General features: G+C 51.7%; 1 protein-coding gene and 5 long non-coding RNA genes across 6 annotated transcripts in view; 2 read left to right on the forward strand and 4 right to left on the reverse strand.

The window, feature by feature from the left end:
* LOC137847168 (uncharacterized) overlaps window positions 1-750 on the reverse strand; it is a 2,088-nt gene extending 1,338 nt beyond the window's left edge. The window contains exon 1 of the long non-coding RNA XR_011090821.1: window positions 1-750. This exon is cut by the window's left edge and continues 192 nt beyond it. This is a non-coding gene — a long non-coding RNA (uncharacterized lncRNA).
* Window positions 751-12,329: 11,579 nt separating this feature from the next.
* LOC137846789 (uncharacterized) lies at window positions 12,330-16,029 on the reverse strand. Its single transcript, XR_011090647.1, has 2 exons — window positions 14,110-16,029; window positions 12,330-12,708 (listed from the first exon to the last, which is right to left on the reverse strand). It is a non-coding gene; the product is annotated as an uncharacterized lncRNA (long non-coding RNA).
* Window positions 16,030-24,873: 8,844 nt separating this feature from the next.
* LOC137847532 (uncharacterized) lies at window positions 24,874-34,480 on the forward strand. Its single transcript, XR_011090940.1, has 2 exons — window positions 24,874-25,200; window positions 34,342-34,480. It is a non-coding gene; the product is annotated as an uncharacterized lncRNA (long non-coding RNA).
* LOC137847531 (uncharacterized) lies at window positions 24,934-34,350 on the reverse strand. Its single transcript, XR_011090939.1, has 2 exons — window positions 33,781-34,350; window positions 24,934-27,635 (listed from the first exon to the last, which is right to left on the reverse strand). It is a non-coding gene; the product is annotated as an uncharacterized lncRNA (long non-coding RNA).
* An 8,293-nt stretch (window positions 34,481-42,773) lies between the features above and the next one.
* On the forward strand, window positions 42,774-44,372 carry LOC137847533 (uncharacterized). The gene is made up of 2 exons (XR_011090941.1): window positions 42,774-43,226; window positions 43,328-44,372. It is a non-coding gene; the product is annotated as an uncharacterized lncRNA (long non-coding RNA).
* A 19,224-nt stretch (window positions 44,373-63,596) lies between these two features.
* On the reverse strand, window positions 63,597-64,523 carry LOC137847276 (olfactory receptor 10H1-like). The gene has a single exon (XM_068665567.1). It carries the CDS (start codon window positions 64,473-64,475, stop codon window positions 63,597-63,599), a length of 879 nt encoding a protein of 292 aa, XP_068521668.1. The 5' UTR covers window positions 64,476-64,523.
* Between the last annotated feature and the right edge of the window lie 5,313 nt (window positions 64,524-69,836).

Below are 69,836 nucleotides of genomic sequence, written 5' to 3' on the forward strand. Positions count from 1 at the left end.
TCTAGGGCAAGTCAGCCTTCCCCAGTATCACGACCACCTCCATCAAGAAGAAGAGAAGGGTTACTGTCATAAGTGACTCCCTTCTGAGCAGAACAGAGGGCCGCATATGCCGGCCTGACCCAACCCATGGAGAAGTCTGCTGCCTCCCAGGAGATCAGGGTAAAAGATGTTTCTAGAAAGCTCACTCGCCCCGTAAGGCCCTCTGAGCATCATCCATTATTGTTCTGTCCTGACAGAATCTTCTAAGTGGCACACCAAAATGGGAGGGAGTGTGCGCTAGCGAGATCCTTCGGCCTGCTCCATGCCACGCTGGGTACACTGGAGCACATTTGGAATGTTTCTGCACCGATGCACCCAGCATGAGGGACAAGCAGGAGGAGCTGGAAGCTTCATCTCCATCCCAGAACAAGCGAGACTTGGTGTGCTGTGATGGACGGGTATGGGCTCTTCAGGAAGGATAGGCAGGGCAGGCGAGGCAAGGGGCTGGCACAAGGACGTGGCCGAGAGCTTCTGGGTAAGGATTAAGGGAGAAACCAATCACTTGGATGTTGCAGTGGGTGTTTGCGATACCAATGAATTATTCGCTAAGCAACTAAGAGAGACCTCTCTTAGCTCAACTGCCCTTGTCCTGATGGGGGACTTCAACTTGCCAGACGTTAACTGGGAAGACCACACAGCTGATACAAGCAGGTCCAGGAGATTCCTCACACACCTTGATGATAACTCCTTGGTACAGCTACTGAGGGAGACAACAAGGAAAGGTGCCATCCTAAACCTGTTGCTCGTGAACACAGAGGGTGCAGTGGGTGGAGTGGTGATGGGCGGCCATTTTGGCCATAGCAATCATGAAGCAGTTGAGTTTAAAAATCTTTGGCGATAGGAGGAAGACTGCCAGTACACCTGCTTTTGGCAGGGGGGTTGGACCCGATGATCTCTTGAGGTCCCTTCCAACCCCTCCAATTCTGTGAACTTTGGACACGGGGAGGGCAGAGTTCAGGCTGCTCAGGGAACTAGTTAGGAAGATCCCCTGAGAAGCTGTTTTGGAAGGTATCGGGGTCCATCTTTTTAAGCACGACCTCCTAAGAGCACAGGGGCAGGCGATTCCAAAATGTTGGAAGTCAAGCAGGCGGGGCAGGAGGCCAGCTTGGCTGAGCAGGGATCTTCTTCTAGAGCTTAAGTGGAAAAAGAAAGCGTGTGGCCACTGGAAGCGAGGTCGTGTGACATGGCAGGGCTACAGAGGTGCTGTTTGCCTCTGTCAGGAGAAAATTCGTGCAGGCAAAGCTCAGGGGTGAAGCTGGCTAGTAGTGTGGGCAACAACGCAGATATATACATTAATATGTGTATTGAAGATGTGAACTGCTAAAGGAGGGCTAGAGGAAACATTGGTCCGTTACTTGCTGAGGATGGTCACCTCACAAACACAGACATAGGCGAAGCAGAGCCATTTAATGCCTTTTTTGCCTCTGTTTTCAAGAGCAATGTTGGGCTCTGGGACCCAAGGGGCCCAGAGTTGGGGGGCCATGAGTGCGGTAACAAAAACCTCCTAGCCAAACCCACACTGGATGCATATGAGTCTACGGGGCCTGAGGGGATTCATTCCAGGGTTCTCAGAGGGCCGACTAATGTCCTTGTGAGACCTCTCTCAATTATTTTTCAATGGTCTTGGGAGGCCAGAGAGGTCCAAGTTGACTGTAGGCTGGCAATCATTGTGACAGGTTTCAAGAAGGACAAGAAAGAAGAGCCCAATAATTACAGACCCGCCAGTCTCTCTTCAGAGCCTAGTAAAAATACGGAGAAACTCTTCTGGGCATTACTGAAGAACACCGGAAAGACAACGCAGTCGTTGATCACAGCCCACCCAGGTTCATGAGGGGAAAGTCCTGTTTAACAAACTTAATTTCCTTTTATGACAACATCACCCGTCTAGTTGAGCAAGGGATGCCAGGTTTTGGATTTCCATCAAGTTTTCAGTACTGTTTCTCTCAGTATCCTTCTGGACAAAATGTCCATTGTACAGCTAGATAAATACATGCTGTTTAGGGTGAAAAGTTGGCTGATGGGTTGGGCTCAAGGGGTTATAGAAATGGGGTTGCATCAGGCTGTTGACCAGTCCCTAGTGGGGTTCCCCAGGGTTCCACTTAGGGCCAGCAGAAGAGGCTGGAGAGCAGCCTTGCAGAAAGGGATCTGGGGGTTTTGGTCGACAGCAAGTTGAATACGTGTCAGAATTCAGCCTGGAGGAGAGTGAGGGGAGGCCTCCTGGCGGCCTGCAGCTCCCTCACGAGGGGAGCAGAGGGGCAGTGTGGCATTTAGGGGTGTAGCCGATTAACCGTTACGGGTCCGGTCAGATTCAGGGTCCTGAACTATCACAATCACAGATTCACCAATAACGCATGTATGAAATACAGAGGTGGCACAGGTGCGCAGCCTGGAAATGAACGCGTTAAAAGGCACAAAGACTCTATAGAGATTCCTAAGTTTCCGCAGAGACACACGATATAACCTAGTGTTCAAATCTCACCCAAAGGCGTCCCAATGGGCGAGAAGAGAGGCTCAGCCCGTCGACTGATCCCAGGAGTCAGGAGGTCCTCAGGATGGTGTATTCCCTTGGGATGGCATCTCCGCTGATGGTGGTATCTTCCCTAATGATGGTACCTTCCCTAACAATGGTATCTTCCCTGACACACCCTCTCTCTTAGGCCAATTTATGAGGTGGAGCTTGAGTGACTCTAGTCAAGCATATTTTAGTTAGGATTGGTGAAAAGGTTTCTTGTCTCTGTTTAAAGTAGTAGGCTCTGAGAAATTCAGAGCACATGCTCAGAGAGGGGTGGTCGCACCTTGGAAGCAGGTAGCTTTTGGGATGGAGGTGTGTTTTGGCATTTTAATGATATTATAATGAGCAAAAGTACATTAGAGTACAGCATTTGTCAAAACATGACAGGTCGTTGGCTCAGGGTAGCAAAAAGTGCAGCTTATCGGTCTCAGCGTGCACAGGAACAATCGAGTCCGCACCTGGTCACAGAGCCTAGCTGTGGTGTCTCCACTCCACCCTATGCTCCGTGCTGTTCCTTAGAGCTAGCACACCAGGTTCCCCCAGCGCAATAGCATCTAAGGTTGGAAGCCTAGGGAATGCTCAGGTAATGCAGCTACGCCCTACCCTGAAAGCCTTTTCAATGCTGTGCATTTTCTTTAAGATGTGAATGTTAGTTTTATTTTCCTAGTTACTTCAGGCAACTGCACCACAGGCAGGTGCTGAGCTCTGCTCTCTGGGGACAGTGACAGGACCCGAGAGAACAGCACGGAGCTGGGACAGGGGAGGCAGAGGCTGGGTGTTAGGAAAAGGTTTTTCACTGAAAGGGTGGTCGGGCACTGGGACAAGCTGCCCAGGGCATTGGGCATGGCTCCAAGCCTGCTGGAAGTCAAGTCAAGTCAAGCGTTTGCACAACGCTCTAACATTCTCCGATATTGGGCGTTTCTGTGTGGAGCCTGGCGTTTGACTCAATGATCCTTGTGGGTCTTGTGTGGGAAAGGAATTTGCAGATGGCTTTGCACTATTGCACACGTTCCTGAATTAGAGATAATGAAGAAATAATTGTAGAATCGTAGAATATCCCGAGTTGGAAGGGACCCATAACGTTCAAGTCCAACTGCTGGCACCGCACAGGTCTACCCAAAAGTTTAGACCATGTGACTAAGTGCACAGTCCAATCGCTTCTTCAATTCAGACAGGCTTGGTGCAGTGACTACTTCACTGGGAAGCCTGCTCCAGTGTGCGACCACCCTCTTGGTGAAGAACCTCTTCCTGATGTGCAGCCCAAACTTCCCCTGCCTCAGCTTAACACCTTTCCCACGGGTCCTATCACTGGTGATTACGGAGAATAGGTCACCTGTCTCTCCACTCCCCCTCGCAAGGAAGTTGTAGACTGCGATGAGGTCCCCCCTCAGCCTCCTCTTCTCCAGGCTGAACAGGCCCAGCGCCCTCAGCCGCTCCTCATATGTCTTCCCCTCTAGGCCTTTCCACCCTCATCCGAGTCCACAACTCCTCCAAGTTTGGTGTCGTCGGCAAATTTGCTCAAAACACCTTCTAGTCCTACATCCAAATCATTTATAAAAACTTTGAAGAGGACTGGCCCTAGAATGGAGCCTTGAGGGACCCCACTAGTGACCATCCGCCAGCCAGATGTGGCCCCATTTACCACAACCCTTTGAGCCCTGCCCGTCAGCCAGTTGCTCACCCATCGTATGATGCTTTTGTTAAGTTGTATGCTGGGCATTTTGTCCAGTAGGATCCTGCGGGAAACCGTGTCAAAAGCTTTGCTGAACTCCAAAAAGACCACATCAGCTGGTTTCCCTTGAACAACTAGATGGGTGGCTTTATCATAAAAGGAAATCAAATTTGTTAGGCAGCACCTACCCCTCATGAACCCTTGGTGGCTGGGACCAATGACTGCATTGTCCCCCAGGTGCGCTTCAATAACTTCAAGGATCATCTTCTCCATAATTTTACCAGGCACTGACGTGAGACTGACAGGCCTGTAATTGCTAGGGTCTTCTTTCTTATTACACTTCTTGAAAATTGGCACGACATTTGCCAGCTTCCAGTGTACTGGGACCTCTCCCGATTCCCAAGTGCGTTGAGAAATAATTGAGAGAGGTCCCGCAATGACGTCAGCCAGCTCTTTAAGCACCCTGGGATGAATCCAATCCGGACCCATGGAGTTGCACGGATCCATGTGGAGCACTAAATCCCGCACACGTTCAGGGGCGGTTGGGAGTCCCAGCTCAGGGCACCCTGGGTCCCAAAGCCCATCATCAATGTTGAAGATGGAGGCGAAGAAGGCATTAAACGCGTCTGCTTTGCCTATGTCATTGTCTGTGAGGAGACCTTCCCCAACAAGTAGCTTGGTTTCTTTGGTTCTCCTTTTTTGATGGATCCCCATCAATTCTTTCTTTGGTTCTCCTTTTTCTGTTCACATATCTAAAAAAACCTTTTTTATTGTCTCCCAGAGACATGGCCAGCTTCAACTCTAGTTGGGCTTTGACCACACGAATTTTCTCCCTACAAACAAGGAGCAGCAGAGGGAGCTGGGCTTGTGCAGCCTGGTGACAGGATGAGGGGGAATGGGCTTAAGTTGCACCAGGAGAGTTTTAGGTTGGATCTTAGGAAGAACTTCTTTACCGAAAGGGTTGTTAGGCATTGGAATGGGCTGCCCAGGGAAGTGGTTGAGTCACCATCTCTGGAGGTCTTTAAAAGACGTTTAGATGTTGAGCTTAGTGATATGGTTTAGTGGAGGACTTGTTAGTGTTAGGTCAGAGGTTGGATTCGATGATCTTGAGGTCTCTTCCAACCTAGAAACTCTGTGATTCTGTGAAACCCTAATAGCATCCCTGTATTCCTTCCTCATTGCCTGACCCTCCTTCCAGCAGTCGTACACTTTCTTTTTTCACCTAAGCTCCAGTAGAAGATCCCTGGTCAGCCAGGCTGGCCTTCTGCCCCGCCTGCCTGACTTCCGATATTTTGGAATTGCCTGATCTTGTGCTTTTAGGAGGCAGTGCTTAAAGACTGACCAGCACTGATGGACGCCAATGCCTTCAAAAGCAGCTTCCCAGGGGACCTTGCTGACTACTTCCCTGAGCAGCCTGAAGTCTGCTTTCCCCACATCTAGGGCCGAAGTTTGGTGGCAGTTTTCCTTCTGTAACCATAAATTTTAAACCTTACCACTTCATAGTCACCACTTGGCCACCAATGGCCACCACTTGCCACGTCTCCCACAAGCCCCTCTCTGTTCTCCAGCAATAGATCTAGGAGGACACCTTTCCTAGTTGGCTCCCTTTGCACCTGCACCAAGAGGTTATCATCTAGGTGCTCTATGAACCTCCTGGAATTGCTTGTGTCAGCCGTGTGTCAGCTCCCACAATGACATCCCCTTTATTTGTTCATCCCTTAATCCTTACCCAGAAGCTCTCAACTTTGCCATTGCCCACTCGAAGTTCCACACAGTCCAGCCCATGCTTCACATAGATCGCCACCCCGCCACCTTGCCTACCCCGCCTGTCCCTCCTGAAGGGCCTGTAACCATCTATTGCAACACACCAGCCACAGGACTCATCCCACCAGGTTTCGCTTATGCCGATGATGTCGTAGCTGTGGGACAGGGCCAAGACTTCTAGCTCATCCATTTGATTCCTCATAGTGCCTGCGTTTGTGTAGAAGCACTTCAAATGCGCCTCCCTACACGCAGCGCCTTGTGGAGCTGACCGCAGGACCTCACTAGCACACCGTCCCTCTGATTCTAGCGCACCATCCCTCAGCTCATCAGCAGCGTGCCTGGTTTTATCCCCTTCCTCCTTCGACTCTAGTTTAAAGCCCTATCTATCAGCCCTGCCAAGTCCTGAGCAAAAATCCTTACCCCTCTCTGAGAGAGTGTGGTGGTTTTACTTGGGTGGGCAGCCGAGCTTCACCACGACCGCTCTCTCACTCCCCCTCCTCAAAGAGGAACAGGGAGAAAATACGATGAAAAGGGCTCAAGGGTTGAGATAAGGACGGGGAGATGGCACAGTAATTATCGTGATGGACAAAACAGACTCAGCATAGGGAGATAGTAAGATTTATTGCTTATTACTAACAAGCTAGAGAAGTGAGAAACAAAGGAGAGAAGCCAAAAGCACCTTCTCCCCCGTCTACCCTCTTCCACCTCCTCCCCCCGAGCAGTGCAGGGGAACGAAGGAACGGGGGTTATGGTCAGTCTACAGTGCTTCTTCTCTGCCGCTCCTTCTCGGTCACTCTCGCCCCCTGTGCTGTGGGATCCCTCCCACGGGATACAGCCCTTGATGAACTGATCCGGCGTGGGCTTCCCACAGGCAGCAGCTCTTCCAGCACTGCTCCAGATATGGGTCCGTAGCACGGGGTCCATCCCTCAGGAGCAAACTGCTCCAACCTGGGTCCCCCATGGGCAGCAGCTCCTGCCAGGTCACCTGCTCCTGCGTGGGCTCCTCTCCACGGGCTACAGGTGTGGCCCGGAATCTGCTCCGGCAGCGGTCTTCCACAGGCCGCAGCCTCCATCGGTGCAGGGCCACATGCTCAGAGAGGGGTGGTCGCACCTTGGAAGCAGGTAGCTTTTGGGATGGAGGTGTGTTTTGGCATTTTAATGATATTATAATTGTACTGGGTCTGGCTGGAATGTTAACTTTCCCGGCAGCAGCCCATACAGTGCCGTACTCTGTACTTGTAGCTGGAACAGCAGTGTTTTCACACCAGTGTTGTGTCTACTGCTGAGCAGCAGTGGCACAGCATCGGGCCTTTCTCTAACCCTCCTAGGGGGTGGGCAAAAAGTTAGGAGAGAAACATCACTAGGGCAGCTGACCTAAACCGATCAAAGGGATATTCCATACCATGTGATGTCACACTCAGCAATAAAAGGTGGAAACAGGAAGAAGAGGGGAGGGGTGGGCTCTCGTTGAGAAGACGTCGGTCCTCCTCTGGAACACTGGCTGCGTGCGTTGAGGCCTTGCTTCAAGGACGCGGTCAATCATCGCTCATTTGTGGGAAGTAGAGAGTAATTTCTTTCCTCTGCACTTCCATATAGCCTTCATTTATTTTGTTTGTTTGTTTTCCTCCCTTCTTTTTATTTTCCCCTTTTCCCCTCCCTTTTCCCCTTTCCCTTTTATTTCTCCTTAGTTAAATTTTTAGTTCATAGTAGTCTTGATTTAATTATTATAGTTATTTCCCTTTAATTAAATTATCCTTATCTCAACCCGTGAGTTGTTCTTTGCTTTACTTCTCCCCCTCCTCATCTAAAGGAGGGGGAGTGAGAGAGCGGTTGTGGGGTTTAGCTGCCCAGCACGGTAAAACCACCACAATAATGAGCAAAAGTACATTAGAGTACAGCATTTGTCAAAACATGACAGGTCGTTGGCTCAGGGTAGCAAAAAGTGCAGCTTATCGGTCTCAGCCTGCACAGGAACAATCAAGTCCGCACCTGGTCACAGAGCCTAGCCGTGGTGTCTCCACTCCACCCTATGCTCCGTGCTGTTCCTTAGAGCTAGCACACCAGGTTCCCCCAGCGCAATAGCATCTAAGGTTGGAAGCCTAGGGAATGCTCAGGTAATGCAGCTACGCCCTACCCTGAAAGCCTTTTCAATGCTGTGCATTTTCTTTAAGATGTGAATGTTAGTTTTATTTTCCTAGTTACTTCAGGCAACTGTACCACAGGCAGGTGCTGAGCTCTGCTCTCTGGGGACAGTGACAGGACCCGAGAGAACGGCACGGAGCTGGGACAGGGGAGGCAGAGGCTGGGTGTTAAGAAAAGGTTTTTCACTGAAAGGGTGGTCGGGCACTGGGACAAGCTGCCCAGGGCATTGGGCATGGCTCCAAGCCTGCTGGAAGTCAAGTCAAGTCAAGCGTTTGCACAACGCTCTAACATTCTCCGATATTGGGCGTTTCTGTGTGGAGCCTGGCGTTTGACTCAATGATCCTTTTGGGTCTTGTGTGGGAAAGGAATTTGTAGGTGGCTTTGCACTATTGCACACGTTCCTGAATTAGAGATAATGAAGAAATAATTGTAGAATCGTAGAATCTCCCGAGTTGGAAGGGACCCATAACGTTCAAGTCCAACTACTGGCACCGCACAGGTCTACCCAAAAGTTTAGACCATGTGACTAAGTGCACAGTCCAATCGCTTCTTCAATTCAGACAGGCTTGGTGCAGTGACTACTTCACTGGGAAGCCTGCTCCAGTGTGCGACCACCCTCTTGGTGAAGAACCTCTTCCTGATGTGCAGCCCAAACTTCCCCTGCCTCAGCTTAACACCTTTCCCACGGGTCCTATCACTGGTGATTACGGAGAATAGGTCACCTGCCTCTCCACTCCCCCTCGCAAGGAAGTTGTAGACTGCGATGAGGTCCCCCCTCAGCCTCCTCTTCTCCAGGCTGAACAGGCCCAGCGCCCTCAGCCGCTCCTCATATGTCTTCCCCTCTAGGCCCTTCACCATCTTCGTCGCCCTCCTCTGGACCCTCTCCAACAGAGAGCCGGAGCCGCCAGGTCAACCCAGACCCGGGAAGGGGGGGGGGCGGGGAGAAAAAAAAACGGGGAAGGAGACGGGAGAGAGACCCAATCCATGCCGCGTGGAGCGGGGAAGTGGGGCCATGTGATGGGAAGAGGGTAAGAGGGAAAAGAGGGAGAAAAGCGAGAGTGTTCTCCCCCGAGGGGGGAACGAGTGAACGGCAGGCAGGCGCAGGTCTGCGCGTGACAACCGCATCCCCTTGCCTTTCCCTCCTCTGCCCGGTGGTGGCAAGGGTGAAAAGTGACAAAAACTCGTGTCAAGGGCTGACTCTCAATAGATCGCAGCGAGGGAGCTGCTCTGCTACGTACGGAACCCTGACCCAGAATCAGGTCGTCTACAAATGATTTAGCACCGGGTTTCCCACGAACATGCGGGACGCAACGGTAAGCATACATGCGCCCAAGCCTTGAGCAGCCAGTTTCTCCGGGAGAATTCTGTGAGAAAAGGTGTCGAAAGCCTTACGGAGGGTTAGGTAGACCACATCCACAGCCATTCCTTCGTCCACTGAGCACATTGCCTTGTCTTAGAAGGAGATCAGATTTGTCAAGCAGGACCTCTCTTTGATAACCACCTACTGAAATGGCCTGATCACCCGACTGTTCTTTCAGTGTTACAGAATCACAGAATCACAGAATTTCTAGGTTGGAAGAGACCTCAAGATCATCGAGTCCAACCTCTGACCTAACGCCAACAGTCCCCACTAAACCATATCCCTAAGCTCTACATCTAAACGTCTTTTAAAGACTTCCAGGGATGGTGACTCCACCACTTTCCTGGGCAGACTGTTCCAGTGTCTAACAACCCTTTCGGTAAAGAAGTTCTTCCTAAGATCCAACCTAAAACTCCCCTGGCGCAGCTTAAGCCCATCCCCCCTGTCCTGGTTTCAGTTAGAACAGAATTAATTTTCTTCCTAGTAGCTGGTGGAATGCTGTGTTTTGGCTTAGGATGACAAGAGTGCTGATAACACCCCGATGCTTTAATTGTTGCAGAGCAGTGCTTATACTAAGCCAAGGACATCTCAGCCTTTTGCTCTGTCCTGCCAACGGGCAGGCTGGGGGTGCAGTAAGAGCTGGGAGGAGACAGACCCGGGACAGGTGACCCAAACTAGCCAAAGGGGTATTCCATACCATCTGACGTCATGCTAAACAATATATAGGGGTGGCTAGCTGGGGGGAGGGGGCCGGACTGCTCGGGGTTAGGCTGGGCATCGGTCAGCGAGTGGTGAGCAATTGCATTGTGCATCACTTGTTTGTACATACTATTACTTTCGTATTATCACCATTGTAACATTATTAGTATTATTGTTATTATTATTTTTGTTATTATTATTTTCCTGTCTTATTAAACTGTCTTTATCTCAACTCACGGGCTTCACTTTCCATTTCTCTCCCCCATCCCAGAGAGGGAGGGGGGAGGGTGAGCGAACGGCTGCGTGGTGTTTAGCTGCCGGCCGGGTTAAACCACGACACCCCCTCGTCCTGTCACCAGGCACGTGGGAGAACAGGCCAACCCCCACCTCACTACAGCCTCCTTTAAGGTATCTGTAAAGAGCAATGAGGTCGCCCCTGAGCCTCCTCTTCTCCAGGCTGAACAAGCCCAGCTCCCTCAGCCGCTCCTCGTAGGACTTGTTCTCCAGGCCCCTCACCAGCTTCGTCGCCCTTCTTTGGACCTGCTCAAGCACCTCGATGTCCTTCTTGTAGCGAGGGGCCCAAAACTGAACGCAGTACTCGAGGTGCGGCCTCACCAGAGCTGAGTACAGGGGGAAATGTGTTGTGTGATGGTACTCCGGATAATCTGATCCATGAGCTTTCCCAGCATCGTGGACAGAATAACAGATCCGTAGGTCCCTGACTCCTCCTTCCAGCCCTTCCTGTAGACAGACGTCACATTTGCTAGTCGCCAGTTGACCGCAGCCTCCCCTGATAGCCACGACTGCTGATCAATGATGGTTGCAGGTTGGCAAGTGATTCTGCCAGCTCCCTCAGTAGTGACAGGTGGATCCAATTCTGCCCCATAGATGTGTGTATATCTAAGTGGAGTAGCAGTTCTCTAACTATTTCCTCCTGGATTATGAGTGTTTCATTCTGCTCCCTGTACCTATCTACCAGCTCTGGAGGCTGAGTACCAGGGGAACAACTGGTCTTGCTGCTAAAAACTGAGGCAACGAAGGAATTAAGTACCTCAGCCTTTTCCTCATGTCTTCTATGGTTCTATGTCACTATCATTCCCCTCACATCCAATTCAGAATGGAGATGCTCCTTAATGCTCTTGTTATGTGTATATATATGTATATATATATATATATATATATATATAATTAATCTTTTTGTTAGTAATAGTCAGATAGAGCTCCAGTTAGGATTTGGCCATTCTGATTTTGTCCCTGCACAGCTTCAAGACATGGAGGACTGAGCTCCACACCAAACGAAAAAATGGATGGAAAAAAAGCACAGAAAAGGTGGAACGTGGCAGCCTTACATCCCCTGCCCTTACCTGAGTCTATGCTGTAATTCCGTTCAACTGCTTACTGCCGTATTCTCTAAAGCGTCCTGCAACTCCTGTTGCTGTTATCTTGTGAGAGACAGCACAATCAGGGTGAGTCATCTGCCTACAGAAATTAACAACTGACAGAATGGAGCATCTGTCCAGGAGAAGTTGGAGTGGCTGATGGGCCTGCCACAGGGACTGGCGTGTGCCTGCAGGAAAAGTCCCAGGGGTCGGAGACGTGTTGCCTGTGGCTTGTTAAGCACAGGTCAAGCCCCAGCACATTCCAGTAATTTGTGTCTCTTTGGAAATGCCAGGGTGATCACACGCAGTTTTCAAGCATTTCACAGTTTTTTCTAGGATTCTGCACATTCTCAGAGGTGAAGCTCCAAAGCACTGGAGGTGCCCACTGCTCTAGGTTCCTGCCCATATCCTCACACAGTCCCTGCCACTCCTAACTCTCCTGCCTCTGGAAAGATCTCTGGATGGCATGCTTAAGTAGTTGTTTAAAATTATACAAAACCCGAATCACATTTAGGAGATGGGACAACAGAAACATGCTGGTTCGGCCATCCCACGGATATTCAAAGCTTTCAAGAGCTATTGTAATTAGCCCGGAGGAGAAGAAGAAAGGGAGAGTGAAGAAGTGGGGAGAAACGTCCCCCACTGTCCACACCAGTTCCATCCCCCCACCTCCTGCCCCACCCTGCACAGGAGAAAAGGCAAAAAGTGTAAAATAATGTAACTATTAATAGTTTCTAAGAGATGAAGAGATGGTTCCCGAGGTACAGAGGTGGCAATAATTTTATCCTGTCATAAGTCAGTGTTATCCCATACATCAAAACAGTAACCTTAAACCAGCCCCCAGAATTGATGAACAGCATGACATGGGAGACAGACAGTTAGTGATGTGCTATACAACACAATTCTGAAAACAAGCACAACAGCCCCAAGATCAAAAAGATCAACATTGTGATCAGCAACTGTTAAAGCAACTGTTAAACTGATCTATTGCTTATAACAATTTACTTTTAAAATGCTCTGGTCCAATTTGTCATCTCAACCTTTGTGCTCCATGCTAGGCACCAAAAAGACTTGCAGTGGTTTGACCCAGGAGGCAGCTCAGCACTACAGATCTATTTATCCAATGCAATGAAGGAGAGAACTGGGAGAAAAAAAAAAGAAAAAAGAAAAAAAAAAAAAAGACACAAAAGGAGTAGGTTGTTATTGTTATTGTTACAGACACCAACAGAGTAAGGGCATGATATTTTTGTGTGCACATCAATGTGGGGGGGAGATGTGGGGGGAGGATTGGGAGGGACCGTGGGTGGGGCAAAGGGTCACGGGGATCTGGGGCAGTCATGTGTATAAGAAGCTATGCTACGCAGCAATAAATTGGCACTTGAGCTAGACACGGTGTGTCTGTCTCTGGTGTCCCTGCTTGGGGAGCAGACGTCCAGGCAGCCAATTGATGTTGTCTCTCGGGCTGGGGTAGCACGGAGAGAGACAACAATCAAAAGACAGGAAAGGTGGCGGTGATTAATTGAAAAGTGTTGGACCTAAGCATGACGTATATGGTATGGAATTAGGGGTGGATATTGTCCTAGTTTTGGCTGCGATAGAGTTCATTTTTCTTCCTAGTAGCTGGTATGTTGCTGCCTTTCGTATTTACAGAATCACAGAACAGTTTGGGTAGGAAAGGACCTTAAAGATCACATAATTCCAACTCTCCTGCCATGGGCAGAGACATCTTCCGCTAGACCAGGTTGCTGAAAGCCCCATCCAACCTGGCCCTGCTTCCAGAGATGAGGCAGCCACAGCTTCTCTGGGCAGCCTGTTCCCGTGCCTAATCATTCTCTGAGTAAACAACTTTCTAATATCTAATCCGGATCTACCCTCTTGCAGTTTAAAACCATTACCCCTAGTTACTGCTGGCTCATATTCAGCTGACTATCTACCAATATCCCCAGGACCCTTTCTGCTGGGCGGCTTTCCACGCACTCTTCCCCCAGCTTGTGGCATTACATGGGGTTGTTGTGCCCAAGTGCAGGACCCGGCACTTTGCCTTGTTGAACTTCATCCAGTTGGCCTCAGCCCATGGGTGCAGCCTATCCATTTCCCTCTGCAGAGCCTTCCTACCCTCAAGGAGATCAACACTCTCTCTGAACTAGGTGTCATCTGCAAACTCACTGAGGGTGCACTTGATCCCCTTGTCCAGATCACTGATGGAGATATTGAAAAGAAGTGGCCCCAGTACTGGGCCCAGTGGGACACCACTAGTGACTGGCCTCCAGCTGCATTTAGCTCCATTCACCACAGCAATTTGGACCTGGCCACCCAGACAGTTTTCGACCCATTGATGCATCCATCCATCCAGGCCTTGAGCAGCCAGTTCCTCTGGGAGAATGCTGTGGGAAATGGTTTCAAAAGCCTTACTGAGGTCTAGGTAGACCACGTCCACAGCCTTCCCCTTGTCCACTGAAAGCATAACCTTATCTTCAAAGGGGATCAGATTTGCCAAGCAGGACCTGGCGTTGATAAACTCATGATGACTGGGCCTGCTCACCTGCTTGTCCTGGAAGCGTTGCGTGATGGTACTCAAGACAATCTGCTCCATGAGCTTCCCCAGCACCAAGATCAGACTGACAGGCCTGTAGTTCCCCGGATCCTCCTTCCGGCCCTTCTTGTAGACAGACGTCACGTTTGCTAGTCACCGGGTGACTGGGACCTCCCCTGATAGCCAGGACTGCTGGTCAGTGATGGAAAACAGCTTGGAGAGCACTTCAGCCAGCTCCCTCAGTAACAACGGGTGGATGCCATCTAGCCCCCTAGACTTGTGCACATCTGAGTGCAGTAGCAGTTTTCTCAACATTTCCTCATGAGAGCTTCATTCTGCTGAAGGTCCTTATCTACCAGCTCAGAGGGCTGAGTACTAGGGGAACAACTGGTCTTGCTGCTAAACACTGAGGTAAAGAATGCATTAAGTACCTCAGCCTTTTCCACATCTCTTCTAATTCTGTTTTCCCACATCCAATAAAGGATGAAGATTCTCTTTTCCCTCCCCTCCCCTCCCCTCCCTTCCCCTCTGCTCTCCTTTCATTATAAAAACCTTTCTTATTGTCTCTGACAGCAATAGATAGATTGATCTCCGCTAGGGTCTGGCCCTTCCAATTTTGTCCTTGCCCACCCTAACAACATTTAGGACACAGCTTCAGACAAAATGACAGCATACATGAGAAGCACAGAAAAGGTGGAATCTGGCAGCCTTCCAACCACCAGCCTTCTGTGAGTCTGTGCTGCAATTCTGTTCAACTGGTTACTCCTCTACAGTCCACAATATCTACTAACACCTCATTGATGCTATCTTGTGAGAGACAGCACAATCAGGGTGAGCCATCTTCCTGCAGAAATTAACAGATGAAAGAATGGAGCATCTGCCCAGGGGAACCTTGAGAAACTGCAGGATTTTGCCTACAGAAACCTCTTGACATTTACAAGAAGAAAAGCCTCATCCTGCACCAGAGGAAGAGGAACCCCACACATCAGGGCAGACTGGGACCCTGCTGAGTGAGCAGTGCCCAGGGGGAGGAGGGCCTGGGCACCACGAGGGATGCCATACGAGCTCACCAGGAGCTCACCAGGAACCAGGCCAACTTCCTACAGAGCTGCCTTATGAGGAGCATGGCCACCAAGAAAATGTAAGTTACCATGCTCGGCTCCGATCTGATGAGACACCACACAGCCAGCAGGGAAAGAGGTGCAGGTCTGTGAATCTCTTGGACAGCCTGGTGTGGAGAGGAGCAAGCACACTGGAAAGGCTGAAAGTCCCAACAGGCCTGAGGTCTGTGTGTCAATGGCTAGGGCTCTTGTCTCCGACAGCGAGGCCTATGAGGAGGCAGCTTCTTGTTAAAGCACCAGGGTCTCATTGCCTCCTCACCAGCCATGAACCAGGCAGGAGTCGTACCCTTCTCCTGCACTGGGCCATGGACATCCCCATCTCCTACTGCCCAGGAAGAGCCCTGAGCTCCTGTGTGAAGGGAAAGGATCTCCCTTCCCAGGAGCCTGGGGTCAAAGCCTGTTTTTCAATACATCAGTGTCACCTTCACATTTGTCTACCTGTCCTCACTGCCTCCAGTGTTCTGCTCTAATGAGCTCCAAGGGAGGCTGTGTCAGTGCCAGCAGAGTCCCCCCTCAGGGGGACACTGCAGGAAACTTGCATCTGCCTTGGATTTCTTGAGAGATTTCTTCAACGCACTCTCAGTGCCTGAGGTTCATGGGCTCATCGCCAAAGCCCCCAGAGGGCTGATTCCAATGCCTCTGCTGCTGATCTGGGCTGGGCTCCTGGGACAGGAAGAGCTCCTGGCAAGAGGGCCCTGGTGCAGAGAGACAGCTCTGCCCAGGAGCAGCTCCTCTGCACAGCGCAGAAGGGCTGGGGGCTCTGACCCCCATGGGGAGAGGAGAGGAGAGGAGAGGAGAGGAGAGGAGAGGAGAGGAGAGGAGAGGAGAGGAGAGGAGAGGAGAGGAGAGGAGAGGAGAGGAGAGGAGAGGAGAGGAGAGGAGAGGAGAGGAGAGGAGAGGAGAGGAGAGGAGAGGAGAGGAGAGGAGAGGAGAGGAGAGGAGAGGAGAGGAGAGGAGAGGAGAGGAGAGGAGAGGAGAGGAGAGGAGAGGAGAGGAGAGGAGAGGAGAGGAGAGGAGAGGAGAGGAGAGGAGAGGAGAGGAGAGGAGAGGAGAGGAGAGGAGAGGAGAGGAGAGGAGAGGAGAGGAGAGAGGGGTTGGAGGCAGTTGGGAGTGGGAGGGTGCTGAGAGCTGCCTGCAGGAGAAACCTGCACAGCCCTTGACAAGGTAAGTCTCTGGCTGCAGGGCCATGCAGCTGCAGCTCCTGGAAGGGTCTCGTGCTGGGTCTTGTTTCTGGGAGGGCGGTGGGCAATGCAGTAGGCTGTGAGAGTCCTGCTGGATTGCACTGCGAGGTGAGGAAGTCTGGCAGAAGCCCCTTGGAGTGGCCTAAGCCAGGTGCCCCTGACACCCTAGAAGCTTCGAACACCCTGCTGGTGATGCAGGGCTCTCTGTCAGCTGCCCCATAGCTCCTGCTGCATGGAGGTGCCCCTTGGCAGGGCCCTGTTGGTGGCAGGGTGCTGCAGGGCAGCGCTGAGCACAGCCGCATGGGATGGGGTCTGTGAGCACAGGCGGGGGAAAGAAGAGTTTGGCCAAGATCAGCAGGAACAGAGTGGCCAAGAATCCTCTAGGTACAGCATGTTGTGTGCCTGGGATACTGGAATACCCCAGCGTGTGGATATTCACCTGTCTGTGGGGTGTTTTCCTGGGCTTCAGGCTGCTCTCCAGCAGGATGCAGCTCTCTCGTGGCATCCTTGTGGCATCCAGGCGTCCCAAGGAGAAGACACCTCCTTGCTAAGGCCATGTCCGTGCTGCTGGATGTCTGTCTGTGGGCAGCTGGAGTGAGGCCTCGGCAGCCCTGGCTAGGGGGGAAGAGCTGAGATCCTGCTCAGGCCCCCAGGGCCAAGGTAAGGATTCTGTCCAGCCTCACTCGGACTGGGGCTTCTCTGCTCTCAGCTGTCTCCGTTTTTTTCTCAGCGTAACACGAGTATGATCGGTGTCCTAAGCATTACAGGGGGAATTATAAGAAAATACAGCAAATAAAATCTCTCTTGCTCTACAGTGTGGTCGGATGAGTTGTTTGCAAAAAGACTGCATGGCTCATTGATCTGACAAGTGGACTGCACTTGAGTTTCCCCCATGGTCCTGCTTCCCTCCTGCTGCACAGCAGGAAGGACTCCTCTGGAGCCCACAGCAGCCCCTGCTCCCAGTGTCACACGCAGCCAGCACCACCCAGAGCTCAAGCAAGAGAGCTGCAGAAAGGTTCTCACGCAAAGAGAGAGGCTTATCTGTGGGCTTTCCAGGAGATGAAATAGGTTTTCCTCATTGAAGTCTGTTCTATTTTTTTTTTCTCCTCTTCAAAGATACCTGTGTCCAAAGTCAGCAAATGCCCAACAGCAGCTCTGTGAGCGAGTTCCTCCTGCTGGCATTCGCAGACACGCGCGAGCTGCGGCTCCTGCACTTCGTGCTCTTCCTGGGCATCTCCCTGGCTGCCCTCCTGGGCAACGGCCTCATCCTCACCGCCGTAGCCTGCGACCACCGCCTCCACACCCCCATGTACTTCTTCCTCCTCAACCTCGCCCTTCTCGACCTGGGCTGCATCTCCACCACTCTGCCCAAAGGCATGGCCAATGCCCTCTGGGACACCAGGGCCATCTCTTACCACGGGTGTGCTGCACAGGTCTTCTTTTTTGTCTTCTTGGTTGGAGCAGAGTATTCCCTCCTCACCGTCATGGCCTACGACCGCCACGTTGCCATCTGCAAGCCCCTGCACTATGGGAGCCTCCTGGGCAGCAGAGCTTGTGCCCAGATGGCAGCAGCTGCCTGGGGCAGTGGCTTTCTCAGTGCTGTCCTGCACACAGCCAATACATTTTCCCTGTCCCTCTGCCTTGGAAACGCAGTGGCCCAGTTCTTCTGTGAGATCACCCAGATCCTCAAGCTCTCCTGCTCAGATGCCTACCTCAGGGAAGTTGCTGTACTCTTATTTACTCTTTCTTTAATCTTTGCTTGTTTTGTTTTCATTATGTTGTCCTATATACGGATTTTCAGGGCTGTGCTGATTCCCTCTGAGAAGGACCAGCACAAAGCCTTTTCCACGTGCCTCCCTCATCTGGTTGTGGTCTCTCTGACTGTCAGCACTGGCATGTTTGCCTACCTGAAGCCCCCCTCCATCTCCCCTCCATCCCTGGACCTGTTGGTGGCCGTTCTATTCTCGGTGGTGGCTCCAGCAGTGAACCCCTTCATCTACAGCATGAGGAACAAGGACCTCAAGAATGCCTTGTGGAAACTGATGACTTGATTTGCTTCGGAAGCAATAATTTCACAGTCTGTTTCTGCAGATTACTCAGAATATCACTTACACAGAACAACCTATATTCCCTTTTTTGTTGTTTTTGTGTGTGTGAGTGTGTATTTTTAGTACTGGTATTACTTAGTTTTGTGTTTTGTTTTGTTGGTTTTTATTTTCAGGTTAGGTTGCCCAATAAAATGTCATTTTTGTCCCACTCCCAATTCTGTATGTGTGTTTAGTGTATGTACTGAGTCTCTGTCCATGTGGAATTATGGTCTCTGTGAACTTTTAACGAAATAAAACAGCCTACACTGCCTTCTTTGTCTGATGTCCTTCCTCTGAGACCTGGTCTGGCTCTGCTGGGGCAGTGCCCATTTGCAGAGGAAAAGAGTCCCATTCCAGCAGCACAGCCAGGGAGCACCAGCGCTTGGGGCATGCCAAGCTGCTCTCTTGCCTCTGCCACCCTCTCCTGCTGGTGGGGCCAGGCCCGGCTGCTCCTGGAGCTTGGTGCCAGTGCTGTTGTGGGGCTGTGCTGGGACTGCTGGCAGGTTAATGTTTCTTGCAGAGGGAATTAGCATCTGCCAGCAGAGTCCAGGGTATTGGCTGGAGCAGCATGAGCCCATAAAACAGGTGGAGCCCGCAGAGCATGAGCCTGTCCAAGGTGAATTTAGCAGAGCTCAAGTGCTCAAGCTGCTGCCAACAGGCAGAGGAGAGCTCTGCAGCCCCAGGACACGCAGTAGCCCCAGCAAAGGAGGCTGGTGACTGATTCCTTGCAGCCTTGGGCAATGACAGTGACCCCATGAGCTGGCTCTGCCTCCCAGCCTGCCCAGCATGGCCCTGCAGAGTGTCCCCGTGCCCTGGGCACCACAGCCCCCTTGCTCTGCAGAGCAGCACCGCCAGCTCGGGCTGGGGCAGGGGCTGGGAGGGCGCTTCCCAGAGTGTCTTCTAGGCCAGCTTCAGGCACACAACATCTGGATGTCAGAGTGATCTTTGCTCTGTGCAAGGAGCTGAGAGACCAACAACAGTCATGGGGCTGGAACATTGCCTGCAAGGTCCCACCTGCCCTAGCACCTCCCAGAACTGGCACGGAACTGGTTCACGTGCATCAGAGGGTCTGGGAGCCCAGCAGCAGTGCCATGGGCTTGAAGGATCACAATCAGATCACTTCTACCTGGGCAGGTCCTAGGCCAAAAAGGGGGTGTTTTGTAGGTATGATATTATGAAGCGGTGGTGCCTCAGAAATTCTAAGTCCAGCAGGAAGTGAATGGCTGTTAAATGGCCTTTGAGGTGGCTTCTTGGAGAAATAGCTGGCAGCTCATCCCTTGACTCCTGGCTGGGATCTATGCCATTAGGCTCATATCTGCAAAAGTACCTGAAAGGCAAGCAGAAGGCACTTGCTGTGCCTGTAGTTTGTGAGATCCGCTCTTTCCGAGTACCTGGTAGGCCCCATAAAGGAAGAGGTCTTGGATAGGGCTTGTCATGTCAGAGGTGTCAGCTTTTGCCTGAAGTCATCCTTCAGGACTGCTTTCAGTTTTCAACACAGAGGGGGCCACTGCCTCCAAGATGCCTGGGGTAAACTGAACCATGCACGAGGGCCTGGAAAAAGTCACCCTGGCTGCATAGGAGCCATTCTATATCCAAAAGCTGGAGGCAGGAAACAAATTTTTAGGGTGGTACGGAGCTGCAGGGCACATTGTGCAGGGTGTTCCTGCAGCCTTTATGTTCTTTTCCATCCTGGCTTCGGTGCTGCGTCTGTCTTAAGAAAGGAGTAGCCAACAGAGGTAAGACAGACACTCTGAGATCATGAAAGCCATCAGAAAACTACCCCTAAGAAGATGACTGATATGGGGAGGTCAGAAGAAGCCTGGCCAGGAGAAATGTGAGATTTGGGAGAGAATCACAGAATCACAGAATCACAGAATCTCTAGGTTTGAAGAGACCTCAAGATCATTGAGTCCAACCTCTAACCTAACACTAACAGTCCCCACTAAACCACATCCCTAAGCTCTACATCTAAACGTCTTTTGAAGACTTCCAGGGATGGTGACTCCACCACCTCCCTGTGCGGCCCGTTCCAGTGCCTAACAACCCTTTCAGTAAAGAAATTCTTCCTAACATCTAACCTAAAACTCCCCTGGCGTAACTTTAGCCCATTCCCCCTTGTCCTGTCACCAGGCACTTGGGAAAACAGGCCAACCCCCACCTCTCTACAGCCTCCTTTAAGGTATCTGTAGAGAGCGATAAGGTCGCCCCTGAGCCTCCTCTTCTCCAGGCTGAACAAGCCCAGCTCCTTCAGCCGCTCCTCGTAGGACTTGCTCTCCAGGCCCCTCACCAGCTTCGTCGCCCTTCTTTGGACCCGCTCAAGCACCTCGATGTCCTTCTTGTAGCGAGGGGCCCAAAACTGAACACAGTACTCGAGGTGCGGCCTCACCAGAGCCGAGTACAGGGGGACGATCACCTCCCGAGCCCTGCTGGCCACACTGTTTCTGATACAAGCCAGGATGCCGTTGGCCTTCTTGGCCACCTGAGCACACTGCTGGCTCATATTCAGCCGACTGTCCACCATCACTCCCAGGTCCTTCTCTGCCTGGCAGCTCTCCAACCATTCCTCTCCCAGCCTGTAGTTCTGCTTGGGGTTATTGCGCCCCAGGTGCAGGACCCGGCACTTGGCCTTGTTGAACTTCATACAGTTGACCTCAGCCCATCGGTGCAGCCTATCCAGATCCTCCTGCAGAGCCTTCCTACCCTCGAGCAGATCGACACACGCACCTAGCTTGGTGTCATCTGCAAACTTACTGAGGGTGCACTCAATGCTGTCATCCAGATCATTGATGAAGATGTTAAAGAGGACCGGCCCCAGCACCGAGCCCTGGGGGATGCCACTAGTGACTGGCCTCCAACTGGACTTGGCTCCATTCACGACAACTCTTTGGGCCCGGCTATCCAGCCAGTTTCTAACCCAATGAAGTGTGCGCCAGTCCAAGTCAAGAGCAGCCAGTTTCTTGAGGAGAATGCTGTGGGAGACAGTGTCAAAAGCCTTGCTGAAGTCAAGGTAGACCACATCCACAGCCTTTCCCCCGTCCACCCAGCGCGTCACTTTGTCGTAGAAGGAGATCAGGTTCGTCAAGCAGGATCTGCCTTCCATAAACCCATGCTGACTGGGCTTGATCGCCTGCTTGCCCTTCAAGTGGTGCATGATGACTCCCAAGAGGATCTGCTCCATGAGCTTCCCTGGTACTGAGGTCAAACTGACAGGCCTGTAGTTCCCCGGGTCTGCCCTCCGGCCCTTCTTGTAGATGGGCGTCATGTTTGCTAGCCGCCAGTCAGCTGGGACCTCCCCCGATAGCCAGGACTGCTGATAAATGATGGATAGGGGCTTGGCCAGCTCCTCTGCCAGTTCTCTCAGTACCCTTGGGTGGATTCCATCCGGCCCCATCGACTTGTGCACATCCAGGTGCCGTAGCAGGTCACCAACCAGTTCTTTGTGGGCCACATCCTGCTCCCCGTCCCCTTCCACCAGCTCAGGGTACTGGGTATCCAGAGAACAACCGGTATTGCCGCTAAAGACCGAGGCAAAGAAGGCATTGAGCACCTCCGCCTTTTCCTCATCTCTTGTAACTAAGTTTCCCCCCGCATCCAGTAAAGGATGGAGATTCTCCTTAGTCCTCCTTTTTGTGTTGATGTATTTATAAAAGCGTTTTTTGTTATCTTTAACAGCAGTAGCCAGATTGAGCTCCAGATGAGCTTTGGCCTTCCTAATTTTGTCCCTGCACAGCCTCGCTACATCCTTATAGTCCTCCCTAGTGGCCTGCCCACTTTTCCAAAGATTATAAACCCTCTTTTTTCTTCTAAGCTCAAGCCACAATTCTCTGTTGAGCCAGGCTGGTCTTCTTCCCCGCTGGCTCATCTTTGGGCACATGGGAACAGACCGCTCCTGCACCATTAGAATTTGCCTCTTGAAGAGCGCCCAGCCTTCCTGGACCCCTCTGCCCTTCAGAACTGCCTCCCAAGGGACTCCACCAACTAGTGTCCTGAGCAGCCCAAAGTCAGCTCTTCGAAAGTCCAATACAGTGGTTTTACTGGTTCCCTTCCTGGCCTCGCCAAGAATAGTGAACTCCACCATTTCGTGGTCACTCTGCCCAAGACTGCTCCCGACAGTTACATCCTCCACCAGTCCTTCTCTGTTTGTGAAGAGAAGGTCTAGCGGGGCACCACCCCTGGTAGGTTCACTAATCAGCTGCGTCAGGAAGCTATCTTCCACTTTCTCCAGAAACCTCCTAGACTGCTTTCTCTGGGCTGTGTTGTGCTTCCAGGATATGTCAGGGAAGTTGAAGCCCCCCACAAGAACAAGCGCTGAAGATTTCGCAACTTCTGTCAGCTGCCTGTAGAACTCCTCATCCGTCTCCTCATCCTGGTTCGGCGGTCTATAGCAGACCCCGACCAGGACACTAGCCTTGTTGTCCCTGCCAATCCTAACCCAAAGGGACTCGATCTTGTCATTCCTAGCCTCGAGTTCTACAACATCGAAAGACTCTCTAATATAGAGAGCCACACCGCCACCCCTTCTGTGCTGCCTGTCCCTTCTGAAGAGCCTATAGCCAAGCATCGCAGCACTCCAGTCATGAGACTGGTCCCACCACGTTTCCGTGATGGCAACCAAGTCGTAGCCTGCCTGCTGCACGATGGCTTCCAGCTCCTCCTGTTTGTTACCCATGCTGCGTGCATTGGAGAGAGAAGAGGCCAGCAGAAATCAATGATTTCTGGGAGGCTAGAAGGTTCAGGCAATGTTGATTCTGCTGTAGCACTGACTTAAAAGAGTCATGTAAAGACCTTGCCCTATTTTAACCAGCAACATTAATCCTTAAACCTAAATGCTACTGTACACACTGTCAGGAATCCACTACTCTAATGCCTGACCTCAACGCATCCCTTGAAGCCAAAATTCATCACATAGCCCCTTCCCCTTGTTTTTACTCTCTTAATCACTCTGATCCCTGACCTTAACACTAGCATTAAAATGCTCTTTTTAACCCTAGGAAACTGCCTGAGAGACCTAAACAAAACCCTAAACCACAAAGCTTGTCCATACCCTAAACACAGACCTGATACCCACATAAGAATACCAAAACATTCCCATTCAAACTTTGCTTAATCTTTAACCCAGTAAGGTGGGCCCTAGTCCCTAGTCATATACATGAACACCTAACACCCAAAACCCCTGTTCCTGTGCATTAACCTCCTCACCTTCAGCCCCTCTACTAAGCCTTAACTTTAGGCCCGTCATCCCTTGGGACAGGGCAGGAACCATGAGGTTGCTCTGCAGTCATGGCACTCAAAGCTGAATGTGAGGGGCCATGGATCTCATCAGATTGTGGGCCACAAGGGGGAGACAGGGGAGAATGCTCTGATGAGCTCAGCTCTGCCTCAGGAAGTCCTGCACCAGCAGGAGCAATGTGACTGTGGCAGTGACTGTAAGGTCACTTCTGTCCCTGCAGAAGATAGGGCAGCAGCAGGAACATGTCACAGAAAGGGACTGAGAGGTCACTTCAGTCTGTAGGTGGCAGGTCACCCTTGACTTAGAGCTGGGATCGGTACTTTTCGGCTGACATCTGCCAGTGGCCCTGGTAGGCCAGCAAAAGGCACCTGGCTGGCATGCTGACTGTGGGATCCCCTCTGCCTACATACTCAGGAGGACCCATGCAGAAAGAAGGCCCACATATGGGTTGTCCTGTCCCTTCTGCTTGAGTCCATGACTGGACAGCAGCAGGCCCATGGCTTGGAAGATGCTGGTGCGGTGACTTCTGTCTGGTTGGCTGACAGGCCGCAAGGAGCCTGATGGATTGGGATGCCTACTTTAGGAGGGGGTTCCACCCTGATGGAGCTTTCTTTTGTAGTAGAAAAGAGTAGGAGAGAAAAAACTGCCACAAAGTGCACTTTGGAATGTTGGTGCTGGCCACGAGGAGGAAGAACTGTCCCTCAGAGTGTTGTGCTGCGTTGCCAGAGGTCACCCAAAGAGCGTCTGTGATCAGAGCATGGCTTTGTGTGAGAAGGAGCAGCTGGGGAGGGTTGATGAGACACTGGTGAAATGATGGAAATGCTGGGATGAGAGCAAGGTGGTGAACAGAGACGGGTGTCTACAGTCCTCAAAGAAATAGGTGAAAGTCATCAAAGTCAACAAAGTGCTCTGCCGGGCACTGCCCAGCCCAGCCCGGCCCCTGCCCACCTCTCCCCACCACCCTGCCCTCTCTCCAGCCCAGCCCAGCCCAGCAGCCCAGGCTGGGCTGGCCCCAGGGCAATGCCCTCCACAGGCTGCTGCAGGGCTCTGGGCACGGCCACCCCAGCCCCAGCCCCTCACAAGGCACCGCAGCTGCTGGGACAAAGTGTGGTGGTTTTACTCAGGTGGGCAGCCGAGCTCCACCACAACCGCTCTCTCACTCCCCCTCTCCTCAAAGAGGAAGGGGGAGAAAATACAACACAGAGAACTCGAGGTTTGAGATGAGAAAGGTTTAATTAAATGGAAAGGGAATGGGGAGGAAAAAAAAAAAAAAAAAACGAAACAAAAGAAACAATCAGTCCGCGCGGGAGCACGGAGAGAGGGAAAAAAAAATTATTCTCTACTTCCCATCAACGAGCGGTGTTCAGCCACGTCCTGGGAAGCAGGGCCTGAGGGTCCGAGCCACGGCTGCGCTCGCGTCAGGCAGCACCCTGGGGTGTCACCAAGTGACGTCACAATGGGTGCCCACCCAGCCCAGGCGCGTGTCACAGTGGCACCCATTGTGACGTCACTTGGTGACACCCCAGGGCTCCGCCTTGTAAGAGCGCAGCCGTGGCTCGGACCCTCAGTGTCGGTGCACGGCAGTGACGGACAGGGCAGGAGCACAGGGCCTTCGAGGAGTCCCCGAGCATAGCCCACGTCCCACAATGCCGCAACCGCCCGCCCGGAGGAGCCGCCGGTTTCTATTTGGGAACTCTCCCACTCCAGAGGCTGCTTCTGAAGGGGATGAGGAGGGAGGCATGCCCCCCAGGCAGCCCAGGCCGGCCTGGCAGGAGACCTGGTCTTCTAGGGGCAGCAACCAGCCAGCAGAGGACAGCTTGCTGGCAGAGGACAGAACCCCAGTCGAGGCCTTTTTGCCATCAGAGGACAGCAGCCCGGCAGAGGACATTGCTCAGGCAGCGGGCAGCAGCCAGGTAGAGGAGAGCCAGGACGACGTACAGTGGCTGGATCCCAGTGAGTCAGGGTCTTCGGGATGGGGTGGGGAGGGTTGGGGACACAGAGACCCCTGCCTGACTCCAGGACTCCTTCCCTGGGTAAAGCGGCGCTTGGGCTGACGGGGCCGAGCTTCCTCCGCAGCACCACAGAATGCCAGGACGCTTTGGGCTGGGGGGGACCTCGGCGATCACGATGCTTCCCCCCAGCCCAGGCTGCCCAAAGCCCACCCAGCCTGGACGTGGGCAGTGCCAGGGAGGGGGCACCGCAGCCTGCGCCAAGGCCTCACTGCCCTGGGCGTGAAGGAGAGAAATCCCTGCCTGTCCGAAAGAAACCTGCCCTCTTTGAGGTTAAGGCCGTCACCCCTTGTCCTGTCGCTGCAGTCCATGATGAAGATCCCCCCCCAGCTTTCCTGGAGGCCCCTTTGGGCACGGGGAGGCCGCAGCGAGGTCCCCCCGCAGCCTTCTCCAGGCTCCACAAGCCCAGCTCCCTCAGCCTCTCTTCCCAGCGGAGCTGCTGCAGCCTCTGGGCATCCCCACGGCCTCCCCACGGCCTTCTGGGGCTGGGGCCCTTCCTCTCCTCACCCCTGCATTCAGCCCCTCGCTGCAGCACTCTTTGCTTTCCTCCTTTCCAGGTAAGGCATGGAAACTGTGCAGAGACAAGGCCGTGGAATTCATCAGGGCGTATGTCAGAGGCACAGAGAAGGTAATGGCAGCCGCTTGCATCACAGCTGTGCTCCTGGCGCTGCCCTCCAGGGGTCCCACACAGCCCCAGACCCCTCAAGGCTTTGGTCCTGCTAGCCGTGGGTGTCCCCCTAATGCTCTGTTGGTGTCTTTGTGGCTGCCAGGACGACGAGGAGCAGAAGATGCTGTTCCTCAGCAAAATCTGCGATCTGTGCACATGTGTCACAGAGAGGGGTGTGCCGATGAACTTGCATGACTTCTGCTGCCAAACTAACCTGGTGGAGAACATCATGGTGAGAGGATGCGCAGCGGGTTGGGGAAGGGGCAAGGCCCCCCGGCACCAGCCCCCTGGGAGGCGAGGGCTGGGGCAGCGCTGGCTCTGCTGCTGCTGGGTGCCGGCGGCTCCAAGGTCTCATCCTGCTTGTGCTCTGCAGGCGCTGCTGGAAAAGGAGCCCGTGGACAGCTTGCGCACAGCATTCCGGCAGAAGGCCATGGAGACTGTCGCCCTCCTCAGGTGCGTGCCCAGCCCCTGGTGGCAATGTCCTGGTGGCCCTGAAGCTGGCAGGGAGGCTGCCCGTCCCTCCCAGGGATGCCTGGCCAAGGTCCGTGTCCTCCTTCATAAGCCTCAAGGCACTGCGTCCAACAGGCTCCTCTCTCTCTCTCCTTCAGCAACACCGTGCCGACAACACTGTGTGGCGAAAAGGAGAGTCTCCTGAACGTGTGCTGCAAGAGCGTCTTCTTTCTACCTCCCAAGTCGGACATGCCAGAGACAGAAGGAGTGCTCTACACCAAGGTATGTGCTGGGTGAGATACTGGCACCCCCAGTCCTGCTGAGCTGCTGCCTTGCTTCCCCGTGCTGACACAACCAGAGACCAGTGCAGGGCCGGGGCCCAGATTTGCTTTCCCAGCCTCACCCTTTCCCCTTCCCGGGCATGATCCCATGCTGCAGGAGGTCTGCACACAGCGGCTTTTTAGCCCCAAAGCCACCCCTGAACTCCCGAGGGGCTCAGAGCCAGCTCCTGGGGGTGAGGAGGGCCACAGAAATAATTCGATGCTCTTCTGTCCTCCCTGCAGACTATGAAAGCCATGGACACCATGCTGGAGGGCTTCGTACTCAACTGTCCCATCGCCAGTTTCAACATAGAGATGCAGAATATGTTGAAGGTTTGGCATTTCCAAAGAATTTCCAAAGAATCCTCTCAGGTCACATTTGCAGACCGCTGTCAACCCCCAGCAACTTCTCTCCTCACAGGTGATGCTGGACTTTGCTGTCTCCAAAAACTCAGCTGTGCGTGAGAGCGCTGTGAAGGTGATTGAGAGGCTGATTACTTTCTTCCGCTGGTATTTGGTGATCAAGGTAAGGCACAAGGAATTTTCCACCCTTTCCTGCATCCCAGAGCATCCTGCCATGCAAGGGTGCCTGTGAGGCAACCCTCAACGCACGTGAGAGCCTCAGCACTGTGAAGCGAGGATCTTCGTCCCTCCTTTGCCCCTGCTCTTCCCTCCCCAGGCCGTGCTCTCTCAGGGGCTGGCTCTGCCTCCACTAAGCCCTTTGTCTCTCCTCCCTTCCTCAAACAGATCTTAGGGAACTTTGAAAACTATGGCAACGATGAGCCCACAGATTTCATCCTGCGCATCCCCATCCTGGGCAAGCTGCTGGGCCACCTCTTGCTTTTCAGCAGTGGCGATGATTCCATGAGACACTCAGCTTTGGAAAGTCTTCATCGCATGTACTCAGTTGTCAGAGAAGGAAGAGGTAAGAAGGTGTGGTGGGCAATGTCCATCTTCACACAGACATCTGCTGGTTTGTCTGCCTGTTCTCCTGAGTATTGTGAAGGATTGTTTTTGTGCTTGGTGGAGGCTGCCCACGGAATTCTGCCAGGTTCCCTGGCCTCCTCTGCTCCTCACAGCAGCTTCCCGCAGCATTCTGGCTATCGTTTTTCGCAGAAGCTAGACGCTCACCTGCCGTCCAGGAGCAGTTCTCTGCTGCTGTCCTTTCCAACCCTCCCCAGATCACCTACCACGCTGTTTTGTGGTGTCCCCCAGTCTAAGCCATCAATCGATGAGCACTTCCCAAACCACATCTTCTCTGAGGAGTGAACAGCAGAGCCAGCCGTGCATCACCAGGAATGGTGACACCCTCCAGAATGCTCCCTGACTGTTTGCTCCCTGCCATCTTAAAGGCAGGTGTCAGGGGGCTTCCTGCACATCCTGACCCCGAGCAGAAGGGGTCTGTGACACGCTGCTACCCCCACGGCACCCAACGCCATTGCTTCTCCTCCTTCTGCATCATCCCTGAGGTCCCTCTTGCTCCCAGCACTCCTCACCTTGTGCTTTACATCCCTGCCCACCACTCTCCTCGCCGTGGGTCTGAGCCTCCCTCCTCAGCCATTCCTAGTGAAAGAGCTTTTCACCATTTGGCAAGCTTGTTGGCAAAGATGCTCTTCCCTACTGACTCTTCGCTGTTTCCCACTCTTTAGCATGCTCACTGAAACACAAAATGGAACAATATGTGCTGCGCCGTGTGATACTCAATGATACAAGATTTCCATTTTCTATAACATCAACTCCGTGTGAAATTGCCAAGGTAATGAGCTCTGGCCTTGCTGGGGATCTTGTCCGCAGCATCAGCAGGCATCTCGTGTGAGCAAAGGGGTCCAGAACCGGTGGGGCTGGCACGGCCTCACTCGCCCTGCTGAGAGGGTTCCTCTTGTCCCCAGGCTGGGGCTATGCGAAGGCTGCTCCCCTGTGTCCCGGCAGCAGCTCCAGCCCTCCTGGCCACCAGCAAGCCCTGGTTACCTGCAGGGCCAGCACTCTGGCCCCATATGCCCCATCCTCACCCCTTCCCCCGAGGGCCCTCTCTCCAGAGCTGCCCTTGCTGCTCAGCTAAGCAGCACCCTTGGGACACTCAGTGAGGCATGTCTTCGCTCCTCCTTCTTCCCACAGCGGTTTGGAGGATACCTCTTCCCTGCTGAGAGGCTGGACATCATCCTCACAGCCCTTGAAGCTTTACAAGACTCCAGCATCCATGACAAGCAGGGGGCCTGCAGCGTGCTGGACGCAGCCTTGGAGGACCCTGACTACTGGCTGACAGATGTAAGTGGCCTGTGGCCATGGCCCTGCCCTTGAGCTCTTCCAGGCGTTGTTCCTCTCTCCGTCCCTGCCTCCCTCCCTGCCTCCCTCGCACATCGGGGTCTCTTGGGCTCCAGAAGCCACCTGAAGCCAGCAGAGAGCAATGGAAGGGGCCAAAGTTTGAGTGGCAGCTGTGGCAATGGCTGCGGTCTGCTGGCAACACCATTCCCACTTTGTCCCCCAAGGTGCCAAAGATCATGGAGTGCATCAGGAGAAACCTGGGCAGCATCCACACGGCATCGGCGCGGCAGTGCCTGGACTCCCTGCTTCTCAGGCTGACCGACGTGATGCCCTGGAGAGAAGTCAAGAACCTGCTGCAGTTCTCTCCGCCATGTGACAGGTCCTGGCCTTAATATCCTTGAGGGCTTGTTCCACGTTGGGAGATGCACCTGGAGACTCTCTGCTTGCCACACCAATGGCAAAGAGCAGGACATCCCCAAGGAGCACAGCCCTCCTTCCCACCAATGTGTTCCAGCCCTACTGGGCCAGCCAGGGCTGCAGCAGCCCAGCTGTCCAAGGCAGCTCAGAGTCCCCCTGCCCCCAGGGATCACCAGCTCAGCCCCCTCCTGCCTGCCCAGGCTGGGCCCTCAGTGCTCCCCAAGTCACAGGGGCTGCAGGACAGCCTGGGTCCTCTGGGGCTGGCCCAGTTTGTGGCCCTGCGGCTGAGGCAGCCTCACTGACAGAGTATTCTGGGCTTGCAGCACTGACCTGGCCATGTGGGAGGTGATCCTGGCCATGCCGAAGACCTTGAAGAGGGTTTTAAACGACATGATACAAGGCTTGCCGGTGCGCTACTGGTGCATCGCAGACACCAAAGACACCTGCATCCGTCGCTTGGCTGTGAGTTCCCATATGAAACCTTGCTCCCAGCAGGGCTACGTGTGCCCCTTCAGGCACACAGGCACAGCCCTGTGCCCATCTACCCCCAAACTGCCAGCTCCCGCAGGACGTACGGACACATGGTCCCTGGGGCCGGCAAGCCCCCGTAGCTCCCCGCGCCTGGTGCCTCTTTGGTGCCAGCTGGCGCTGCCCCATCCCTGCCCAAAGGTGGGAGAAGAAGAGGCTGCAGGGAGCCCTGCAGGCCCTGCCAGGCTCTCACTGCTCTTTCTTGCAGATGCTGGCCCAGAATCACATTTCTGAGGAGGACTTTGGTAACCCAGTGCACCTCCAGAGCTACCTGAAGCACCCAAGCCCAGAGGTGCGCTTTTTGGTTCTGAAAGGGCTCTGCACCGTGTCAGAGAGCCCTGAGAAGGTGAGCGGGCCATCGTCAAGCAAAGCCATGTTGGCAGCCTGGGGCTTTGCTCTTCTGCCCTCCCGTCCCTCCCCGCTGCCAGGAAGCAAGGCAGGAGGCTGGTGCTCAGGAACCAGAGCCCTTTGCCCAGGGTGGTCTCTCACTGCCTCACAGAAGGGAAATGGTGTCTTTCCTACAGGCAAGGGAAATTCAGGTCTTGCTGCCAGACATCCTGGAGGCCCTGCAGGACACCAACACAGACATGGTGCTGAAGGCCCTGCTTGTGCTGAAAAACGTGATGGCTCATGTGGAGAGGAGGGAGGCCAGTGGCCTGGCTCTGCAGCTGGCTGAGAAGCTCCTGCCACTCTTTGACCACGTAAGTGTGCTGCGGGAGCCCAAGCCCTCAGCTGGGCCCCCTGTAACTAGGGCTGCCCTTCAGCCCGGCCCTGTGGGCAGCACTCAGGCAGGGCCTTCCCAGTCTCCTCGTCAGCCCAGGCGCTGGGGAGCTCTGCTTGGGCATGGCTGGTGCGGCTGGTGGCGAAAGTGGGGTGGCTGGCGGGCAGCCTGCGATGGCAACCGATTGCGTTGCCCTTCACGGGCACCAGGCCTTGCAGCTGCCCCTGAGCAGCTCCTCTGGGAAAGATCCAGCGCTGAAGCATCTCACAGTGCTGGGAGCTCCCTTCACATCAGCCACGTTAATGCTGAAATTCCCCCTGTCCTCCTCCCTGCCAGGAGTCCAGCCAGGTGCGGGAGCACTCCATCTGCCTCTTCCAAGCCGTTGTGGAGGCTGTGCTGCGGCAAAGGAAGAAGGAAATGAAGAGGAGAGTGCACAGGAGCCTTCTCCCACTCTACTTTCACATGAGAGACCAGAGTGAGAGTGTAGCAAAGGTACAGATCTCAGAGCTGAGCAGTTATGTGGGCAAGGGTGTGCTGATGCCACAGGGTTGCTCTGGGGGATCTCTGGCCGGCAGCATGAGCTGCCTCCGATGGTGGCTGTCCCGTGGCCTTGCCTTGGCCACTGAACCCAGTGCACGCTGCCCCCCACCACAGCCTCCCATAACGCGCTGGGAAAGGCTCGCAGCCCTGCCAAGAGGAGGGGACAGAAGGTCTCCTTCCCAAGGCTGTGCTGCTACCTCCCAACCTCTGCTGCTCCGCAGGCCTCTGGGGAAGCTCTCGCTGTGGCTGCAAAGTTTCTGCGACACAAGGAGCTGAAGCGCTTCGTCCAGACAAAACAGACATGGAGGATTGGAGAGTGCTTGGTAAGGACCCAACTTGGTTTGCCCCAGCTGGGCAAACGCACCCGTCCAGAGCCCGCTGCCTGCAGCCGCATCCTCGCTCCCTTCCTGCCAGCACAGAGCCCCAGGGGGCTCTTCTGCAGGCCCCTCTGCCCTCCCTGCCCCCAGGATGCTGGAGGAGACCCTGGAGAGGGTGTGCAAGCCCCGTGACCCTGCGTTCTCTCTCTCTCCAGCTGCAGCAGGACAGAGGCAGAGTAGAAGAATACCTGCAGCAGAGCCAGCCCTACCTGCAGGCCACTCAGACCCTTTTGCGACTTGAGGCCGTCAGATTCATTGGTGAGCCCAGCCCCTGGGTCCCTCTTGGGGCAGCCTTTGGCAGCCCCAGGCACTGCCCTGTTGCCCCCAGAGCCACCCCGACTGGGCCCTTGCTCCAGGGTGCAGGAAGGGGCACAGCCTGGCTGGCCAGGCCAGGGGCTGCGCTGCTCGGAGCGTGCTGGGGAGCGGGGCTCTGATGGGATCTCTGTGTCTAGGTCTTGCTGCGCGCTACTGTGAGGACCAGAGCGAGGAGAAGCTGAATGAAATCCTCAGCGGTGAGTGAGGGCAGTGGGGGGTGTGCTAGGGCTGGGGGGACAGCGGCAGAGGCCCCCGTGCCTTGCCCTGCTCCAGGGAAATGCTTCGGGGCGGAGGAGCAATGCAGCCATAGGAACGAAGGAGAGGAGACGGGGTAGCCTGTGGTGTCAGGGAATGGCCTCCCAGCCTGGAGCTGGGCAGTGCCGCTGAAAGGGTTGAGTGTCCCTGAGGAAGAGTCAGGGGAAAGGGCAGTAAGGCTGACAGAAGGTGGGAGCCTGTTGTAGAGCACGCAACCAGGACGAAGAGGGAGATGAGACAGCCTACAAGCAGCTAGGAGCAGGGTCACGATTGCTAGCCCTTGCTCTCATGGGGAAGCACAATAGCGAGAGGAAAGAGTCCAGGAGATTCCTGGAGTGTGTGAATCCTCCCAAGGGATGGAGGCAGGTGGTGAGGGAACCAGCTTGTGAAGGTGCCCCACTTGACCTGTGGTGCGCAGGTGGGGAAGGACTGGTGGCTGCATTTGGGACATTGCTGAGCAGCAGCTTTCAACGGATTCCTTTGTCCCTCCTGCTCCTCCTGGCCTGGGGAAGAGTCGAGTGGGGCTGGCATGCTCTGCAGGGGATGCCTGGGGATCTCTGCAAGGAGTGGGTTTTCATCTCTGCTCTTCTTTCTTTTGCAGTCCTCCAGCCTTCAGAGAAAGACCCGGAACCCATGGTCCGTTCCCTGGCAGTTCAAACCACCCTGATCCTGACGTCAAGGCATAAGGCAATGTCAGGACGGAGATTTCCACTGCTGTGTTGCTGCTAGCCCCGCAGCAGTCCTCAAAAGAGCAATATATATTTTAATAGAACTAGGTTGTTGTCTCATTATTCCAGCAGCTCCTTCAAAGTGACTCGGTGCCATGACGCTGAGCTAACTTGGAGGCCACCAAGGACCCTGAGAAGTTCCCTCTGTTCCCCTGAGAAGGCAACTTCCTTGTGAGGGGAACAGAGGGCCCTATTTGTTAGCCTGACCCTACCCGTAGGGAAGTCTGCTGCCTCCCTGGGGCTAGGGTCATGGACGTTGCCAGAAAGCTTCCCAACCTGGTTTTCCCCTCTGATTACTATCTTCTTTTGATAGTCCAGGCTGGCAGTGATAATACTGAAGATAGAAGCCTGAAGGCTTTCAAGCGGGACTTTAGGGGACTGGGACGGGTAGTGGATGGAGTGGGAGTTCAGGTGGTGTTTTTGTCCACCCCTACAGTGGCAGGGAGGGGTACAGAGAGGACTCACGACTCACTGGGATCCAGCAATTGCGACTCCTTCTTGCTGTCCTCTGTCAAACCTCTGTTCTCTACCACTAAGCTGTTCTCTGCCGGTCTCCTGTCCTCTGCCAGGCTGCTGTCCTCTGCCGGGCTGCTGCCCTTTGACAGCAAGCTGTCCTCTGCTGGGCTTCTGTCCTCTGCCGGCAAAATGTCCTCTACCGGGGTGCTGTCGTCTGACAGCAAGCTGTCCTCTGCTGTCCGGTTGCTGCCCTCAGAAGACCAGGTCTCCTGCCAGGCCAGCCTGGGCTGCCTGGGGAGCATGCCTCCCTCCTCATCAGATTCAGAAGGAGCCTCTGGAGTGGGAGAGTTCTCAAATAGAAAACGGAGGCTCCTTCGGGCAGGCGTGGGCTATGCTCAGGGACTCCTCGAAGGCCCTGTGCTCCTGCCCTGTCCGTCATTGCCGTGCACCGACGCTGAGGGTCCGAGCCACAGCTGCAGTCATATAAGGTGGACCCCTGGGGTGTCACCAAGGGAGGTCAGCAAGGGTCCCATGTGACACGCGCCTGGGCTGGATGGGCCCCACCGGGCGCTGTAAGTTCGTGGGCGACACCAAGCTGGGCAAGGGGATCTGGACAGGCTGGATCAACGGGCCGCATCCAGCTGCGTGGCATTCAAGGCCAAATGCTGGGTTCCACACTTGGAATCATAGAATATCCTGAGTTGGAAGGGGGCAGACCTGAAGGGATGAAAGACACGGTCTCCCAATGCCTCTTGAGCAGAAGGCCTTTATTGCCATTTTTCTCTGCTACATATACTTTCCCCGTAACCACATGCGCTGTCCACGCGCCCGAATCAGTCATACAATTCATTAGAGACCCTCAGCCACGCGCCTCAAGCCAGCCAGCAATTGACCACTGCACAAAGCTCATCTTTAATGCTGTAGCCAAGTTAATTTATCTCCACCTTGCTCAAGTTTTTGTTACTAATGCCTAGTAAAAAAAGGGGCTTTAGGGCTTTGGGGCGACTACTTAAAGGATCAGGGGCACAGGTTGTGTTTGCCTCTGTCCTTCCAATAGGGGGGATCGATGCTGACAAGCAGACTCCACATTAACACGTAGCTTCGGGACTGGTGCAACTGGTAGAAATTTGGGCTTGTTGATCATGGGAGGGTCTATGTGACACTGGCCTGCTACCACCAGATGGGATGCGCCTCCCTGTAGTGGGTTTACATGGCAAGGTTTTGGTAGAACGGGGCCATAGGAGTGGCTTTTGTGAGAAGGATCTGGAAGCTGCCCCATGTTTGCTAAGGGCCCCTCTGCTGACCAGAGCTGAGCCAATAAGTCACAGAATCACAGAATTTCTAGGTTGGAAGAGACCTCAAGATCATCGAGTCCAACCTCTGACCTAACGCCAACAGTCCCCACTAAACCATATCCCTAAGCTCTACATCTAAACGTCTTTTAAAGACTTCCAGGGATGGTGACTCCACCACTTCCCTGGGCAGCCTGTTCCAGTGCCTAACAACCCTTTCGGTAAAGAAGTTCTTCCTAACATCTAACCTAAAACTCCCCTGGTGCAACTTAAGCCCATTCCCCCTCGTCCTGTCACCAGGCACGTGGGAGAACAGGCCAACCTGTCTCTCCTGGTGGGAGAACAGGCCCACCTCACTACAGCCTCCTTTAAGGTATCTGTAAAGAGCGATAAGGTCGCCCCTGAGCCTCCTCTTCTCCAGGCTGAAAAAGCCCAGCTCCCTCAGCCGCTCCTCATAGGACTTGTTCTCCAGGCCCCTCACCAGCTTTGTCGCCCTTCTCTGGACTCTCTCTAGCACCTCAATGTCCTTCTTGTAGCGACGGGCCCAAATTGAACAGAGTACTTGAGGTGTGGCCTCACCAGAGCCGAGTACAGGGGGACGATCACCTCCCTAGCCCTGCTGGTCACACGATTTGCACCTCTGTGAAAGCATATTTAAGACAGGGAAAAAAAAACGCTGCGCCACACAGCAGCTGGGAGAGTGAGAGGAGTGAGGAACGGCCTTGCAGGCACCAAGGTCAGTGAAGAAGGAGGGGGAGAGGTGCTCCAGGTGCCGGAGCAGAAGTCCCCTGCGGCCTGTGGTGAGGACCCTGGTGAAGCAGGTTGTCTCCCTGCAGCTTCATGGAGCACCACGGTGGAGCAGGGTTCCACGCTGCAGCGCGTGGAGGAGACCACGGTGGAGCAGGTGGCCCTGCACCGATGGAGGCTGCGGCCTGTGGAAGACCGCTGCCGGAGCAGATTCCGGGCTACACCTGTAGCCCGTGGAGCAGAGACCACGCAGGAGCAGGTGACCTGGCAGGAGCTGCTGCCCGTGGGGGACCCAGGTTGGAGCAGTCTGCTCCTGAGGGATGGACCCCGTGCTACGGACCCATATCTGGAGCAGTTCTGGAAGAGCTGCTGCCTGTGGGAAGCCCACGCCGGATCAGTTCAGCAAGGACTGCATCCCGTGGGAGGGATCCCACAGCACAAGGGACGAGAGTGACCGAGAAGGAGCGGCAGAGAAGAAGCACTGTAGACTGACCATAACCCCCGTTCCTTCGTTCCCCTGCACTGCTCGGGGGGAGGAGGTGGAAGAGGGTAGACGGGGGAGAAGGTGCTTTTGGCTTCTCTCCTTTGTTTCTCACTTCTCTAGCTTGTTAGTAATAAGCAATAAATCTTACTATCTCCCTATGCTGAGTCTGTTTTGTCCATCACGATAATTACTGTGCCATCTCCCCGTCCTTATCTCAACCCTTGAGCCCTTTTCATCGTATTTTCTCCCTGTTCCTCTTTGAGGAGGGGGAGTGAGAGAGCGGTCGTGGTGAAGCTCGGCTGCCCACCCAAGTAAAACCACCACACTCTCTCAGAGAGGGGTAAGGATTTTTGCTCAGGACTTGGCAGGGCTGATAGATAGGGCTTTAAACTAGAGTCGAAGGAGGAAGGGGATAAAACCAGGCACGCTGCTGATGAGCTGAGGGATGGTGCGCTAGAATCAGAGGGACGGTGTGCTAGTGAGGTCCTGCGGTCAGCTCCACAAGGCGCTGCGTGTAGGGAGGCGCATTTGAAGTGCTTCTACACAAACGCAGGCACTATGAGGAATCAAATGGATGAGCTAGAAGTCTTGGCCCTGTCCCACAGCTACGACATCATCGGCATAAGCGAAACCTGGTGGGATGAGTCCTGTGGCTGGTGTGTTGCAATAGATGGTTACAGGCCCTTCAGGAGGGACAGGCGGGGTAGGCAAGGTGGCGGGGTGGCGATCTATGTGAAGCATGGGCTGGACTGTGTGGAACTTCGAGTGGGCAATGGCAAAGTTGAGAGCTTCTGGGTAAGGATTAAGGGATGAACAAATAAAGGGGATGTCATTGTGGGAGCTGACACACGGCTGACACAAGCAATTCCAGGAGGTTCATAGAGCACCTAGATGATAACCTCTTGGTGCAGGTGCAAAGGGAGCCAACTAGGAAAGGTGTCCTCCTAGATCTATTGCTGGAGAACAGAGAGGGGCTTGTGGGAGACGTGGCAAGTGGTGGCCATTGGTGGCCAAGTGGTGACTATGAAGTGGTAAGGTTTAAAATTTATGGTTACAGAAGGAAAACTGCCACCAAACTTCGGCCCTAGATGTGGGGAAAGCAGACTTCAGGCTGCTCAGGGAAGTAGTCAGCAAGGTCCCCTGGGAAGCTGCTTTTGAAGGCATTGGCGTCCATCAGTGCTGGTCAGTCTTTAAGCACTGCCTCCTAAAAGCACAAGATCAGGCAATTCCAAAATATCGGAAGTCAGGCAGGCGGGGCAGAAGGCCAGCCTGGCTGACCAGGGATCTTCTACTGGAGCTTAGGTGAAAAAAGAAAGTGTACGACTGCTGGAAGGAGGGTCAGGCAATGAGGAAGGAATACAGGGATGCTATTAGGGTTTCACAGAATCACAGAGTTTCTAGGTTGGAAGAGACCTCAAGATCATCGAATCCAACCTCTGACCTAACACTAACAAGTCCTCCACTAAACCATATCACTAAGCTCAACATCTAAACGTCTTTTAAAGACCTCCAGAGATGGTGACTCAACCACTTCCCTGGGCAGCCCATTCCAATGCCTAACAACCCTTTCGGTAAAGAAGTTCTTCCTAAGATCCAACCTAAAACTCTCCTGGTGCAACTTAAGCCCATTCCCCCTCATCCTGTCACCAGGCTGCACAAGCCCAGCTCCCTCTGCTGCTCCTTGTTTGTAGGGAGAAAATTCGTGTGGTCAAAGCCCAACTAGAGTTGAAGCTGGCCATGTCTCTGGGAGACAATAAAAAAGGTTTTTTTAGATATGTGAACAGAAAAAGGAGAACCAAAGAAAGAATTGATGGGGATCCATCAAAAAAGGAGAACCAAAGAAACCAAGCTACTTGTTGGGGAAGGTCTCCTCACAGACAATGACATAGGCAAAGCAGACGCGTTTAATGCCTTCTTCGCCTCCATCTTCAACATTGATGATGGGCTTTGGGACCCAGGGTGCCCTGAGCTGGGACTCCCAACCGCCCCTGAACGTGTGCGGGATTTAGTGCTCCACATGGATCCGTGCAACTCCATGGGTCCGGATTGGATTCATCCCAGGGTGCTTAAAGAGCTGGCTGACGTCATTGCGGGACCTCTCTCAATTATTTCTCAACGCACTTGGGAATCGGGAGAGGTCCCAGTACACTGGAAGCTGGCAAATGTCGTGCCAATTTTCAAGAAGTGTAATAAGAAAGAAGACCCTAGCAATTACAGGCCTGTCAGTCTCACGTCAGTGCCTGGTAAAATTATGGAGAAGATGATCCTTGAAGTTATTGAAGCGCACCTGGGGGACAATGCAGTCATTGGTCCCAGCCACCAAGGGTTCATGAGGGGTAGGTGCTGCCTAACAAATTTGATTTCCTTTTATGATAAAGCCACCCATCTAGTTGTTCAAGGGAAACCAGCTGATGTGGTCTTTTTGGAGTTCAGCAAAGCTTTTGACACGGTTTCCCGCAGGATCCTACTGGACAAAATGCCCAGCATACAACTTAACAAAAGCATCATACGATGGGTGAGCAACTGGCTGACGGGCAGGGCTCAAAGGGTTGTGGTAAATGGGGCCACATCTGGCTGGCGGATGGTCACTAGTGGGGTCCCTCAAGGCTCCATTCTAGGGCCAGTCCTCTTCAAAGTTTTTATAAATGATTTGGATGTAGGACTAGAAGGTGTTTTGAGCAAATTTGCCGACGACACCAAACTTGGAGGAGTTGTGGACTCGGATGAGGGTGGAAAGGCCTAGAGGGGAAGACATATGAGGAGCGGCTGAGGGCGCTGGGCCTGTTCAGCCTGGAGAAGAGGAGGCTGAGGGGGGACCTCATCGCAGTCTACAACTTCCTTGCGAGGGGGAGTGGAGAGACAGGTGACCTATTCTCCGTAATCACCAGTGATAGGACCCGTGGGAAAGGTGTTAAGCTGAGGCAGGGGAAGTTTGGGCTGCACATCAGGAAGAGGTTCTTCACCAAGAGGGTGGTCGCACACTGGAGCAGGCTTCCCAGTGAAGTAGTCACTGCACCAAGCCTGTCTGAATTGAAGAAGCGATTGGACTGTGCACTTAGTCACATGGTCTAAACTTTTGGGTAGACCTGTGCGGTGCCAGCAGTTGGACTTGAACGTTATGGGTCCCTTCCAACTCGGGATATTCTACGATTCTACAATTATTTCTTCATTATCTCTAATTCAGGAACGTGTGCAATAGTGCAAAGCCATCTGCAAATTCCTTTCCCACACAAGACCCACAAGGATCATTGAGTCAAACGCCAGGCTCCACACAGAAACGCCCAATATCGGAGAATGTTAGAGCGTTGTGCAAACGCTTGACTTGACTTGACTTCCAGCAGGCTTGGAGCCATGCCCAATGCCCTGGGCAGCTTGTCCCAGTGCCCGACCACCCTTTCAGTGAAAAACCTTTTCCTAACACCCAGCCTCTGCCTCCCCTGTCCCAGCTCCGTGCTGTTCTCTCGGGTCCTGTCACTGTCCCCAGAGAGCAGAGCTCAGCACCTGCCTGTGGTGCAGTTGCCTGAAGTAACTAGGAAAATAAAACTAACATTCACATCTTAAAGAAAATGCACAGCATTGAAAAGGCTTTCAGGGTAGGGCGTAGCTGCATTACCTGAGCATTCCCTAGGCTTCCAACCTTAGATGCTATTGCGCTGGGGGAACCTGGTGTGCTAGCTCTAAGGAACAGCACGGAGCATAGAGTGGAGTGGAGACACCACAGCTAGGCTCTGTGACCAGGTGCGGACTCGATTGTTCCTGTGCACGCTGAGACCGATAAGCTGCACTTTTTGCTACCCTGAGCCAACGACCTGTCATGTTTTGACAAATGCTGTACTCTAATGTACTTTTGCTCATTATAATATCATTAAAATGCCAAAACACACCTCCATCCCAAAAGCTACCTGCTTCCAAGGTGCGACCACCCCTCTCTGAGCATGTGCTCTGAATTTCTCAGAGCCTACTACTTTAAACAGAGACAAGAAACCTTTTCACCAATCCTAACTAAAATATGCTTGACTAGAGTCACTCAAGCTCCACCTCATAAATTGGCCTAAGAGAGAGGGTGTGTCAGGGAAGATACCATTGTTAGGGAAGGTACCATCATTAGGGAAGATACCACCATCAGGGGAGATGCCATCCCAAGGGAATACACCATCCTGAGGACCTCCTGACTCCTGGGATCAGTCGACGGGCTGAGCCTCTCTTCTCGCCCATTGGGACGCCTTTGGGTGAGATTTGAACACTAGGTTATATCGTGTGTCTCTGCGGAAACTTAGGAATCTCTATAGAGTCTTTGTGCCTTTTAACGCGTTCATTTCCAGGCTGCGCACCTGTGCCACCTCTGTATTTCATACATGCGTTATTGGTGAATCTGTGATTGTGATAGTTCAGGACCCTGAATCTGACCGGACCCGTAACGGTTAATCGGCTACACCCCTAAATGCCACACTGCCCCTCTGCTCCCCTCGTGAGGGAGCTGCAGGCCGCCAGGAGGCCTCCCCTCACTCTCCTCCAGGCTGAATTCTGACACGTATTCAACTTGCTGTCGACCAAAACCCCCAGATCCCTTTCTGCAAGGCTGCTCTCCAGCCTCTTCTGCTGGCCCTAAGTGGAACCCTGGGGAACCCCACTAGGGACTGGTCAACAGCCTGATGCAACCCCATTTCTATAACCCCTTGAGCCCAACCCATCAGCCAACTTTTCACCCTAAACAGCATGTATTTATCTAGCTGTACAATGGACATTTTGTCCAGAAGGATACTGAGAGAAACAGTACTGAAAACTTGATGGAAATCCAAAACCTGGCATCCCTTGCTCAACTAGACGGGTGATGTTGTCATAAAAGGAAATTAAGTTTGTTAAACAGGACTTTCCCCTCATGAACCTGGGTGGGCTGTGATCAACGACTGCGTTGTCTTTCCGGTGTTCTTCAGTAATGCCCAGAAGAGTTTCTCCGTATTTTTACTAGGCTCTGAAGAGAGACTGGCGGGTCTGTAATTATTGGGCTCTTCTTTCTTGTCCTTCTTGAAACCTGTCACAATGATTGCCAGCCTACAGTCAACTTGGACCTCTCTGGCCTCCCAAGACCATTGAAAAATAATTGAGAGAGGTCTCACAAGGACATTAGTCGGCCCTCTGAGAACCCTGGAATGAATCCCCTCAGGCCCCGTAGACTCATATGCATCCAGTGTGGGTTTGGCTAGGAGGTTTTTGTTACCGCACTCATGGCCCCCCAACTCTGGGCCCCTTGGGTCCCAGAGCCCAACATTGCTCTTGAAAACAGAGGCAAAAAAGGCATTAAATGGCTCTGCTTCGCCTATGTCTGTGTTTGTGAGGTGACCATCCTCAGCAAGTAACGGACCAATGTTTCCTCTAGCCCTCCTTTAGCAGTTCACATCTTCAATACACATATTAATGTATATATCTGCGTTGTTGCCCACACTACTAGCCAGCTTCACCCCTGAGCTTTGCCTGCACGAATTTTCTCCTGACAGAGGCAAACAGCACCTCTGTAGCCCTGCCATGTCACACGACCTCGCTTCCAGTGGCCACACGCTTTCTTTTTCCACTTAAGCTCTAGAAGAAGATCCCTGCTCAGCCAAGCTGGCCTCCTGCCCCGCCTGCTTGACTTCCAACATTTTGGAATCGCCTGCCCCTGTGCTCTTAGGAGGTCGTGCTTAAAAAGATGGACCCCGATACCTTCCAAAACAGCTTCTCAGGGGATCTTCCTAACTAGTTCCCTGAGCAGCCTGAACTCTGCCCTCCCCGTGTCCAAAGTTCACAGAATTGGAGGGGTTGGAAGGGACCTCAAGAGATCATCGGGTCCAACCCCCCTGCCAAAAGCAGGTGTACTGGCAGTCTTCCTCCTATCGCCAAAGATTTTTAAACTCAACTGCTTCATGATTGCTATGGCCAAAATGGCCGCCCATCACCACTCCACCCACTGCACCCTCTGTGTTCACGAGCAACAGGTTTAGGATGGCACCTTTCCTTGTTGTCTCCCTCAGTAGCTGTACCAAGGAGTTATCATCAAGGTGTGTGAGGAATCTCCTGGACCTGCTTGTATCAGCTGTGTGGTCTTCCCAGTTAACGTCTGGCAAGTTGAAGTCCCCCATCAGGACAAGGGCAGTTGAGCTAAGAGAGGTCTCTCTTAGTTGCTTAGCGAATAATTCATTGGTATCGCAAACACCCACTGCAACATCCAAGTGATTGGTTTCTCCCTTAATCCTTACCCAGAAGCTCTCGGCCACGTCCTTGTGCCAGCCCCTTGCCTCGCCTGCCCTGCCTATCCTTCCTGAAGAGCCCATACCCGTCCATCACAGCACACCAAGTCTCGCTTGTTCTGGGATGGAGATGAAGCTTCCAGCTCCTCCTGCTTGTCCCTCATGCTGGGTGCATCGGTGCAGAAACATTCCAAATGTGCTCCAGTGTACCCAGCGTGGCATGGAGCAGGCCGAACGATCTTGCTAGCGCACAGTCCCTCCCATTTTGGTGTGCCACTTAGAAGATTCTGTCAGGACAGAACAATAATGGATGATGCTCAGAGGGCCTTACGGGGCGAGTGAGCTTTCTAGAAACATCTTTTACCCTGATCTCCTGGGAGGCAGCAGACTTCTCCATGGGTTGGGTCAGGTCGGCATATGCGGCCCTCTGTTCTGCTCAGAAGGGAGTCACTTATGACAGTAACCCTTCTCTTCTTCTTGATGGAGGTGGTCGTGATACTGGGGAAGGCTGACTTGCCCTAGAAAACCCCTCCAACCTGAATGGACCTTCATGCACATCATCGTTTGTGTGTCCATTACTTCCAGAGTCTGTTGTTTCAGGGCACCTGAAAGGAAGGTGAGGTAGGCAAGGAGGGGTTCGCCTGCTGCCCCGAGCAGATCTAAACTTCCATCCCTTCGTCACTGAGATGCACTCCTTCTGCCTGATGGCCAGAGGGTAGGGGATCCTCCATTTCCTCTGCTGTGTCTGCCTGACGCATCTGTCCCAGGGCTGGCAGAGTACAGTTCAACCTTCTCCGACTCCCTGGTGCTCCTCAGCCTGCCCACCTCCTCCCGAAGCTCTGCCAGGAGGCTGAGCAGTTCTTCTACCTGGGCGCACCTACCACAGGTGGACTCACAGGATGGGATGTCAGGAAGAATTTCTTCATGCAAAGGGTGGAACCGGCTGCCCAGGGCACTGCTGGAGTCCCAGGCCTGGAGCTATTAAAGAAATGCGTGGACTTGGCGCTAAGGGCCGTGGTTTTGTGGTGGGCCTGGTGGTGTTAGCTGACGCTTGGACTTGAGCTGAAGGCCCTTTTCCAAGCGCAAGGGTTCTGTGACTCTTTCACTGGTTGAGTAGGCGCCATGCAGTCACCGGGCCCAGGGAAAAGACGTCCTTGGTGGCCTCCAAGTTAGCTCAGCGTCATGGCACCGAGTCACTGTGAAGGAGCTGCTGGAATAACGAGACAACAACCTAGTTCTATTAAAATATATATTGCTCTTTTGAGGACTGCTGCGGGGCTAGCAGCAACACAGCAGTGGAAATCTCCGTCCTGACATTGCCTTATGCCTTGACGTCAGGATCAGGGTGGTTTGAACTGCCAGGGAACGGACCATGGGTTCCGGGTCTTTCTCTGAAGACTGGAGGACTGCAAAAGAAAGAAGAGCAGAGATGAAAACCCACTCCTTGCAGAGATCCCCAGGCATCCCCTGCAGAGCATGCCAGCCCCACTCGACTCTTCCCCAGGCCAGGAGGAGCAGGAGGGACAAAGGAATCCGTTGAAAGCTGCTGCTCAGCAATGTCCCAAATGCAGCCACCAGTCCTTCCCCACCTGCGCACCACAGGTCAAGTGGGGCACCTTCACAAGCTGGTTCCCTCACCACCTGCCTCCATCCCTTGGGAGGATTCACACACTCCAGGAATCTCCTGGACTCTTTCCTCTCGCTATTGTGCTTCCCCATGAGAGCAAGGGCTAGCAATCGTGACCCTGCTCCTAGCTGCTTGTAGGCTGTCTCATCTCCCTCTTCGTCCTGGTTGCGTGCTCTACAACAGGCTCCCACCTTCTGTCAGCCTTACTGCCCTTTCCCCTGACTCTTCCTCAGGGACACTCAACCCTTTCAGCGGCACTGCCCAGCTCCAGGCTGAGAGGCCATTCCCTGACACCACAGGCTACCCCGTCTCCTCTCCCTCGTTCCTATAGCTGCATTGCTCCTCCGCCCCGAAGCATTTCCCTGGAGCAGGGCAAGGCACGGGGGCCTCTGCCGCTGTCCCCCCAGCCCTAGCACACCCCCCACTGCCCTCACTCACCGCTGAGGATTTCATTCAGCTTCTCCTCGCTCTGGTCCTTGCAGTAGTGCGCAGCAACGCCCTAGATTCGCCAAAGATTTTAAACTCAACTTCTTTGTGATTGCTATGACCAAAATAGCTAGCAATCACCACTTCCCATGTGGCTGCCCCCTCTGAGTTTTTTTTTTTTTTTGTATATATGAAGAAAGGTTTGGGCTAATTTCAGTTGAAATATTTTCAGTTGCTTGCTTGGCCATATTGTCCTTTCAATGTTGAAATCTGAAGCAAAACCACGGGAATTGTTGCTTCTAGGAGTAGCCCAGTTCTCTTGTCTGCACTCTGCATTCTATTGATCTAAACCATATTTAAAACCAAACCAAACTAAACAAACAAACAAACAAACAAACAAAAAACATCTGCTGCTCTTCCTGCTCTCTTTGTCTCTTTCTCCCTTCTTTTGCTTTGCCCTTCCCCTTTCCCAGGTGACTGGAGTGGAGTGCTAGGCAGGGTCTAATGGTATACGAGTCCCAGGCATCCCATCAGAGCTCCTTATGCCTGAGCTGCTCTTTAGGGTAAGTGCTTTGTTTTTCCTTTAGCTGGTTGCAGGATTCTTTAGGTGGGTCAGAGTCTGTGGGCTGATGCATTTCCAAGTTGAGAGAGGTAAGCAAGTCTTTTTGAGGTAACAGCTAGTAGGAGCTTTTAGAGTAAAGCAATCTATATAGTAGTAGGTGCCTTTATTGCATGCAGCTCTTCTTCAGATGAGTAATTATTATAGCATGTTTACGGATAGGATGACGATGTTACTTTGTGTGTTTGCTTTGTGCTTCTAGGTCCCTTGTGATGTTTCCAGAATAACAGGGCTTACTGTGAATGTGACCTTATGTCTTCACTTGTGTGTCGAATACTGTCAAAGTTACAGCCTTGGTGGTAAAGTGATACATGCAGAGCAGGGCTTAGGGAAAATGTATCATCCAAGTTCCCTGTGCCAGTATGTATCTGAAAACAGCAGCAGTAGGCACCTAGGGTGTAGTCTTTTTCAGGGTTAGGAACAGTTTGTTATATTTTTGGAGCTTTTTCCTGCTGTTTTGCTGGCTGTATATTTTTTAGACCTTGTAGCCTGCTAGATTCTAAGTGCTTGGAATTCCCTTAGTAGAGGGATATTTAGCAGAGGTTGCTGGCTAACTTGGTTTTGGGACACGGTGGGGTACGCTTCTGGTTTTGGGTTATGTTTTAATCTCAAGATAGATCAAGCCATTTGTGTAACTCTTCAGAGGATTCACAAAGAGCTTCAGTACGCACCGCAAGAGTCTTGACCACATAGGCACAATATTACCAAGAGACTGAGCAGGGTCACCTTTTTCAGCTGTAAAGGATAAGTCTGTGATTCCCTCTGTTGGGGCTGCTGTGTATTCATGGCCTTTTGGCATTTGTGGACCTAAGGGTTTTTTTTCTGTCTCTGGTCTCTGCGCTTGAGTCCTCTGCAAGGAGCTGTACTGTTTGCGTGTCCATCATGGATATGACCATCTCTCTTTGTTTCTCATAGCCCAGGGCATAGGCAATTTGAACAAGGCATGAGGATGAGTGGATGACACTGTGGGCCATGAGTTGGTCAGTTGGTTTTGTTAGTCTGTTTTGCCTGGCAGGCAGGCTTAGCAAGCACCTTGTGATGGCAGCATTCATCTTCTGCCATGTTCCTGTGTCACGCCAGGCATCAGCGGTTCCAGTTCCTGAAATGCTGGAGATGCTGGGAGTGCTAGAGGAGCTGGGAGCGTGATGCATCTCCTTGGGATGTTAGGTGAGCGAAGCAGTGGTACTGGGTTGGGGCACGTGGCTCTGGGGCTTCTTGGCTGTTGGGGTAGGGGAGAAAACAAGAGGGGTGGGTATAGGCTGTTTTGTGGATTGTCACATTTGTCTGTTCTTTCTCTTTGGTCTAACCTATGTGACCTTGGCTTGGCATGGTGAATGGATGCACTAAACCTTGATCGCGAAGGTGAGTGGAGAAAAGATGGAAAATGGGAATGGTTTTTGGTTTGGTAGTCTATCAGTCCACCTCTGGGTGACTCCTCTTTTCAGGGGATGAAGAAGAATCTGTCGACATCCTAGTTGGCCTCTGTGGTCCACACTGAGGATGGATTCTGACCCCTGAGAATTAAATCAAGGGGCAAATACTGTGTGTTGGGAGTGGTTGGCAGGGGGCAGCGGGGAGTTGTCCAGCAAGTTGTCTATCTGACTTGAGTAGCAGAGCAGGTCAGTTGACTACCGTTCTGCTTCTGAGGAGGGTGTTACATTGGAAGAAGTTTGGCTGGTGTGCCAGTTCCTGATGGCCCTTTATTTCTGCAGGTGAAGAGGAGCCTCATACCTGAAGCCATGTTGTGGGAATAAAAATGTTGTTTTTGCAGAGTTACGCTGTTTAGAAGGAGGGAATGTGGTACTGAGATATGCTTAGTGATAAGACGGTTTAGCAGGCGACCTAGTAAAATGCAGACAAGCAGACTCCTTAGGACAATTAGGTGAAAATCACGGTGTCAAGTCAAGTCAGATAAGTGAAGAAACATTACCACTTCAAGCAGTAAAAATGTCAAAAGAAATTTGAAATTTAGCAGGCCGGCAACTGAAGGCCATGCGTTGTTTGTGAAGCATCAGATAGATTGTGAACCTGGATTACCCACTCAGTGGGGAAACAGGGGAGGGTCCTGCCATCAAAAGGTATATAAACTGTGTTTTGGAACTAGTAGATGCGCTCTCTCCTGCTTGTGGGGCGCCCGCCATTGCAATCGCGAATAAATTACTACTTCACTGAGATCCTCGCCTGAGCCTAAGTTATTGGCTACGGAGTGTTTCTCACAATGTCCTGGTTAGCCTTGGTGTTCCTTGATGAGGATGGAACCTGCCTCCCAGCATTGCCAAGCTAAGCTGGGGGACAAGCGATATGTTTAGGGGTTGTGAATGGACACACAGGGCAAGGGTCTGTGCTTTTAAGTCGTTGCAGCAGACGGAATTTTTCAGGATTGGTCACGGTCAGGCGGGGGGGGGGGGGGGGTCCGTCAGGTAGAGCATGAGCATGTGCCAGGCAGGGCAGTTCCAGGTCAGATGGAGAGAAGGCGCAGAGTCCTGTTGCCTGTGGGGTTGTGTAAAGGCTCCCCAGGGGAGTTCAGGTGTACCCAAAGGCTTCTGTTGGGAGCACTTTTGTATGGGGGAAAGTGTACTTTTGTACTGGGCTGGGGGAGTGACACTGGGCATTGGGATGGGGGATGAGGGAGATGGTACCTGCACTGAGGGGGTGTCCTGGTTTCAGTTAGCACGGAATTAATTTTCTTCCTAGTAGCTGGTGGAATGCTGTGTTTTGGCTTAGGATGACAAGAGTGCTGATAACACCCCGGTGCTTTAATTGTTGCAGAGCAGTGCTTATACTAAGCCAAGGACATCTCAGCCTTTTGCTCTGTCCTGCCAACGGGCAGGCTGGGGGTGCAGTAAGAGCTGGGAGGAGACAGACCCGGGACAGGTGACCCAAACTAGCCAAAGGGGTATTCCATACCATCTGACGTCATGCTAAACAATATATAGGGGTGGCTAGCTGGGGGGAGGGGGCCGGACTGCTCGGGGTTAGGCTGGGCATCGGTCAGCGAGTGGTGAGCAATTGCATTGTGCATCACTTGTTTGTACATACTATTATTACTTTCCTATTATCACCATTGTATTATTATTGTTATTATTTTATTATTATTTTGTTATTATTATTTTCCTGTCTTATTAAACTGTCTTTATCTCAACTCACGGGCTTCACTTTCCATTTCTCTCCCCCGTCCCAGAGAGGGAGGGGGGAGGGTGAGCGAACGGCTGCATGGTGTTTAGCTGCCGGCCGGGTTAAACCACGACAGTCTTTTTGGCGCCCAACGTGGGGCCCGAAAGGTTGAGATAACGGCAGATCTGACCAGAGTGTGTTAAACTAAAATTGGTGTAAGGATTAGACCTGCTTAATAGTCACTTGTCATAATGCTGATTGCTTTAATCTCAACTCTGCTGCGCCTGTTTTCCAAATTGAGTATTATAGTACATTATTTTCCGTATTTGCTCTCTGTCCTGTTGTTTATCCTCTCCGGGCCCTGGTTTCAGATCATTATGGTGCTGTGTGTTGTAGCAATGGCTTATGAGACGATGAAATATGTGGTCATGACTCTAACTTGTTATTTGTATTCAGTAACATCGTCGACTCTGTACTTTGGAAACTGTATCTTGGAAACTATTAGCAATTATACCTATTGTTTTTTTCCATTAGGGAGTCAATCTGTGGAGGGGAAAGGGGAGGATATTTTTCCTTACTTGCTTACTCTCCCTTTCTCCTTCACCACCCCTGTATCCTCCTGGGTCACTCTGCCTTCCTCCTTCACCACCCTCTTATCCCCTGAGCTTGTCACAATAGCTCTCCAAGATATTGAATATTTCTGGAATACTCAGAATACCATAGTCTTGTTGTTCTGCCTCATGAATGCACTTCAGATTCTGCTTAAAGTTAAACAACTACTTATGAAGCTCATCCGGAGATCTGCCCGGAGGCAGGATAGTTGTGGGTGGCAGGGAGTATGGGTGGATATGGGCAGGCATCTAGAGCAGTTGGCACCCCCAGTGTGTTGGAAATTCACCCCTGAACAATGGCAAAATCCTCAAAAACTGGCAGAATGCTTGAAAAAAAGGTGTCATGATTCTGGCAGTTCTAAAGTAACACAAATCATTGTAACGTGCTGGGGCCTGGCTCATGCCTATCGAGCTGCCATTGATACTGCTATCAACTTAGTGACAGACCCTGCGGCCACTCCAAGCCCTGTGACAGATCCAACGGCCACTGTGACCCCTACGGTGGACTCGGCAGCCGCTCCAGATCCGGTTCCTGCAGCTGCTCCAGATCCGGTTCCTGCAGCCACTCCAGATCCAGCTCCTGCAGCCGCTCCAGTCCCAGCTCCTGCAGCCGCTCCAGTCCCAGCTCCTGCAACTGCTCCAGTCCCAGCTCCTGCAGCCGCTCCAGTTCCAGCTCCTGCAGCCGCCCCAGCTCCAGCTCCTGCAGCCGCTCCAGTCCCAGTTCCTGCAGCCGCTCCAGTTCCAGCTCCTGCAGCCGCTCCAGCTCCAGCTCCTGCAGCCGCTCCAGTCCCAGTTCCTGCAGTCGCTCCAGTTCCAGCTCCGGCCGCTACTCCAGTCCCAGTTCCTGCAACTGCTCCAGTCCCAGCTCCTGAAGCTGCTCCAGCTCCAGCTCCTGCAGCCGCTCCAGCTCCAGCTCCTACTGCTGCTCCAGCTCCAGCTCCTACTGCTGCTCCAGTCCCAGCTCCTGCAACTGCTCCAGCTCCAGCTCCAGCTCCTGCCGCTACAGCTCCGGTTCCTGCAACTGCTCCAGCTCCTGCAGCCGCTCCAGCTCCTGTGGCCATGTCAGAGAAACGAGCTGTAGCAGTGCAAGTTGACCCTGCAAAGGGTATTCCAATCCCTGTAACGGGGTCAGAGAAACGAGCTGTAGCAGTGCAAGTTGATCCTGCAGAGGGTATTCCAATCCCTGTAACGGGGTCAGAGAAACGAGCTGTAGCAGTGCAAGTTGACCCTGCAGAGGGCATTCCAACCCCTGTGGCAGACCCTGTAACAAAGTCAGAGAAACGAGCAGTAGCAGTGCAAGCTGCCCCTGTAGAGAAGGTGAAAATATGGTATAGAAATTCAAGTCGTTTAGAACGCAGAGAGTCTTCTGCCAATCCAGGTAAGGCTTCTGCCAAAACTAAGTATAGAGATGACGAAGATGATGACGACGCTGGGCCATCAAGGATTCAGGAGGAGGAAGATGAGGATGCCGAAAAAGCAACAGTAACTACCCGAAGCCTAAACGAGCGCGAGCTACGAGATGTGCGAAAAGATTTTGGTCGCTGTATAGGTGAGCAGCTTGTCACCTGGCTGCTCCGGTGCTGGGACTCTGGAGCCAATTGTGTGGAATTAGATGGCAGGGAAGCCAGACGGTTGGGATCCCTTGCTTGAGACGCCGGCATTGACAAAGCAATTGCAGATGGAGCACAACCCACCAGCCTCTGGAGGCGTCTCCTCTCAGCTGTGAGGGAAAGGTATCCCTTCAAGGAAGATATTTTATGTCTACCAGGCAAGTGGACCACTATGGAGAAGGGAATCCAGTACCTGAGGGAATTAGCCGTACGGGAAGTGATTTATGAGGATCCAGACCAGAGACAAACATCCAAAGATCCAGATAAGTCAAGTGTACACGACCCATGTGGCGGAAGTTTGTACGGAGTGCACCATCATCATATGCCAGCTCATTGGCAATAATGGCCTGGAAAGAGGATGAGGAACCCACAGTGGATGAAGCGGCTAAACAACTCCGGCAGTACGAAGAAAGTCTCTCCTCTTCCTTACAGGCCTGCGTCTCAGCTGTGGAGAAACTTTCTGAAAAGGTTCACCAACTTGAAGAGAATCTATTGTCCTCCCCACCTGAACCAACCAGTGCCCACCGACCAAAAGAGAACACTTGGGAGAAACTTTCTGAAAAGGTTCACCAACTTGAAGAGAGATTATTCTCCTCCGCACCTGTACAAAGCAGTGTCTCAGCTGTCAGGGGTAGGCGTTCACCCACACAAGGAAGACGATATGGTGGGTACTCACCCCGTGCCACCCCGTGGTTTTACTTACGAGACCATGGAGAGGACATGAGAAAATGGGATGGAAAATCTACCGCGACCCTAGAGGCACGGGTACGTGAGTTGCAAAAGAAAACAATCAGGAAAAAGGGATTCTCTGAAAAGTTTGCTGCTCCAACTTCCAGCAGACAATCCTTCAAACACAGAAACGAAGAAGATTCTGACCAGGATTAGGGGGGCCCTGCCTCCAGCCAGGGGGAGGAAAGGGACAATCGAGTTTATTGGACTGTGTGGATTCGATGGCCTGGCACATCACGCGCACAGAAGTATAAGGCTTTAGTAGACACCGGTGCACAATGTACTATAATGCCATCGAGCTATAAAGGACCAGAGCCCATCTATATTTGTGGAGTGACAGGAGGATCTCAGCAGTTGACTGTATTGGAGGCTGAAGTGAGTCTGACTGGGAATGAGTGGGAAAAGCACCGTATTGTGACTGGCCCGGATGCTCCATGTATCCTTGGCATAGACTATCTTAGAAGAGGATATTGCAAGGACCCAAAGGGTTCCGGTGGGCTTTTGGTATAGCTGCCTTAGAGACAGAGGGCATTAAACAATTATCTAGCTTGCCTGGTCTCTCAGAGGACCCCTCTGTTGTGGGGTTGCTGAGGGTCGAAGAACAGCAAGTGCCAATCGCTACCACAACTGTGCACCGGCGGCAATATCGCACTAACCGAGACTCCCTGATTCCCATCCATAAGCTAATTCGTCAATTGGAGAGCCAAGGAGTGATCAGCAAGACCCATTCACCTTTCAATAGCCCCATATGGCCAGTGCGAAAGTCTAATGGCGAGTGGAGACTAACAGTGGACTATCGTGGCCTGAACGAAGTCACGCCACCACTGAGTGCTGCAGTGCCGGACATGCTGGAACTTCAGTATGAACTTGAATCGAGGGCAGCCAAGTGGTACGCCACAATTGATATCGCTAATGCATTTTTCTCCATCCCTCTAGCAGCAGAGTGCAGGCCACAATTTGCCTTCACTTGGAGAGGAGTCCAATATACTTGGAATCAGCTGCCCCAGGGGTGGAAACACAGCCCTACCATTTGCCATGGGCTGATCCAGTCTGCGTTAGAGCAGGGGGAAGCTCCTGAACACCTGCAGTACATCGATGACATTATTGTGTGGGGTGACACAGCAGAGGAAGTTTTCGAGAAAGGGAAGAAAATAGTCCAAATCCTTCTGAAAGCCGGTTTTGCCATAAAACAGAATAAAGTCAAAGGACCTGCACGAGAGATCCAGTTTTTAGGAATAAAATGGCAAGATGGACGTCGTCAAATCCCAATGGATGTGATCAACAAAATAACAGCTATGTCTCCACCAACTAACAAAAAAGTAACACAGGAGATATTGGCAGCATATGAAGGAGTTCGATCTGCTTCGGAGGTGGTCGGTACTGAAGCGCAGCTCCTCCTAGCACCCCGATTGCCGGTACTAGGCTGGATGTTCAAGGGAAGGGTCCCCTCTACGCATCATGCAACTGATGCTACATGGAGCAAGTGGGTTGCACTGATTACTCAGCGGGCTCGAATAGGAAACCCCAGTCGCCCAGGAATATTGGAAGTGATCATGGACTGGCCAGAAGGCAAATACTTTGGGATATCATCAGAGGAGGAGGTGGGTCGTGCTGAAGAAGCCCCACTGTACAACCAGTTGCCAGAGAATGAAAAGAAATATGCCCTGTTCACTGATGGGTCCTGTCGTATTGTGGGGAAGCATCAGAGATGGAAGGCTGCTGTATGGAGTCCTACGCGACGAGTTGCAGAAGCTGCTGAGGGAGAAGGTGAATCGAGTCAGTTTGCAGAAGTGAAAGCCATTCAGCTGGCTTTAGACATTGCTGAACGAGAAAAATGGCCAGTTCTCTATCTCTACACCGATTCATGGATGGTAGCAAATGCCCTGTGGGGATGGTTACAGCAATGGAAGCAAAACAACTGGCAGCGTAGGGGCAAACCCATCTGGGCTGCTGCATTGTGGCAAGATATTGCTGCTCGGGTAGAGAACCTGGCTGTGAAAGTACGCCACGTAGATGCTCATGTGCCCAAGAATCGGGCTACTGAAGAACATCAAAACAACCAGCAGGTGGATCAGGCTGCTAAGATTGAAGTAGCTCAGGTGGACTTGGATTGGCAGCATAAAGGTGAATTATTTATAGCCCGATGGGCCCATGACACCTCAGGCCATCAAGGTAGAGACGCAACATACAGATGGGCTCGTGATCGAGGGGTGGACTTGACCATGGACGCTATAGCACAGGTTATTCATGACTGTGAAACATGTGCTGCAATCAAGCAAGCCAAACGGTCAAAGCCTCTTTGGTATGGAGGACGATGGCTGAAATATAAATATGGAGAGGCCTGGCAGATTGATTACATCACACTCCCTCAAACTCGCAATGGCAAGCGCCACGTACTTACAATGGTGGAAGCAACCACCGGATGGCTGGAAACATATCCTGTGCCTCATGCCACCGCCCGGAACACCATCCTGGGCCTTGAAAAGCAAGTCCTATGGCGACATGGCACCCCAGAAAGAATAGAATCAGACAATGGGACTCACTTCCGAAACAACCTTATAGACACTTGGGCCAAAGAACATGGTATTGAATGGGTGTATCACATCCCCTATCATGCACCAGCCTCCGGGAAAGTTGAACGATACAATGGCCTGTTAAAGACTACCTTGAAAGCAATGGGCGCTGGGACGTTCAAAAACTGGGATACGCATTTGGCAAAGGCCACCTGGTTAGTCAATACTAGGGGATCTACCAACCGAGCTGGACCTGCCCAATCAAACCTGTTACGTACTGTAGATGGGGATAAAGTTCCTGTAGTGCATGTAAAAAATATGCTGGGTAAAACAGTCTGGGCTACTCCTGCCTCAGGAAAAGGCAGACCTATTCGTGGAATTGTTTTCGCTCAGGGACCTGGATACACTTGGTGGGTGATGCAAAAGAACGGAGAGGTCCGGTGTGTACCTCAAGGAGATTTAATACTGGGTGAGAATAGCCCATGAACTGAATTGTACCATGTTAAATAGTATATTATACTGTATGTTATCACTACCATGATTACTATAGGTGACTAATTAGAATGTATGGAAAAGAGTGTAACCTGAGCATGACATAAATGGTATGGAATAAGGGGTGGAGAGGTGTCCTGGTTTCAGTTAGCACAGAATTAATTTTCTTCCTAGTAGCTGGTGGAATGCTGTGTTTTGGCTTAGGATGACAAGAGTGCTGAGAACACCCCGATGCTTTAATTGTTGCAGAGCAGTGCTTATACTAAGCCAAGGACATCTCAGCCTTTTGCTCTGTCCTGCCAACGGGCAGGCTGGGGGTGCAGTAAGAGCTGGGAGGGGACAGAGCCAGGACAGGTGACCCAAACTAGCCAAAGGGGTATTCCATACCATCTGACGTCATGCTAAACAATATATAGGGGTGGCTAGCTGGGGGGAGGGGGCCGGACTGCTCGGGGTTAGGCTGGGCATCGGTCAGCGAGTGGTGAGCAATTGCATTGTGCATCACTTGTTTGTACATACTATTATTACTTTCCTATTATCACCATTGTATTATTATTGTTATTATTTTATTATTATTTTGTTATTATTATTTTCCTGTCTTATTAAACTGTCTTTATCTCAACTCACGGGCTTCACTTTCCATTTCTCTCCCCCGTCCCAGAGAGGGAGGGGGGAGGGTGAGCGAACGGCTGCATGGTGTTTAGCTGCCGGCCGGGTTAAACCACAACAGCTCCTCTTCCAGCAAAACCTGCAAAGCACAACCAGGATGGGACGTGGCAGACACCAGCCCCCCGTGCCTGCTGCTGAAGGCCCAGCAGCACACCCAGTCCTGCCTTGGGCAGCTTGGTGTCTGTGCATGGTTTGTCTCCACCTCCCCCTGCCCCAGCCTCACAGGGGGCTGGCGCTCAAGGGGCCTTGCCCCTTCCCCAACCCGCCATGCGTCCCCTCACCTTGATGTTCTCTGCCAGCTCCATTTCGTGGCAGAAGGCATCCATGTCCTCCAACAAGGAACAGTCTCTGCACATGGTGCAGATGCTCTCCAGGAACTTCATTTTCTTTTCCTCATCCTGGCAGCCACAAAGAGAACCACGGGGAGCGTGAGGGGGGAGAACCAGAGCCCACAGCACCGGAGTGCTGCGACGTGCGGTGCTGTCTGAGACACACAGAGGGCAGCAGCTCTGCCCAGCCAGCAGCGCTCCTGCTGCCTGGCAGCAGGGCCAGGGCCCTGTCAGGACACACCAGCACAGCCACGACAGAAGTGGCTGCCCTTACCTTCTTTGTGCTGACAAAAATCTGGATGAAGTTCTTGGCTTCCTCTTTGCCAAAATCCCATAACCAGGCATCTAGCAATGGAGAAGAGCGAGGAGTGCTGCAGTGAGGGGCTGAAGGCAGGAGCGAGGAGAGGAAGGGCCCCCAGCACGAGAAACACACGGACCTGCTGGAGCAGGTCCAGAGGAGGCCCTGATGCTGAGCAGAGGCCTGCAGCACCTCCCCTAGGACAGGCTGAGAGAGCTGGGCTTCTTCAGCCTGGAGAAGAGGAGGCTCCAGGGGGCCCTTAGAGCGGCCTTCCTGTACCTGGAGGAGGGCCTGGCCGACAGGATAGCTGGGGAGGGACTCTTTATCAGGAGTGCTGTGACAGGACAAGGCCTAACAGATTTTACCTCACGGAGGGTAGATTTCAATTAGGTATTCAATTAGCAACAAATTCTATACTCTGAGGGTGCTGAGGCAGCAGGATCTGGGCCCCCTCTAAGCTCCCTCCCAACCCGGGGCGAGGCCATGCTGGGTTGGGCTCCCAGCACCCCCAGCATCCAGGTGCCATTCTGCCCCCCACCCACAGGATCCCACTGCTGCCGTGCCAGGAAAGACATCCTGGCTTCAAGCAGGGATGCTTGCCTGGCCCCAACCTTCCCAACCCCACGGGATGCTCACTCACTGGGATTCGGTGGCAGGAAATCCAAGGAGTGCAGCGGAAATCTGCTCTCCTCAGGAGACCAGGTCTCCTGCCAGTTCGTCCTGGAGCAGGACTGGATTCTCCTTACCGCCCTGCGGCATGGAGGAATGAAGCGATGGTTGCAAGGATACCTCCCCAGGACAACACGGTGTCTTCTCCAGTGGCGGCAGCGTCGGAACCGCATTTTGGGACGTGGGCTGTGCACTTAGACTCCTTAAAGGCTCTGTGCTCCTGCCCTGTCCCGTCACTGTCCTGCACGGACACTGAGGGTCTGGGTCACAGCTGCATATTTGGTAGCAGATGGGGGTGTCATCAAGGGAGGTCACAAAGGGTTCCACTGTGACACGCTTCTGGGCTGGGCGGGTGAGCAGCTCAGCACTGCACAGCCACTTGCCCACCCTGTCCCAGCAGGATGGCGATGGGAATCAGAAGGGCAATGATGAGAAAGCTCATGGATCGAGATAAATATAACATTCTAGGAAAAGCCAAAGATGCACATGCAAGCAAAGCAAAAGAAGGACTCCATTCACTACTTCCCATTGGCAAGCAGGTGCTCAGCCACTTCCAGGAAAGTAGGGCTGCTCAAACCTCGGGGTTTCTTGGGAAGACAAATGCCATCCCTCTGAACTTCTGTCCGTCCTCCTTTTTTCTCCCAGTCTTATGGCTAAGCATATTCTCCAATATTCTCCAAGGGACAGTACCAAAGTACAGGGAAGATAGCAAATTCAAGGCCCAAATGCAATATTAGGCTCAAGCACAGTGATCTGAAAAAACACACACAGCCTTAGCAAACTCTCAGATCTCATACATAGTAAAAGGAAGTACATGTTATGGACCATAAAAAACAGGATCACAGAAAAATATTAAGTGCAAAGCAGACAAAATTGTGACTACTGTTAACTAAGTATGATAACTGTAAATTCCCTCTGAAGTGCTCTGGTCAAATCTACTGTTATCTCAACCCTTTGAGAACCATGTTGGGCACCTAAAAGGACTGTGGTGGTTTTACCTTGCTGTGCAGCTAAACTCCACCACAACCACTCTCACTTCCTCTCCTCAAAAGAAGAGGGGCAGAACAATGTATGATGGAAAGAAAAAAGCTCACAGGTTGATATAAGGATAATTTAATTAAAGGGAAAAGTAAGAGAAAGAAACATATTCTCTACTTCCCATCAAAAAGCAATGTTTGGCCATGTCTTGAGAAGCAGGGCTCCGATGTAAGTAACAGTTGTCTGGGAGGACAGATTCCTCCAGATTCCTCCCAGCCCCAATCCACCCCTTCTCCTTACCATTTCCCACCCTTTATTGCTGAGTGCAACATCATATGGAATGGAATATCCCTTTGGTTGGTTTGGCTGCCCTGGTGATGTCCCCTCTCCGCTTCCCGACCACCCTCAGCCTACTGGCTTTGGGGGATTTTGGAGAGTTTTAATGCTGTGCCAGCACTGCTCTGAAATAGACAAAACACTGGTGTGGTATCTGTGATAGCAGGGCTGTTTTAGCTACAAGTGCAGAGCACAGCACTGTATGGGCTGCTGCAGGGAAAAGCTGACTCCATCCCAGCCAGATCCAGCACACCCCCCCCCTTCATCCCAATTTTGTTGACCCTGTGATCCCTCCCCATCACATCACCCCAGCCCTGTGCATTGTTCCTTCACACAGCTACTGGTTGCCCTCTCTCTCCTCTATTTTTCATAGTTTAAAGTCTTCCTTAAGAGGTCATCCATTCTATTGGCAAAAATGTCTTTGCCCTGCTTAGAAAAGATGCACCCCATCTCTCCATGGCAGACACCGGTCCTCAAACTGGATCCAGTTGTCATCAATACCAGTTCAGCAGCCAATTGTTGAGCTGTCCTACCAGTGCCGTCCTTTTCACACCTTTCCCCTCACCGTCAAGATTGAGGAGAATACCACCTGGGTCCCTGTGCACTTGACTACTGCCCTCAGAGCTCTGTAGTCCATTTTGATACTGCCCAGGTTTCCCCTAGCAGTATCATGTGTGCCCATTTTTGGCAATGAACAGATGGTTCTCCTGATCTCCATGAGCTTTCCAAGATGGTACAGAATGGTCTGTGTGTCATTGGTCTGTTCTTATATCACCCTTGGATGCAGCCCTTCCAGACCATGGTCTCCTCATGGCTGAGTGCTCAAGTAGCCCCTGAATTGATCCTCATCCACTGCATTTTTCTCTTCCTTGAGTCTTCTGTGTAAGAACAAAAGCCTAAAGGACCTGGCTGGTAAAGACTGAGGCAAGGACACTGAGTACCTACCTGCATCTACCCCTGCTACATTCTGCATCCCATCTAGCAGTGCACCCACATTTTCTTTGTTTCCTCTTTTACTGTAAAAGAAACACTAGCAGCTCATATGCACACCATGGATGTCCTTTGCAAGTGCCAGCTCTAGGAGAGCTTTGGCTTTCCAAATTCTGTGCTCAAACAGTGGTTCTCAGTTCCTCTTTTTCAGCTGTTCCCTGCATCCACCTCCTATAGATTGCCCTTTTGCACTGGAGCTCAGTCATGAGTTTCCTGTTTAGCCAAAAGCTGTCTCTGGAGATGAAGGCTGTCAGTATCTTAACAAATGCACCAGAGTGCTTATTAAAACACACACACACACACACACACACACACACACACACACACACACAAAAAAAAAGTCCTAATTAGCTACGACTCTGCCCATAATTGCCTTCAAGTCCTGTGTGGCCAATTGGAGAAATATCAGGAGAGTAGCTAAAAAGGGAAGATATCAATGCATATACAAACCAAAACCAAAACAAGCAAACAAATAAACAAAAACACTTCTCTGTCTTTGTTAAATATCTTTATTTTACAACTTAAAGAATAAGCAATACCAGCTTTCTATAATTGTTATTGATTCATAGTATCTCCTGCTGAATTCTGAATGTGGAGGAAAAGGAGGACCCTCGCCACTGGACAATGTATGGGCACTCTTTAGCCACCCCTTCACCCCACTTTTATCATCCACCTGCAACTCAGAGAACTCTCTCACATCTGTGCATTTTCTACTGCAGTCCATAGCTGAGAGTTACAGCTCTATATGCCTGTTCTTACCTTACTTAGAGAACTACCTGCACACAGAAGGATTTCTCTTGGCTGTGAATGAACAAGGAGAAAACATGGTATAGCTGAATAAAATGTAAGGTGCATTCCTCAATGGTACATGAGGTACAAATTGTCTCCATGGAAGGCCACTTTCCATGGGGAATAACAGTACTGGAAATGTTTTAGAGGTGGGAAGAGGAGAGGAGAGGCAAGATGAGGCGAGGTGACGAGAGGAGAGAGACCTCATTGCATCCTTTTAGTAATCAAAGGTAGTTTGTAAAAAAGATGGAAAGTGATTTTTCACATGGGCAGATACTGACAGACACCCAGCCTCCTGGTGCCTCCTTGCAGCCCAAAACAAATGCCTCTAAAGCTCTGCCCGAGCAGGACGAGTTGTAGGTACAAATGTGTCCATGTGCAGGGCTGGGGCGAGGAAGATGCAGGAAGAGTCTAAGGTAAAGAAACAGAGACCTTTTCACTGCTGTATTTCATTATGCGGAATCCAGATTAGAGAAGTGTTAGTGAAGACTGGAACAGCCCTGACATGGATAAGCGGCAGGATAACGCACAGAAGCAGGTCCTCTGGTACATCCCTCTAAATATGGAGGGTAGCTCCCCTTCTGCAGTGCCCTTCCTACTTCCACAGCAGCACCTGGAGGACAGCGAGTCCTTGACATGCTCCTGTGTGGGACAGAAGTTGGCTTTTGAGGCTGTGGTCTTGGGTGAGAAGTCCTTTCTACCCAAGAAGGTATGTTAGTCGCTCAATGAGATTTGAGCATGGGACATAAAAGACGTGGGTGGCAGAAGTCTAAAGGTTTTATCTGATGTTTTGCTCTGCCTCTTCACGCTGGACAGTCTCTCCTTCCTCCCCGAGAACACTGAGATGCCCATGCAAATGTCTGTAAATAACACAGGGGAATCTGCTGCCACATCAGAGACCACCTACCCCACTGGATCTTGCAGGTGTTAAAAGGAGGCAGCTTCCTCATCTGTTTTCACAGAATGACAGAGCCGCGGAATGGTTGAGGTTGGAAGGGACCTCTGGAGGTCATCTGGTCCAACCCTGCTGCTCTAGCACCAGCACCTAGAGCAGGTTTCCCAGGACCATGTCCGCATGGCTTTTGAAGATCTCCCAGGAGGAGACTCCAGCACCTCTCTGGGTAACCTGTTGCAGTACTCCACTACCCACACAGCACAGAAGCACTTCCTGACATATAGACAGAACCTCTTTTGTTGCAGTTTGTGCCCAGTGCCTCTTCTCCAGGCACTGGGCACCAATGAAAAGAGCCTGGAATCTGTGTTCTCTGCACTCTCTTCAGGTATTTAAGGACATTGATAGGAGCCTCCTTTTCTGCAGTCTGAGCAGCCCCCACTCCCTCAGCCTCTCCTCCTCATAGGAGAGGTGCTCCAGTCCCTCAATCACCTTGGTGGCCCTACATGGGACTTGTTCCAGTATAGCCACATTTCTCTTTTGAATTTGATAGGGGAACAGTGTCAAAGGTCTTTCTGAAGTCCAGGCTTTTCTTTGGTGAAAGAATTTCAGAAAACAATCATAGAATGCCTTGTGATTGGCATATCACCATGCAAAGACCAGGAAAATTTCCATTTTCAGGAAGCTGTAAATAGGCATCCATAAGCAAGAAAATGGTTGTAGGTGGCCAGAGAAACAGAAGGCCAAATGCTAAGGTATGTCCAGAACAGCACCTTTCAGTAATACCCACAGACCCACAGAATGGTTGAGCTGGAATGGACCTTTGGACATCACCTGGTCCAAACCCTGGCTCAAGCAGGGCCAGGACCATGTCCAGGTGGCTTTGGAATATCTCCAAGGAGGAGATAGGCAACCTGTTCCATTGCTCAGTCGCCCGCACAGTAAAGAGTTTCCCGATGGTCAGGTGGAACCTCCTGTGTTTCAATCTAGGCAAATGTCCACTGGGAGTTCCACAATAATTATAGTGAATTAAAGCAAATCTCAAAATTTGGATGAAACTTTACTTGATGAAGTAGGAAATGGACTATTAGATGGATATGAAATTCGATGTTACAGGAAAAGGACAGTACCAGAAACAAGGACAGCATCTTGGTCCCTGCTTTGAGGACAGGTCTCTCCCAGGGCCAAGCCGTAGCTGTTTGGTCCCAAGGGTAAATGAGATGTGTGTCTGAGTGCCCACCACTGCCATCAGTGTCTGCCCTTTGCAGCAATGCCAGTGTTAGGAAGGGAGGATGTGAGTTTTATAGTCCTAAAGTCCATATAAAATGCAATACAAAGACAGTCGGTGCCTGTTTAGAGCTAGATTGACCAACCTGTGCCTTGCACTGGATTTCTGTGCAGGCAGAAACCAAAGTAGAAAGCTGTTTAAAAAACAAATAACAAAGAAATAAATCATCAAACTACAACAAAAACTACCAACGTGTGCTATGCCACATTTATTTCTATGGATGTAAAGGATAAATATTTCCATCTGAATCACCTTTCATCTCTGCTGGGAAGCACAGGCACAAGCAGCACAGGAGCACTCGTGGCTGCTCCAGCAGAGGCCTAGTGCAATGGGAACTCTAGCTGGTAATGTCTGTTTCTCAGGGGGTTCTTCAGGTGGTTCTGCTGAGCTTGACGTTTTAAAGCCAGCTATAAGCAGTGACATGGCCAAGCTCTGGCATGCAATCAGCCAGGCACAAAGTGGAACGTGCCAACATGGCCAGAGCCCTACTCCTACCTCCCCATGTTCCAGCCCCTGTCCACCTGTCCAAAAGGCCAAGGGCAGACCTATCCTTCAGATCTGAGCTCAGCAGGCTCCTGGACTTTCTTTTTAAACAGAGTCCTGTCAGATTTGCACAAAGCAGGCTGAATTTTCCAGGGCAGCACTGGCACACCCCTGTCCAAAGCTCCTCTTCTCCTGACTATGCTCACTGCCTGTCGGTATCAGGCTACTTTGATGGGTTTTTCTCTCTTTCTTATCCTTCCCTTCTGAGATCTGTCTCACCAAGGGTTCCTGTGCACTGATGGGATGAAATGGGGAGACAACAACCCCACACAACCTTCCTGACATCTTTCTGTGCATTTCTTTTTGTACATCATTGTCTTGGTCCCTATGAAATCAGTGTAGTGTTTCATATCCTGGATGTTAGACCCTGGAAGTCTGCCTGTTCCTCAAGCTATGGCTGGGCCAACAAATATGTCTACTGGTCTGTGCAAAGTACAATGACTTTTACCCAGTATTTGTTTGTTGTTTTTTTTTTTTTTTTTTTTTTTTTTCCTTAGTTCTGTTGAAAGCACATTCAAGTGGTGTCCTCTCACTTGCAGTAACAATCATGCACAAATGTGCTACTACTGAGTAACACTTCCTTCATTTTTCATTCTGAGTACAGAAGAGCACTGGTAGGTTAATTACTTATTACAAAGCTATTAATTAAAGCAAGTGGATTCAGAGATGTCCCTGTCTTGTGTCTGTAGCCCTGGGAGAGAACACAGTCCTGCTGAAGTTACACGTATGTCATGGGGGGAGAAATTATGCCTGAAAATCAGTGTTCAGAAAAAACGAGGTATTTTATGATTTTGCACCTATCCAGATGTAGGAAAACTGTTTAAATGCTTGCTTGTTTTTGCATAAACAGGAGTGCAAATACCTGGAGAAATAAATAAATAAATAAATAAATATTTTTATCTCAAACAAAATCCTTATACTCTAAAACTACCTTTTTAAATCCACATCTAAATTCCTTAGAGAAGGGAGTTTTTCAAAACAGCAGAATAGTAAAACGTGTTTGTCTTCAAGCGAGCACTTATGAGTTTGCAAATTGTCAAAAGCTGAACAAGACAAAAGGGAATCAGTCCAAAGCCTTCTCAGGCCAGCTTCACAGTCAGCACCAGAAGAGACAAAGTCATACTTAGAGGATCAGTCAGAGTGCCTATGGTGGGGACAAGAGCCTACTGCACCAGGTCTCAGACAGTCACCTGCTGCTCCTCAAGAAGTGGCTCGTGTCTCCTCTGGGAGTGTTGAGAGCTTTGTCCACTCTTGCTTCTGCATGATGCTGAATTTTCAGCATTAAAAGTTACACCTAGGTGCTCCAGCCAAGCCTTGCAGTGCAGCCTGTGATGCCCAGTGAGTGCAAAAGGTGTCACATCTACAGGAATGAATCATTTGCCTGGAAAAAAAGTATGGCTATTCTTTCGAAAGCAGCAAGGAACTACCAAAGGAAAAATAAATAAATAAAAATTAGCAATAATCACTCCTGTAACTGAAACTAAATCCTGGACAAATATTTGCATTCTTGATGATGAAGCTTTTCTTCAGAGATTTCCAAAAGGCATTTTTTATATCTTTGTTTCACAGACTAAAAATGATGGGGCTCAGGAAGGGGGTGAAGACAGTGTAAGACACATCAATCAGAACACTAGCTCCTGCAGCACGGGGTGACTGGTGTTTCAAATAGATGACAGAGGCACAGCCATAGTGCACCACCACTACGGTGATGTGGGAGGCACAGGCAGAGAAAGCTTTGTGCCTCCCCTTGGCTGATGGCATCTGCAGGATCCAGCCAAGGATAAAGGCGTAGGAGAGAAGGATGAACAGAAAGCATCCCAACAAGGCAGTAATGCAAAAGATGCCAACTAAAGTGCCAACCACCTCGCCACCAGCACAAGCCAGCTGGAGTATGGGGGGCACATGGCAGAAGAAGTGGTCAATGCGGTGGGACTGGCAGAACGGTAACTGGAACACAGCGCTGGTCACCAGCAGCCCCAGGAGACCACCCCCTGCCCATGAGGCAGCCACCAGCTGGGTGCAGGCTCGGGAGGTCATCACGGTGCTGTAATGCAAGGGCTGACAGATCGCCACGTACCGGTCATATCCCATCACCGTCAGGAGGAAAGAGTGCGTGAATCCAAACATGAAGGAGAAATGCATCTGTGCAGCGCAGCCCAGGAAAGAAATGGTTCTAGTTCCCAGCACTAATCCGGACAGCATCTTTGGGATGATGGAGAAGGTATAACAGATTTCTGAGAAGGACAGAGCACTTAGGAAAAAATACATGGGCATGTGCAGCTGCTGATTCAGCCTGATAACAAACATTATCGTAATATTTCCAACTAGGGTCACCACGTGCATGAGGAGAAACAGCACAAACAGCACAGCCTGGAGTTTAGGAAAGTAGGAAAACCCAATAAAAACAAACCCTAGTGGAACGGTTTGATTCTCCCTTCTCATTTGTGCTTTGTCTGAGAAGAGCACAAGAAGAGCAATATTTTAACAGCAGCAGCTGTATCTTGGTGTGAGGACGGCAGTGGTGAAGATTTTGAGCATTCCCCTTTTAAGGCTGAATTTCTCTCTGCACTCTCAGTCCTATGCCGAGCACAGCATGCCTTTTTGTTCTCCACTGCTGCTTGCCTTCAAGGGTTGTGCTGCATTAGCTAAAGGAGTACACTGGCCTATCGGTGTGCAGCAGCACTGATTGCAGCTGGAAAAGAAAGAAGAGAACAGAAGTGGCATTAGTTCCTCAGCAGGCTTAGGGCACACTGCACACAAGGGAGAAGTGAGGATTTCTTACTGGCATTCATCCAGGGAGGAGCAGAATTGAACCCTGGCCACCATGGGCTGCAGCTCCAAGGGCTTTGCATGGACTGAGAGGGATGAACCTACCTGCAGACACCTCAGGCAGACAGCTCACCCTCCCTCCCGCTCTCTCCCGAGATGTTTTGACCTTGTTCTCTCCTAGGATCTGCACCCACTTGTAGCTAACCATGGGTCTTGATGGAGAGGACAAGGGTAGTCGCCTGATTTATCCTGAGCTGTAATGAAAGCGTCTTTCATCTCATTAGCAGATCTGGGCATGGTTAAGGGAAGAGCAGCACGTTCAGCACTCCCACAGGACTCTAGGAGAGTCAACCGAGCTGTATCTTAAGGGGAAACTTGTCTCACCTGCCTCTGGATGTCCACCATTCACGTATGTGTCTTTTTCTCCTAGATGGGGACAGACATTTCTTGCGATGTCTGATCACATCAGTCTTTTACCTTCAGAGGGTGTGACCCGTACTGCTCCAGGGGTGCTCGTGCTCCAGGAGGTGCAGCTCCGGGGATGCCTAGAGACATTGGTGGTGCTGGAAATTGGGGGAGATGCCATTTGATGTGATGGCCTTGGAACTGTAGGGATACCTTCCTAGAGCTGTGTTGTTTCAAGGTGCCCCCCTAACACGGATGGCATGTGTGGGGTGGTCTTGATCTCAGTGAGAACAGTGGGATATTACCCTGGCTTCTTCAAACAAGGTCTGACCCAGGCTTTAACACAGGACCGCACCTGCACTGTCAGCTCCCAGCTCTGTCCCGTTCGCTGGACATTTTGCACTGCTTGAGTTTTTAATGCGTCGTTAACCACAAGTCAGTGCAATCCCGGATCAGACAAGACGCAGCAAGAAAGGGTGAGCAAAATACCTTTAAAACTTCCTCCAAGTCAATGTCTCCTCCTGCTGCTTTTGACCCGCCGGCTGCAGGAGGAAGAGGTGTTCACTGACCTTCAGCAGGACTCTGCCGCCTGCCCAGGCAAGCATCTCCCTTGCACACCGATGAGGAGGTGATGAGCACTCACTCTCCCAGGAAGGACGGATGCACTGCACCACACTGCAGCCTGTCAGCCCCGTGATGACCCCGTGTGCCCCTTCTCTCTGTGCTCAGCCACAATCATGGCTTTACAGAGGGTCTTAGCTTGTGGGCACCCCCGGTGGATTGAGCACCGTTATCCAGGGCAGGATTCTGCTTGGCTCTTACCTGCAGGCAGCGCAGGTGCCAGGCTGGCAGCGGGGGCTGCAGATCTCCTTCTCTCTTGGTGCAGGAATGGAGGGAGGAGTAGGAGCTCAGCCCCTGTCCCTCTTCCCCACTGCAAGCCTGGCACTGGGGCTTGAAGAAACAGGCTGGGGAGGTGGAGACTCGGCTCCCTCCTTCATGCCTCCTGAGGGGAAGCATCCCACAGGAGGCCACGTTGTCAGGAATCCCAACACGTAGCCAAACAGAGGTCAGTGCAGTGCAGCCCTGGATTTTTAAGCAGCAGTTAAACATCTGCATGGGAAGAGGGTCTGGAGCTCTCCTCAGAAAGAAGCACAGGACTGTGCTCAAATAGCCCAGCTCGGAGGTGCCGTCCCCCATCTCTTGCCGTCTCCCCAACCCCTCATCACACAGAGCACCAGGCACTCTGCCTGCAAGGCCCGGGTCTCTCTGGGGTGGCACAGGGCCACTCCTTGTGTCTGAGGTCATTTAATACTTCGTTTTAGGACTACTTCTGAAAAACGCAATAAGAGACCCAAATCACAAGGGGGGGTTCTCACAGCTGTTTGTCTGGGCGACTCAGTACTACAGTGGAAATCCATGGATGGGCAGGCGAATCAGGCCTCTTCAGTTTCCCTCTCCTGCCATAAGGTTAGGATTCAGCGCACCTAACTCCAGAAGTCTTGCCTGGAAGTATCTCCACCTGGGCTAGATCCCCAGGTCCTCAGACAGGTGGGAAGGCCTCGGCAAGGGACCATGGGCACACCTCCCTTCGTTCCACATCAGGGTAGGATGCGGAGGACCTCATGTCCCTGTGCTGACTGTGTAGGGCGTGTGGGCGACCAGCTCATAAACAGACCATGTGCACAGAACAAGCCTCTGGACAGGGAGAATGCCATGGCAATCAGCATGTTACCCAGGGAGGAATATTAGCCAGATTTGTAGAGCTTAGGGATATTGATATGGTTTAGTGGGGACTGTTAGCGTTAGGTCAGAGGTTGAACTCAACGATCTTGAGGTCTCTTCCAACCTAGAAATTCTGTGATTCTGTGATTCTGTGGTCACAAATACCTCCAGTATCGGCGAGAATATCTACTCAAGCTCTCTGGGACTGGGTTTAGTTATCCAGTGCTCTGCTAGGAATAGGACATCCTGACAACTTCTCCAAGGTTGTCACAGAATCGTAGAATCGTAGAAACATAGGGTTGGAAAGGACAACCTTTCAAGATCAAGATCACCTAGTCCAACCGTCTTCCTATCACCAATACTACCCACTAAGCTACTAAATCCTATCTCGTTAAGACCAGCTCCATTCCAGCGAGTGGTCCTTGGAAGGTGCATTCATCACTACACCACCTTTACCGTAGACTTCATGGACAAATGACAGCATTGCTCTGTGAACCCCCCCCCACTGCCCAAACCTGCAGGACAGAGCTGAGAGGGAGCTGTAGGAGCTGGGCTGAGCTCCAGTCCTTCCCCTGGAACCACAAGAAATGGATTCCCCAAAGAAGGGACAGCAGCGTAGAACAAGATCTGGGCCACTGCTCATGGACAGTCCCTCTACAAATATCTTCCTCTGTCAAAAATATATAATGGGAACGAGCATGCCGAATGCACATGTGGGGTGCCAGTCTTTTTTAGGGGTGATACAAAGAGCTGGGGAAATATTTATCATCGCAGCATGCAGGGAGCAAGCGGTTCTTCCTGAGCAGCCTCCGGCTGGGTCAGCAAGAGCAACACTGGACTGTGACGCTGTTGGTTAGCCCCAGTAGGCAGCTAAGCACCACACAACCACATCCCGTGGCACTGAGGAGAGAAGGAAAGCAACCAAAGTTGTGCGTTGAGATAAAAATTCTTAAGCAAAGGAAAAGTGGAAGAAGAAGGACACACAGCACCATAGAAGCTGCTGTGAAGACAAAGAAGTCCTTCCCAGACAGGCTCAGTACAGAAGCGTTGCAAGATTTTGTCACATTTACAAATGGGTAACGCTTAAATCTTGATTCGGGAATGATTTGCTCTATAAAAGATTTTATTTATTCATTTATTTGCTTAGGACTGTTTGCTTATTCCCCCGGTAAGAAGTTAGTCTGGTAGATGGCACTGGACCAGGTTGCCAGAGAAGCTGTGGATGCCCCATCCCTGGAGGTGTTCAAGGCCAGGCTGGGTGGGACTTTGGGCAGCCTGATCTAATGGGAGATGTCCCTGTCTGTGGCAGGGGGGTTGGAGTTAAATTATCTTTAGGGTCCTTTAGGATTCTGCAATTCTGTGGATGAAATGGCATTAAATACCTTGCTGAGAAGCAGCATCCAACAGCTGCAACCGCATTATGGAAACCCTTAACTAGGACTTGATGCAGGAAGACATTAAACAAGGGAAGCACTTGGCTGGTTTGATTTTGATGAACAGAAAGGAGAAGTTTTTCCTTCTGCAAGCTGTTGGGTTCTTGCTGTGTGGGTGAAATGCTGTTCCTTCACCACCTCTAGCTTGAATCATTTTTGCAGGTGCGTCTTCCTTATGCAATCCTTTCTTTTTTTTTTTTTTTCTGACCGAACATGGACTCAAGTTCCTGTTGCTGGTGCCCGATTTTCACAGTGCCCTTTGTAAAGCACCCCACCAAAGGCCACCCGAAGTTCCCAGGTACCTCCCGGGGTTGTGGCACCCTGCCTGCCTTTCTCCACTCCACCTCCTATTTGCTGCGTGTTCTGATTCTAGACCCACAAAGAAAAAAAAAATGAAGGTCTAATGGCTTAAAAGAAAAACACCGAAGCTACAGGATTACATACAAGAATATCCTCTGTGGGGGGGGAATGCTGGCACAAAAAGGGCTCTCTATGACAAGCAGCTGCAGTTGTGCCAGGTTAAATCCAGACAATGCAAGACTTCACAACCTCGCTGGGCAACCTGTGAGGAATGCTTGGAATGGAAAGCTGAGTATTTCCCTTGGGGGAAACGTTGACCCCAAAAAGGCTCTTTGCTCTGTGGAGACACAATTCTGTGAGGTTAAAACAAGAAAAGTCGCAACGTGACACGCAAAGCTTTGGAGGAAGCCTACCCGTTACACGGTGACCCACCCTAGAAATAAAAAGTCCTCAAGATCTCTGCTTGGGAGGTCACCGGTAGCTCTTGGGCAATCTCATGGATGGAGAGAGGGAAACACTTGGCCGTACACGACAGCAACTACAGGAGACGGAGCACGGTTTTATAACCCAGCCACGAAGTCTTTACCTCCTGAAAAAACTTCCTTTCCTGGGTTTTCTAACCCCACTTTTTCAGCTGGCTCCGTTGATCCAGAGAAGAGGCCGTCGTTTTGGAGGAAAATCCTGCTCTTCCAGAGATCTTGGTCATTTATTTTTCTAGGAGAGCTCTTCCTGGAGGTCCCCTTCAAAGGACATCTTTGTTCTCCCTGGGGTTGCTGGACGCATTTTGCAAGTGTCTGAGGGCTGACGTTCGGGGTCAGCTTCACACAGGCCAGAAAATGCAGCAGCTGAGATTTGGTTCCTGACCGTGTGAGTGAAGTCAGCCCATAGCAAAGGGCTTCCAAATTTGGGTTTCCAAATTTAACAATAATAATTAATAAATAATAATAATAATTATTATTATTATTTGTTATTATTTTATTATTATTATATAATAATAAAATAATAAATAATAATAAAAATAATACTAATAAATACTAATAAATATATTATTATTATTATTAAATAATAATAATAATTAATGATAAATAATAATAATAAATAATAATAATAATAATAAATAATAATAATAATAATAAAGATTTCATTGAATTTCGTATTTCCAATCTCAATGGGA

Source organism: Anas acuta, chromosome W (genome assembly GCF_963932015.1).
Source record: "Anas acuta chromosome W, bAnaAcu1.1, whole genome shotgun sequence".
Lineage (NCBI taxonomy): Eukaryota > Metazoa > Chordata > Aves > Anseriformes > Anatidae > Anas > Anas acuta.

Excerpts from the sequence above, each read along its gene's own strand:
- LOC137847276 (XM_068665567.1), bottom strand. The coding sequence starts at position 64,475 with ATGAGAAGGGAGAATCAAACCGTTCCACTAGGGTTTGTTTTTATTGGG.